General features: G+C 39.2%; 1 protein-coding gene across 1 annotated transcript; it reads left to right on the top strand.

Moving 5' to 3' along the window:
- The first annotated feature begins 20063 nt into the window (after window positions 1-20063).
- Cand1 (cullin associated and neddylation dissociated 1) lies at window positions 20064-58990 on the top strand. The gene is made up of 15 exons (XM_021643628.2): window positions 20064-20465; window positions 31225-31368; window positions 40473-40627; window positions 42362-42485; window positions 43682-43938; window positions 44209-44314; window positions 45463-45608; window positions 48677-48969; window positions 50541-50682; window positions 50992-52485; window positions 53213-53308; window positions 55090-55259; window positions 55345-55509; window positions 56540-56647; window positions 58383-58990. The coding sequence occupies exons 1-15, from the start codon at window positions 20398-20400 to the stop codon at window positions 58605-58607; spliced, it is 3693 nt and encodes a 1230-aa protein (XP_021499303.1). The 5' UTR covers window positions 20064-20397; the 3' UTR covers window positions 58608-58990.
- Window positions 58991-72089: the final 13099 nt, after the last annotated feature.

Below are 72089 nucleotides of genomic sequence, written 5' to 3'. Positions count from 1 at the left end.
CAGTCACAGGCTGGAAATAGATTTCAACTCTTAAAAACAACTATAAAGCTGTTTCTAAAATGTCTTGATGGCAGAGTCTGTAGACAGTAGGACAAGGTGGGGCTCGCTTGCCTTTCACAGCTGTCTTATACTGACGTCATCAAAGCTCAGTGGATAGCATTCTAAAAGCTTAAAGACAAAAGTGAATTTCTATCTTTAAGTACTTTGAATTTCTCCTTTTCCTCCATATCCCACAGCATGTAGCAAAAAAGTAATGATGTGCATATTATTTGAATGTGATTGAGTGGACCACAAGCCTACACCCTGGATGTGTTCTTCTCTGTGAAGTGTGATAGCTTGGATCTGAAGGATGCTCTAAGTGTCCCTATGTTCGACTACAGGCTCCATCCTCAGCTTGGTGCTGCAGGGAGGGGTAGAAATTTTAAGTGGTCAGGTCTAGAGCTAACCCCCAACCATAAAATTGTTTCATTGTTGCTTCATAACTGTAATTTTGCTACTGTTGTGAATTGTAATGTAAATATCTGCTATGTAGAACATCTGATATGTGACCCCTTGGAAAGGTCTTTCAACCCCCAAGGGGGTTGTGACTCACAGGTTCAGAACTTCTGGTCTAGTGAGATGGCTTCAAGTTATCAGAAATGTGCATTCTTGGAGATTGTAGCACGCTATCTTCGGATTCCTAGGAACGAGGCGAATGACCTTGCTTCAGCATGCACTTGCACCATGAGCACTAGGATCTATTGCCTCGTGACTACTCCGAAAGCACCTGGCAAACCCGTCACAGACTGGACCCTCCCAAACTGTGAGCCACGATAAACCTTTCCTTCTTATAGCTTATACCAGGCATTCAGCAGCTTCTTACTGACGCGTGGTGGTAACAAACACCCATCTTCTCTTGATTTCTCATAAGCAGCAGGATTTGAACCTGTTGGTAACAGTGACAAACGCAATGGAAGAGAAACAAGTTCTATGCTCTTTCCAGAGGAGCAATTCCCTGACCTGAGGTCACAAGCTGCTGTCCCATCATCACCCTCTAAGAAACATGAAATAAGATAGAAAGTGTGCATTATCCATAAGTATTGAGCCACTGAGTCACATGCACATATGTGTACACACATATGATACATGGTAAGTGTATGTGTGTGTAGTATGTTATAAAATAGTTTTACTATCTGGGACACGGTAAAATATGTCAGAGAAATGCTCATGTAGATGGGGTTTATTGTTTTGGTTTTAATATTCTGTAAGACTCACATTAATGTCCTGTATTAGTGTGCCCTCTTTCTTGATAATCCAAGTTGAAGGCAAATAAATATCTGCAGAGACAGTTGCCCCGCCCTCCCCCCACCCCCACTTACATGGTTTGGTTCAAGTGAATCAGTAACTTGAGAGGGGTCCAGCACAAAAGGAGAGGCAGCTGAAGAGCAGGTGTCGGCACACCGTGATGTCATCAGGCAAACAGTCAAGTAACATACGCTCTACGCTGGGCTTTTGATCTGCTCCAAAGGCCACAAAATATGAAACCCCGTCATGTCTTCTTACACCAATACTTAATCACCACAACCCCTGTTGCTTTGTTTCCATAGCTCTAACAAGACAGGGGTAAGTTTCATTTCATATACAGAAGGGGCTATGAAGGTGCATCAATGCAGGGAATTTCTGTTTAGGATAACAAAGACCTTTATAGACACTTAACTGTTTCATGTATCAGAAAGAACTCTTTAAGGATCTTAAATTAAAAAACGGACCCAGACCATGCAGCAGTGATCCTGCCCTCACAGGTTATATGCAAATGGCATTTGGCAAACTGCAAAACCCACAGGATGATACAGTTATAAAAGGGCACTATGAATGAAGTTCTGAGAGGTGCTAAGGCAGAGGCAGACAGGGATAGAGTCCGATCGTGAACACAAATTGGCTAGGTATCTGTCATTTCACTGAGTCACGTTAGACCAAACAACTGCATAGCCAAATTGCAGACAGAGGCACATAGAAAGAAACGCAGTAGGAAAAAAAAGGGGGGGGGCAAGAGAGATTTGAAGGAAGAAATGTGATTAAATTACACTCGCAAAAAATAATTAAAAATTAACTTAAAGTAAGACAGTATTTATTTCTTAAAACTGTGAAACTCTCACATGTGGTTATGTGCCTCTGATATACCTAGCTATTATTTACAAGCTGTGCAAAATACACACAAATTTTATGGCTCAAAACCTTTATGAAGAACCTTGCATTCTTGTATCATCATACTTGTGTGCATTCTTGAAGAAATACTATTAAGTAATCTGTTTAGGCTGTGTTTTGGATTATTCTTCAAAAAATAACTTAGGATGATGGCTCAGTGTATAAAGCACTTGGTTTGCAAGTGTGAGGTTTAAAATTTGCATCCCCCACAAATCACATGAAGCCAGGTACAGTAGCACCCATGCAATCTCAATGTGCCTGTGATGAGATGGGAGGCAGAGACAGAAGAATCCCCAGAAGCCAAGGACTTATCAACTGTCATATGCCATATCGGACAGTAGAAGACCCTGCCTGAAAGAAGCTAGAAGATGAAGACCAAAAACCAAGGCGGTCCTCTGACCTTACCTGACATGCATATATGAACACTCCCACATATAACACACACAACTACACATCCACATATACTATAAAACTACTATAAAATGAAGTAATTTTAGAAATGAGTACTCCAAGTCAGCTCCCAACGTTGCCATGACCAGTGAAATTACAACCCCAGCATCTACCTTCTAAGGTCCAAACACTTATTTCTGGGGGGGGGGATGGTCAGAGGGTGTCATAGAAACTACCAAAAACAAACATCAACAGGTTCTGGGCTAGTGCTATGTAGCTGGGCAGGGCAGTAAGTCCTCTCATCTTTGAGCTTATGTGTTCTTGAGTAATAGGCTCACCATAGAAAACAGAGCTGACATGCATTTATAGAAATTAGAAATCGGGAAGAAAATGAGTTTCCTTTATACCCTGAATTTCCAAGCTGTAGGATTTAATGATTGTAGGATTCAATTTCTACATTATGGAAGTCCTCCCCTTCCTTATGGAAAGAATCTGAGAAATGTTATCAGATTCCTCCGTGCTACACTTCCAAAGAAAACACCAGAGAACAGGATTGGGGAGAGCATTGAATGATTCATTAGGCAAGATGACTGACTCTCCTGAGATCTATTTTTCAAAGCATTGGTCACTCAGAAAAGTACTTAAAGTAAAACCAAAACTAAATAGGTCCCGTTTCCCCTGTCAGCTAGAACCCTCAGTTTAATCATGGTGATCTGACAGTGCCCTGTTTCCAGAGAAAAGGAAGATGATGAGAATATGAAACCAACTTAAATATTTTATGAAACTCATCTCTAAGTGTACTTTCAGGAAGTCAGTAGGGATGGTTGATCTCCTACTTCTCTGCACCTAGAGGTTGGAGGTTTGGTGTAGTGAATTGCAAGTTGCTATGGTGACTGTGCTGTCATTTGATTGTCTTTCATCGCCACAAAATTCCTGTGCAGGAAGCCTGGTCTCCAGCATGGTGGTGTAGAGATCAGGGCAGACCGAGATGGGAGACCCAGCAGGAGGCGAGGAGGGTATGTGGGCACTGTATTATGAAGAATCAGTAGCAATCTCCCATCGCAGAGAAGAAAGCTAGGACACCGGGGACGGAATCAGTTCTCTCCTGACCAGATTGACATGAGAAGCACTCCATGTGTTTGACCCCTGCATGGGGCCATTTTCCTTTCTGCTTCTCTAGACCCCAGAGGCCTCACCAAACGCTGCCACTGTGTCATTTGGACTTTACAGCCACCAACACTGTGAATAAACTTAATTTCTTACCACTTTCCAGGTGTGGGTTTTTTTTTTTTTTTTATTCTTTATGCCTTTTGTGTGTATGTGTATCTGTGTGTGTGCACACACATTTGTGCAGGGGTGTATCTATGCTTGTACTCATGTGCATGTGGAGGTCAAAGGGACTTCCTTGGTAACGATCTACCTTGTTTTTGTTTTGCTTTGCTTTGCTTTGCTTTGCTTTGCTTTGCTTTGCTTTGCTTTGCTTTGCTTTGCTTTGCTTTGCTTTGTTTTGTTTGAGACAGTGTCTCTCCCTGTGACCAGGTACTTGTTATTTAGGCTAGGATTGTTGTCTCTGCCTTTTATACCCTGTGATTACAAGCGTGTGCAACTGTTCCCAGCTCTGTTACATAGGTTCTGATGACCAAACTTGGGTCCTCATGCTCATGTAGTGCCCACTTTACTGACTGAGTTCTCTCCCCAGTTTTAAGTTTGTTTGTTTGTTTTTAGTAGCATCATAAAATTGACAAATACAGAATGGTAACCCTGGATCCATACAAAATCCTTTATCAGAAAAAAAAATAAGAAAGTTTAGTGAACTGTGTTGTAATGTAGTCCACAACAACATCCAAAGTTTGTTTTGTTTTGTTTTGTTAAACATAAGGAAGTGCTAGTTCAAACAGTTTTAGATTAATTATAATTTGCTTAGAGAGAGAGAAAAAAAAAAAGCCTAAAGCTTCTGCTTAGTGAGGGTTTCCCATTGTAAGTCTTTCTCCTTTTTTCCTCTTCTGGAGCTACAGCAGGCAAAATAAATACTGTTACTCTCACCGATTATTTTTGCTATGGAGATCTCGAATCGAATCGCTTCATACATGACAGCAGGGCTTCTGTTTTCATTAGGAGGCTGCTAATGATTCCTCGCCATCGTTAACTTCAAGCTGATGAATCAAAATAGTTCCATGATGCCTTCTAGAACCAGGACTAAGAGGACTAAAAATATATTCAATGAGGAAGCAAACATAAGGCTCCAAATTTGCCTCATGCCTACGCCTGATCTCTGACAAGGGCTACATTCAACAGTGCTGTGATGTCAAACAGCTCTGTGAGCTAGTCTTGAGCCTGAGATGTAACTGCTCCTGACATGGCGTTCAGAGCTCAAGACCCGGTGGGTACTGACACACCCTCGGCAGAAATTCAGGGCCAAGGCAAATCTCTAATAAACGTGTCTGTCCTGCTACCTGTGACCCACGAAATGAGAAAAGCCTAGCTCTGTTCCTGACACTCAAGGGGGAGAGGAAGGAAGTGGAAGAGGAGGAGAGAAGTGGAATGTCACTCCAGAGCAATGGAGTGACTATGGTTTTGAATATTAGTCATTACTCATGAACCCATATTAGTCCAAATAATTTAGCATATCTGCTCATATACAGTAATTTGTTTACGTAAAAATTGTATATTTATTATACTAAGAACGTAAGTATATATACAAAACAGAATTTTCAAAATGAAAAGAAAAACAAAAACAAAAACAAAAAAACAAAAGCTTCTTGCACTTTCTTGCTGACCCTTGCTTGAGCTGTCCCTGGAGTGTCCCACCCCAGTGCTGGTCTAGGTTTGACAGGGACAGTCTGACCTGCATTTGCGTTTGAGTTCACAGATCCCATGATGGACAGATGTGTAGAATTCCATTAAGTCTAATAAGACACATAACATGGGCTATTTATGAACTACAGAGCTAGTTGTTTAGCGAATGACTCTAGAAGCTCCATCCAAGATAAAAACAGCCTAGGCTGCTAATGAGGACAGAATATTATGGCAGGAACACACTCTGGAGTTAGTGGCTATGTTTCACATCAGACAAGAAGACTAGGAAGGGGAGGGGGGGAAGGGAGGGTAAATAAGGAAACAAGAAGAGAGGAAAGGAGAAAGGGGGAGAGATTGGAGGTCCTCCAGTGTTTCTCAAAATCACATCCCCCAAAGACTCATTTCCAACAGGTTCTGGCCCTTCCCAGTTTTATGATTCAGGGGACCAAGGCTTTTCATAGTTTTCTGTAGAGAACCCTCACCAGGCAGCAAGTATCTTAATGTATTCAGTTTTTAGAAACAAGATCAAGAAACTTTTGAGAAACAATTGCTATGATCATTCCACATTTGTAGATGTTGTATTCAGTTGTGAACAAGAATTTCCGGTATCTAAGATATTTGTCAAACCCAGTTTGAGAGAAAGCAATAAAATAGATTTAGGTTCTGCAATAGAAATTTAAATATATATTTAGCAAAAAAAGGTTAAGATTGTATCGGATAAAAATGAGTCTAATAATTAGAATTTCTTGATTATTTATTTTTAAAAGTTACCCTTGTTAACTACAAAGAGCAATGGATGAAAACTGAATATACTCTGTATTATACACCATCCTTAGATTTTCAAAGTACGTTCACTTGGGTGTTTTCATAAGACAGAATCAACAAAGGCACGCTTACATTAAGCCATAGGAACAGCAGTTGTGTTGACTGAATGTTTAAGGCAAATGATAAGTAGCAGATACTGTTAAAAGAAAAGTATAAATAAAATATAGAAATAAAATAAAAGATATAAAAGATATTTTGAAATAAAAGATACTTTGTAAATAAAACATGTAGTGATTTTTTTAAGATTAATTAAAACTTATCCAGAAAGAAATCAGCCAAAGCATCTTTCGTTTCCCTTGTTGAGGAGTCTTTAAGATGCTTTCCTCTATTTTGGTGGGGGGGGGCGAAGCTGGAGAGGTCTGAGTTCCTTCCAGCTTTGTCTTCTCTAGCCCCAGCCCGAGCTCCACTTTCTACAGCTCCATACATCTTTTAAAGGCCCCCCACCCCTGTCAATTCCATTCCTTTATCGAGAGTATTTAAGTGCATCCAAAGGACCAGTCACTCCTCCGAGCATTGTAGCATTTTATTGTCACTCCAAATAAAAATCATAATACATAGCTGTATAATGTTGAGGGCCACACCCCTCTTCCATCTTATGACACATTGAATAAAGTGGGGTCCCCAAAAGGCTTAGACAGTCTCATAGGACTTTGGCGCAGCATCAGTGAGAAATGGATAGTCCGTTATTAATGGATAATAATATTTCATAATGTGAATTTACATATGCAAAACAGTCGGAATACGTGTGCGCTGCTACACACTGTGATAGGTTACTTGTATTGGCTCTTAAAATTCATTTTGGCCTTTGAATACAGTTTGAGGGTTTTTTGTTGTTTGTTTTTACTTCCACTTCTTTTTATTCACTTTTTAAATTTTTATTTATATTTTTTATAAATTACAGTTTATTCACTCTGTATCCCCGATGTAGCCCCCTCCCTCATCCCCTCCCAATCACACCCTCCCTCCCTCGTCTCCTCCCATACCCCTCCCGGAGTCCTCCTCTCCTTCCCTCTGACCTTAGCCTATCTAGTCTCATCAGGACTGGCTGCATTGTTTTCCTCTGTGGCCTGATAAGGCTGCTCCCCAAAGAGGCGTGGTGTTGAGTTCATTCAGAGATAGTTCCTGTTGTTTCGTTTTTTTGACACAAAGTTTCTTTGTGTATCCCTGGCTGTCCCGGAACTCTCTCTAGACCAGGTTGACCTTGACTCAGAGATCCAACTGCATCTTCCTCCTGGGTGCGGAGATTAAGGGCGGTTTCAGTTTGTAGGTTTGTTTTTTTTGTTTTTGTTTTTTAAGATTTATTTACTTATGTATATGATGCTCCTTGCATAACAGAAGAGGGCATCAAATCCCATTTTAGATGATTGTGACCCAACAGGTGGGTGCTGGGAATTGAACTCAGGATCTCTTACCGAGCAGCCAGTGCTTTGAAACACGGAGCCATCTCTCCAAACCCCAGTTTGTACTTTTTTAAGGAAGTGAATTTGAGTATTATAAGGAGAAAATAATATACGTATTATATAAGTATTATAAGTATAAATATACTTATATATAAATATATATTTATAAATACTTATAAATATAAGTATTATAAGGAGAAAATGGGTGAAGTCCAATATTCTATTCCAATGTAAAATATTAAAAGGCAAGAGAATGCCAGCAGTGGTGGCACATAACTTTAATTCCAGCACTCAGAAGGCAGGGGCAAGTAGATCTCTGTGAATTCGAGGCCAGCATGGTCTACAGGGCAAGTTCCAGGACAGCCAGGGCTACACACACACACATACACACACACACACACACACACACACACACACACACAGCAAGAGAATAGTACTTCAGTGAAAATGTTTAATTACTAGAGGAATGAGCTTATTTTATAATCTATATCTAAATTTTTATCGTTATTTGATATTTTTCCCCAAGTCACTATACATAGTGATATACACTGATATTATAGGATAATCCCATTGAGGAAATTCAGGGCTTCTTGTCAAGAAGTCCAAAGTGTCAGAGCATGGCGCCAAACATCCCGCTGGACTGCATTCTCCCAGGAACAGGAAAGCCGCTGGATGGAATGAGACATGCGCAGATGCTTGGAAAGATGGGAAAGTTCTCCGAACATGGGAGACAGTCGCATGGGAAGATGAACATGGCTTGGAGGCCAGCCTGGAAAGAGAAAGGTCCGTGTGACAGCAAGACCACTGTGAGCTCTGAAGATACAAAGCCCTCTCCAGGGCAACTCTCAAGAATGTTCTAACTCACTGTAGGCAGCTTTCTGATCAGAAATGGGAAGGAAACTCTGAAGCTCAAACGGTAGTTTAAAAATCACGTTTCTTTCTCATTGATTATGGTACAGATACTGTTTTCTCTCCTATACAACAACTTTAGTTAGTGATAAACTGCACGAGAATTAAACCCAGCTAACTGCTTTTACGAAGCCCCTTAGCCAAGAATATCTTTACGTTTTAAATTTTTAGTTTCCTCCCCCTGCTTTGAGACAGGGTTTCTTCGTGTAGCCTTGGCTGTAGCCACTCACTGTAGACCAGGCTTGGCCTGAAACTCAGAGATCCTCCTGCCTCTGCCTTCCGAGCCGGGGCTAAAGCTGTGCGCCACTGCCGCCCAGCTGTGTTCTTTGTGGCTGTTTTTCCTAATGTTGTGAACTTTAATACAGCTCCTCATGTTGTTGTGATGCTCAATCAAAATATTACATATTTGGCTATTTCATAACTAATTTTGCTACTGTTACGGATCATAAATATCTGATTTGCAACACCTGTGAGGGTCGTGACCCACAGATTGAGAACCACCGAACAACAAACACCATTCATTCTCAATACCTAAAAGATTTACTCTATTTGCAAAAAGCATTTGCTCACCTAAGATTAACAACAGCATGAAAGACAGCAAGAATAAGAAAGCCATGGATATACATGAATCCCTAAGGAATTCTCCATTGAGTTCGTATCTTAAGTCTTGGGGAAGGGGGTAAGAAAAAAAAATATGCAGGAAAATCTTCTAAGTACTAATACTGATAATGTAAATACTTTGAAGAGAGAGCAAGGAATCTGTGAAATGATACTAAAAGCACACCAAGGCTTGAGGAAAATGCCCACGACAAGAAAAGGAATTCAGGAGGGTGGACGGATGGCTCAGTGCTTAAGCGAGGTTGTACTTCTTGCAAAGGTACTGAGTTCATATCCCAGCACTCAGGTTCGTAACCACCTGTACTCAGTTCCAGGACATTTGACACCCCCTTCTGGACTCAGCAGCCACTATACATACTTGTACACATATATCAAAATATACATATCAGTAAAATCTTTTTTTTTTTTTTTTAATTTTTCAAGACAGGGTTTCTCTGTGTGAGGTTGGCTGTCCTGGTACTATCTTCGTAAACCAAGCTGTCCTCGAACTCTCAGAGATTTGACTGCTTCTGCCTCTTGAGTTCTGGGATTAAAGGCATTGGCCACCATGCCCAGCATCAGTAAAAATATAAAAATAAAAAATAATTAAATATTTAAAACATTTTAAAAGAAAACAACACTTTCATTTGCGAGTTAAGGAGGCAGTACTATATAAGGCATGAATGGCAGATTAGATAGAAAAAAGTAAGTTAGGTTAACTCGCTCTTTTTTTAACTCAACCAACTATTTAAGCAAGTCACTTCCAGCTTTTCTGTGAAAGCTAATGGTCACCCCCAAAAGAGGAAAACATCAAAAGGGAAGAAATGGGAGCTCAGGGGCATAAAATAGTCAAGGGTGTCCACCTCCAACTTATCCCAAGGTCTACATAAACAGAATCTCAAATCCCAAAAGATGCCAACAATTTGATATATCAACAGATACTCCCTATGATCAAGTGGCTATTGATAGTCTTTTGAGAATTTGGAGAGAACTGAAAAGTCTCTGTTTAAAGTCTAGAGCTGGAAGGAAAAATCTTCCAGTCAGGAAAAGCCAAGATGCTACCCACTGTGAGACTGAGAGTTCAACCTGACTTAAGACTCCAGTATGAGCTGTTGAGGCTTCAACAAGCACTGAAGAGACCAATGTGATCAGGAGAAAACAGAGGAAGCTTACTAGAAAACATCCTCCCAGATAAACCCAATTTTAGAAAGGAGTACAATATATATCTTGATTTTAGGAAGTGCTCTGATGTCTTCTTTTTCTTTGTAGAAGATTTATGAGAGATGCTGTTGTAGATGAAGAAGTATCATCAAGTGCAATTATGTGGATTTGTAATTAGAGTGCTTGATTAATGACATTTCCCAACGTGTTGATTAATGAATTAACGATAAGGTATAGTGAATTCTCCAGGATGTCACCATCTTGTTCTGCTTCTTTAATAAATTAGTTAAGGGGGTTGCTGACATGATGCTTAAATCTGTGCAAACCCACTAGCTGCAAGAAGCTAGCGCACTTTGAGTTGAAATGAATATTTGAAAAGATCATCAGAAACAACATTCTATGATTAGATGCAGAAAAAAAAAAGGTAAAGTAAGAGCCTAAAGCAAGCACACAAATTAACAAAAAGCAAGTTTGCAATTCTCAGTGTGTTCTGCCTGCCGACTGAGTCAAACAGTACCTGAGTGGGGACTGAGGATTAAAATAATTAAAACAAATCACACTACACTCAGGATTGGCTTGAGAGGGCTGTCAGTAATGACTGAAGCAGCCTGGGTTTATTCCAGGATTCATTTTTTTATAGGCAAAGCAAAAACAAGTCACATAGATACAAAAAGAAAAATTCGTGGAAAGGCCCAACATTTCTAAAACTACTTCCCTACAGCAGTTATGGTCCAATGTCACACGGACAAGCTTTAAGGAACTTGGCGAAACTTCCTCTTTTCTTGTTCTCAAGGTGAAGGACAAGGTGAAAGCCTAACAAAGCAGCTTAACAAGCAGCTCTCTACATCAGTGCCTTTTTTTTTTCTCATTACTAACACCTAGATTCCACCATCCCCCTTCCCAACCCTCATGTTAGAGATCAAACCCAGGGCTTTATTCATGCCCAAGCCAACACTCTTTCAATTGTCCAGCCCCAAGGTCTTGGAGGTAACCTGAGCATACATATTTCACTGCCCTTGGAGCCAAGCTGAACATACATATTTTTTAAAATAATTATTCTGCATTGTCCTAGCTGAAATCTGAACTGAATTTTGAAGGTTCATGTGTTGGAGGCTTAGGTGACACATGAATAGGGTTTGAGGAAGTACTTAAGTACATAGCTCTCTGACTTTTTCAGTGGATTAGTCCACTCAGGGATTCAGAGTTGAGTGGATTGTTTGGAGGGTGGTACACTGCGGGGCATGTAGACCGTGTCACCAGGGGAACTGGCATGGGACTGTCAAGGCAGTTGAGATTTTCTATACAGAAATTTCAAACTAGAGACTTAAAATCTCATCCTGAAATAGCAGGAGTGGGACAAGCTCCCTCCCAGTTTCCGTGCCTGCCTCTGAGCACGGAGACCCCCCTACATGGTCAGGTAGTCACAGAAAAGGCACCTGGATGCAAATAGAGCATCACAAGCATGCCAGACCTAACCAACGGAAGGTACTTCCCACCCCCAACCTCTCCCTACTACACAGGTTTATATAGTACTTGTACAGACCCCCTCCCACCCTGGCCCCGGTACTAGATAACTTGAAGTGGCAGTTTCCAGTTTCTTTGAATATTCTGCTGAGTCATATGATGGTTTTTTGGGAGTGCGCTCGTGTGAGGGGTCTGTGAGGGGTCGGTGTCTTTGGCCAGCTCAGAACATCTGCAGCTGGACTCTGAGGAGAGGAGATATATAGAAGCCCTCGGACAGTGAGACATAGCTTTTTGGATCGACGTTGCTGCACTGACCTTTCTGCTTCAACACTTGACTTCGCGGAGAGAAATGTTCCAAAGCACTTCTCTGGAAATCCAACTGAGTCTTGCAGCTTTTGCTGACTTATCCCAATCTTCTGATTACTGTTGCTGCTTGGTGTTGGCCTTTGGACTGGACTGCTGGTATCTGGACAACAAGAGTGGACTCATCCCAAAGAACTGCTTGTAAAAACATCTACAACCCCATTTACCTAATAACCTTCTCTCTCCCCTACCTCTGGGTCAGTTGGTAGAAGGGAGGTAGAAGCACTTAAGAACCCTAAATAAAGTAGGTTAGGTGAGAAATCTAAGCCTATAGGAACTTGATATGTTTCATCAATAATTACATATTGTCTAAGAGTCACTGAATTGAAATTTTTGTAGATCTGGGGGGGCGGCGGCTGTGATAGTAGAGAGGTAGAATTGTTATTATTATTTGGAGAAAATTAATTGAGTTTGCAATAAAAAAAGTAATTATAAAGTACTTACGTGGGGCCAAGCGTTTTGTAATTGTCTCCTTTACACGTCATCAAATAGTTCTATGAAGTAAATATAGCAAATGCTATTCTTATTTAGGGAAGCTGCCCAAGAATCCACACAAGTGGTTTTGTGAGGACTTGAATGCAGATGCAATGTGATTTAGAGAAGGCAGCTTGCGATCACCCTGTGCTATAGCATGCCAGGCTAAGCTTAAGGCGACTAAAGAGCCGAAACAGACTGCAGCAGCTGAGAAGATGGCTGGAACACAGACAAAATACCTAAGTCTATGTTCAAGTCCTTGATAACAAACTGTATATCTATTAAGTAAGTTTAACTGGACAGCAAGGACTTACTCACTTTAAAGACTTTCTCCGTATTGGGGATCAAACTCATGGCCTGCACATGCTAAGCAAGCACTCTGCTGCTCAGCTACACCCCAAGATCTAGCAATGACTTAGTAATAGGCCTGAGATCAAATACACTCTTCTGAAAGACCATAAAAGAAAATCAAAGTCACTTGACATTTATAGTGGAAATGATGTTTTCCAGTAACATGTTTTTATTTTTATTATTTTGACTTCCTCATTGAAACACAATCAACATCCAATAGGCAACACACATTTAAAGTAGACGTGTTGATGAGTTTTGACATCTGTATACACATGTGCAATCAGTACCAAATTAAAGTAAGAACACATCTATCATTCCAAGCTATCCTGGAGCTTCTGAATGATGAGGCCCTCTCTCCACCCAAACTCCCAGACAAACACTGGGGTGTTTTGTGTCCCTACAGATTAGGTTTTAGGTTCTGAATTTATCTACAGTCTATGAGTAGATTCATAGGTGATTGTTCTCCCCTCTCTCCTGATTTCCTTTACTAATGATTATTTTGAGATTCACATACTGTGCATGTTCTACCCATGTTTCATTCCTCTTTGTTGCAGAAAAGTACCCATTTCATGAGTCTGATAGCCTTTCTTTATATATTACTCTGTTAGTGGACATTTCAATTATTTCCAACTTGGACCATTATTAATAGATAATTCATGAATGGCCATGTTTTATCTGCTTTTATTTCTCTTAAGTAAGTGTCCATGAATGCAATGGGTATGCTATAGGGTAGATTCATCTTTAATTTTTGAAGAAATTACTAAACTATTTTCTACAATGTATCTGAGTTCCGATCATCCTATAATCTTCAGCAACATTTTGTATGCTCAGCTTTTAAATTTAACTATTGGAAGAAGTATATATTACCATCACTTATATATTTACTTGAATCCTGTAGCTTGCTTGTTGATGCAGCCACTAAAATATAGTTCATATCTCAAAAATTAGGATGCGTATATTATTATTTAATTGAACATGCTGATTGTATGTTATGAATTCTATTCCTTCTTCAAATATGCTTTGTAAGTATTTTTGCTTGTTTTAGAGCTGGATTAAAGTGATAAAAGTAATAGCCCACTGTGGGTGTATGAGAAAGCAAACTGAAAAATCCATAAGGAACAAGCAAGTAAGCAACACTTCTCCATGGCCTCTGTTAGCTCCTACCTCCAGCTTTCATCCTTGCTTGGGCTCCTGTCCTGCTTCATTTCCTGCCCTGACTTCCTTCCATGATGGAATTTTCAGAGAGATCTTGAATACTTTGAAGAGACTTTGGACTTTCCCGTGTTTGAAAATTTAAAGACTGTTGAGGTGTTTGAAACTGTGATACTTACATTAACGTGAGATCTTTGGGAGGTGAACAAGACAGAAAAAGTTATGGCTTAGCAGTGATGTGTTTGTGTGTCAAATTAACAAGGGGTCAATTGTGTTGGATTTTGGCCATGGGGTTTTATCACTGGAACAGAAAACCAAACTAAGACAGATAGTAAACGCACATCTTATATGATAAGCATTTTTTTTTCCTTGAATGTAATATTTCTTTGCTTAACCTGTTAGTCTAAATAGTGATTATGTACTAATATTACTTCATAATGCCTAGTCCTGAGATAGTTTATGAACTCTTTCTTTCATTATTTCTTTTAAGAAATAAGGGTTGGTTTTTGGCTCACAGTTCAAAAATACAGACAATCATGGTGGGAGAAGTCACACAAACAGGAGCTGGAGGCCGCTGGTCATGTTGAGCCTGTAGTCAGAAAGCAGAGGCAGATGGACGCTCAATTTCTTTATTAGTTCTTCATATTTACTTCCATTAAATTACTATTTTCCAGCCTCATCTTGTTTTAATTTTCAAAAATTCCTTATCTGCAGGTTCATGACTTCTCTTTAAGTACTGCTTAATACACCTTTCCTCAAAAAATCCAGACTTGTATCTGGCAGTAAGAAGAATGTATTTTTAAACAATAGGATGTCATCAGCCCAGTATCTATAGTTAAGGAAAATCGGTAGCATTTGCTGGATTCTAGCACTTTCTTCTGCTTCCTTATGTTACGCCCAAAGCAATGACAAGCTTGACATGTGTACAACCATAATTGTATTTGCCCCAGAAAAACTCTCTTAGCATATCAGAAATATATGTTTCCTTTATTGCTCATACTGACATAAAAGTCAGACACAAAAATGGAATGATAGGCACTCCAATGGAGCACCTCAGTGACATAAATAACTTCTGTAATTTTCACTAATATGCTGCAAATGTATTTCGAACTCTAAGAGAATAATTCCTTCACAGAATAGCAATTACATTTGATTTAGAGGAGCACTGAAAATTAACCAAGTGCTTCTAGCAGTTGTTTAGTAGAGAATAGATCATAGGAAAAACTAGCTATTGGGTTGTTTTCTATCAGTTTGAAATAAATCTTGAGATTTGTCTTATATACAGTTACTTCCTTTGGCATTGAGGTTGAATTCAGTATTGATAAATGATCCATAACAGGAAGCATTTGTGTCTCTTTGAGAATGAAGCTGTCTGCACCAAAAACACAAATCAAAATTGCCCTTTTCCTCCTCTCTTAACATAGCTGCTTTGACAATCCTAAAGGGATGTGCTCTTATCTTGGAAATTAATAACTACTCTAATAAATAGAGCTCTCTTTTCTTTAACTCAATTCACAACAAATGCAGGAATTAATCACAGCCCAATTTACTTGGTAGAAGAGTAATTTTAAAATGTATTTAGAATTCATTTTCTTCCAAGGATCTCCTATCCATCATAATTCAGCATTCAATTTAGAGAAAAATATCAAAAGAGAACAATGGCTTCCAAACTAAGTTACTTGGTGTTCTCATTCCTTGAAACGGTAAATAGTAGAGCTTTAAAGTCTGTGCTCAACAGTGTCCAGCATCTGGTTATCCCTTATTTCTCTTTGGGACTCAGGATACATGTTTGAATATTAAACCTTCTGAAACACTTCAAAGATGAGAAAATAGTTTTCTAAGCTTTTTATTAAAAAATAATAATATGGGGGAGGGGCATCCCTGAGTGTCACATATACATATGAGGGTCGGAGGATAACTTGCAAGAGTACACCCTAGCCTTGTACCACCTGAGTCCCAAAGGATTGAACTCACAGCCCAACCCCTTTGCTCACTGAGCCATCTTGCCAGCCCAACTTTTTCATCTCTAACCACTGCTTGTTTGTTTTTCAAGACAGGGTCTCTCAATGTATCCCTAGCTATCCTGGACTCTTTTTTGTAAACCAGGCTGGCCTTGAAGCCAAAGAGATTTGCCTGCCTCCATCTCCCACATGCTGGGACTAAAGGCGTGCACCACCATGCCAGGCGGATCTTTATATTTTAAAAGCCACTCTATTAAAACAGTGCCTCCTCCCAATGGCCTCCACCCTCATGGCTTCCATGGAGATAGTGGATGCTGGACGAAGTGGTAGAACTATGGATGGATGGAAAATGCTGGGTCTCTCTTTTTCTGCTTGCTACATAAGCAGTAACAATAACAATAACAGACAGTGGAGGAAATGAAAATGTCTTCAAGAAAGGGAGGTTCCAGAGAAGTTCCTGTTCAATCCAAAAATAATTAAAGGAGGTGAAAAAAAAATGACATTGTAGTTGAAAAGAGTGATTGGAAAATAACAAATAACAAAGAAACAATAACAAATAACAAAGAAAGGATTGTGTTGGTAGACATTGCTGCTATGTTGGCAGCCATTGCAGAGTATGTTTTTTTTTATTTATTCTTTTTTTGAGATTTATTTATTATTTATACAGCATTTTGCCTGCATGTGTTCCTATACACTAGATCTCACTATAGATGGTTGTAAGCCACCATGTGGTTGCTGGGAATTGAACTGAGGACCTTTGGAGGAACAGCCAGTATTCTTAACCTCTGAGCCATCTCTCCAGCCCCTGCAGGGTATGTTTAAGGAGAGCAGAAGAGAAACACAGAGACATGGCAGTGTGGAGAGGGGCTCACCGCATGGCTCTGCATCTCTTCTATTACGTGTAGCAAAACCCCATGGATTTCCCGTGGGAGACACAGACACATCCTCTGAAGTGGGGTGGGCTACAGTGCTCTGAAGTTTCCCATCCAAGAGAGCTGTTGACACCTGGAGGCCTATAGATGTTCTCAGACCTAGGTCCATCATGGAAAACGCACAGTGGTGTGATCTGTGAGACCAGTTTAAACAACTCACAGCCTTCTGCCTTGCTGGAGCAGTGTTTGGGTGGTTGCCAGTGACTGTATTAACAGCAAAGATAGAGTTATAACATTTAAGCAAAGAACCTTTATCTCTTTCATCTCTTCCTTAGCAGACCTAGAGTCTCTAGAAGCAGAAGGAAATAGCTGTCTGACTCTTGGACTAAATCAGTGTTTTGGTTGGTTTTCTGCTGCTATAATATGATTCTACAGACTGGGCAAATTACAAGCAATAGAAATCTATTTGGCTTGTGATTCTGGAAGGCAAGAATCCCTAACGTGTGACCTCAGTGTGTGGCTCAGGCTTCATATCATGATGTGGTGAAAGAGCCAGTGAGAATACGTGAGATAGAGAGGAAATCTGTGTGAACTCATTTCTTTAGTCTGGATCTCATGCCCAGAATAAGGGCACTAACACATTCAGGAGAGCAGAGGACATGCAATTTAACCATCTCTTAAATTTCTTATCCCTAGGCTTCCATAGTGATGTCAGTGGCACACACTTTTTGATCCCAGCACTCAGGAGGCAGAGGAAGGTGGATCTCTCTGAGTTCAAGGCCAGCCTTGGTCTACAGAGGAAGTTACAGGACAGTTGGGGCTATACAGAGAAACCCTATCTCAAATAACCAAAACAGAAACAAAACAAAAGACCTTGGGCTGGGAATGTAACTCAGGGGTATGGTGTTTTTATAGCATGTGCAAGGGCATGGCAGCAAACACACACACACACACACACACACATACACACAGAGAGAGAGAGACAGAGACAGAGACAGAGACATAGAGAGATAGGACACATGTGCTTCTGGCTTTTAAATTTATCATAGCAATAATAAATTTCAACAGAATTTCAAACTTAAACCACTGCAACTAGATTGGATTAACATCCTCCAAAACTTTGGAAATCTATAGTGTGCCCAGGATGTCATTAAATATCATTGAAAATATTTTACATGTGATAAAGGAACAGGTCGTGCTGACACACCAACTGTTCAGTTAATCACTTATGTGGTATTTCCATTGTTGTCCCATTGTCATTCATCTTTTAAAGCCCCAACCAGTCCTATCATATTTAAACATGTTAAAAAACAATGTTAAGTTTTACTTTGCATTTCATAATATACTATAAAGCTATCTTGATTCTATTCTCATGCTGAGACCTTTTCTAAATGTTGTCTAATATGTCAAAAATGTGTATATGTATGTATGTGTTTGTCTGTGGTTAGGTCTTCATATGTGTGTACTTAAATGTGAAGGCCAGATGTTAGCATCTGGTTTTCTTCCTCAATTATTTCTGTCTTAATTCTCCACAGTGGTTAAGAGCAGTGGCTGCTCTTCTAGAGGACCAGGGTTCAATTCCCAGCACCCACACGGTTTCTCACAACAGTCTGTAACTCGAGTTTCAGGAGATCAGATCAGAGACCACACGTACATATTTGCAGGCAAAACGTCAACGCACGTAAAGCAAAAATAAATAAACCATTAGCCAGGCGTGGCAGCACTCGCCTTTAACCCCAGAACTCTGGAGGCAAAGGAAGGCAGATCTCTGAGTTTGAGGGCAACTTGATCTAGGCCATGAATTCCAGAACAGCCGCGGCTACACAGAGAAACCCTGTCTCAAAGGACAAAACAAAACAAAAAATGGCTGATCCTTCCAACCCTTCATTTGGGCTCTTTGTGGGTTCATTGTGGAAAAAAAAAAAAAAAAAAAACCAAAAAACTCCAATACGGAACAGATTTATTTAAAATTTTGATAGTAGAGAAACAGTTGTACATTTCACCTCTCATCTCCGATGGTTGTGTTGTATCTGAGGAGACAGGAAGACACATTTCAGATCCAAGGGCACTGAATGATGTAGGCCCGGAGTGCAGTCTGCAGCAATACCTTATTTTTCTCTTCTTTGAGGCAGGGTTGCACTTCATAGCCCTGGCTGCTTGGAAATTGCTTTGGGGACCATACTTGCTTTGTATTCAAGAGACCCACCTGCCTCTCCCGAACCTGCTTCTAGAGTTCAGGCAGCAGGGGCGTGCACGACCTCCACATTTGGTCTTGGCAGGGTATCCTTCTAGGACCTAGCTGGAGGCAGGAAGCTGACTCTAGATGAATGGAGTGGATCCTGACACAAGTCACCTGGCCCTTGTTGCCTTTTAGCAAGGCAAAGATTAGTGCTAAGAAGGATCGACTGAGCCCCTACCAAAACACGAACTGATGCAACGCGCTTGTTCGAAATAGCAGCACAACATGAGGATAAGGGGGGGATGTTTTCTGAGAAATAAACACTCAAGACAGAAACACAAAGCACGCTGATGCGAAGGTTTTATTTAGCATAAACGCGTCGTCCGCCTGCAAATACCAGAATTCTCTCCGACCACGGAAACCAATGAGGACGCCCCAAATTCAAGCAGCCAATCCCGCCCCTGGCCTGTCACCGACTGAATTGTGGGACTTGTGGTTTTCACGTGGCAACCATACGGCATGGTTAGGGGACAGTTTCGGCCACGCGTACTGTCCGGAAAGAAAGCTCACTTTACAGCGCTCCTGTTGGCCTCCAGGTCAGCTCTAATCACCATCACCCGCAAGCCTCAGGCGGCTTAGGGCTCATAAATCCTTCTCCTTAATATCCCATGGAGGAGCTCGGCAGCTCTCTCAGAGCTACGCCGGCCTGCTACACTCACTGCCCGTCCTTTAACCGTCGCTTTAAGGTCTCGCGAGAAAAGGCCCTCGAGGCGTTGTCGTCGCTCCCGAAAGGCCGTCCGCGCGGAGACGGACGTCGAGGCCAGCCAATAGGATCGTCCCTTTGAGCGGCGCCTGCGCAGAGCGCGTGGGGCAGCCCCGGTGAACTCCGACCCCGCCTCCCGCAGCGCCCTGCGTCGGCCGCCCCCCCCCCCCCGCCCTCCCAGCGAAGGAGGCGGGCTTTGGCCTCTTGCCCTAGGGAGCGAGTGCGGAGGGAGTAAGCGGGAGCGAGACGGCCCGAACGCAAGTGTCTGGCTTCCCGGCGAGGCCCAGCCGTGCGTCCCGCCGCCCATGAGCTCGTTGCCCCGCGAGCAGCGCCGTCGTTAGGCCGTCCCCTTCACTCTCGCTCCCCCGACCCCTGAGCCCGGGACAGGCACCCCCGCACCCCATCTGGCCGGGAACCGGACATCGTGCCGAAGCGCCTTCCCCAGTCCGTGTCGCGCTGCGAACCTGGAAGCGGGCGCCGCCGCCAACGAGAGGAGGAGCCCCGGCCGCGGGCCCCAGCAGCCACCGAGCCAGCAGGCGGGATCGAGGCCGGCAACATGGCGAGCGCTTCGTACCACATTTCCAACTTGCTGGAGAAAATGACATCCAGCGACAAGGACTTCAGGTGAGACTGAAATCCGACCCCAGCCCCACCTTGGGGAGGCTGATGTAGAGGGGTGGCCGCCGCCCGGGCCTCGCGGCAGGCCCTGCCCCACCCCTCGGTCCGGCGGGTCTCCAGCCACCCCCCTCCCCCATCTTTGGTCTAGGCCGTTGTCCGCTGTAGCCACCAGGTCCCTTCTGCGTTCCTAGCGATATCGCATCCTTTGTCCACCCCCAGGGACACAATGCTAGCGTCCCCGGTAGCGCCCAGAGCCGTAGGCACCCGCTTCGGCGGGGAAGGAGGTTTTCCAGGCCGAGAGGCGGGCGGCCGGGCCTACTCCCCGGCCCTCCCGAGGCGCCAGGCCCTCCTGGCACTTGGGGATAAGCTGCTACTCAGCAGCCACGCAGCCGCCGCCGCCGCCGCCGCCGCCGCCTGCTTTCCCGCGGATGGGAATGGGTGCAACGATCAACTTTTCTGAGGCCTCCGCTGATTGGGTTATATACTTTTTCTTTGGATAATTCTTGTTCGTGAAGGTGGCAAGAAGGGGGAGGGGGGAGCCTGGGTCGGGGAAACTTGGCCTGCTGGGTTTTCCCGCCAGCATCACTGTCACTTTCTCAGGTCAGGTGAAACCCTGGCAGGATTTTGGGTTTTCAGTCTCATATTCCTATAGCAAAATCATGGCCAGAGGGCTGGATTGCCGAGCCTTTTGCCAAGCAAATGAATCTTCTTGAAAAGAGGAGCTGGTGAGCCGGGCAGCTCCATCATACAGTTTTGTTCTGGGAGACCTGGACTTCTTCCCGTGCATATTGAAGGTGTTATATTCTTTCACAGATTAGCTTCGTCTGTGATTTGTTTTTTTGTTTTTCCATGCGACACTGATTGTTCCATCCTTCTTGACTCCTATTCCTTCACAAATAAATAAGCCTCTTGTCAGAAAAAGAAAAATGCTATTTCTTTGATACTTGAGTTTTGCTCCGTGATTCTTTGGGAGATGCAGTTTTGTGTGCTGCATTTAGGCAAATAGTCTTTGCTTAAAACTAGTCTAGGAGTTTGGGTTTTGCTGTGCAAACTGTGTTAACACCTGAAGAGTTGCCCAAATCCTATCTGAAGCATTTTTCCAATTTATAAAAGGAGAACCCTGGGGAAAATAATGCCTAGATAACGTCATTAAAGTGGTGTGAAATACAGGTAGCTTCTGTTATTCAAAAACACCAATGACTTTTTTTTTATTATTATTATTTCTTTTGTACGTAGGGATCTTCTAAGTCTTAAATTTTCATTTAAAAAGTTTGTCCCGAAGATTTCAGTGTTGTGGTGTGGGAAAAGAGAGAGTGACATGTTTGTTTGGAGCATTTTTGAACTTTTAGTCTTGTTTGGCTTTAGGACCCAAAGCGAAGCTTGACGGGTCCTTCGTAGACTGTTAAGGATGAGGTGAATGAAGCAGCTCTTTCGTCTGAGGTGTGGGTGTTATTCCTCCTCACAAGTCCTGCGGGCTCTTCCTGGAGAATTGCTGAGTCTCCCTCTGGTTCATTTGACCTTTGCTTGAAGGCAGCACATTGGCTAGGATTGTACATTTCTGTTAATTACAGACTCAGGGGTGATTATGTTTTGAAAGACTACAGTCATTTCATGTGGTGATAATGAATAAGCAAATATTGATCGAAGTAATTTCCTGTAAAAGAATGTGTCTATACCTGGGTTTTTCTTGTTTTTAAAACTGCTATGAAAGAAATAAGGATGCTTTGATGCCAGACTACAGTGATTTTCTGTCAGGGTGGGGTGAACCAAAATACTGACAAAGCTGTTGCCACAGTCCAGAATTTGTGAAAGTTGGGTTTAGTAACAGTAACTTCTTTTAACACTATCACATTTTTTACTAACTCTTTTAAGGACTTTTACTACATTTTAGTCATCTGCTTAACAAATCTTTGGGACGTAGTGCTCTATATTAGATATTAAACATTTTTGAAGATTAATTAAAATATCACATTGAGCCCAAGTCTTTTTCTGTATTTTTATTACATAGACACATAATTTTTTAAAATGATGCCATGTTCTTATTAGAAGTTTAGTTATTTTGATATAAATACCAAGATTTGTGGCTAGATAATTTTAAATATTGCCAGAAGGTTTGGAGGCAGGCGGAGTCGCATTATGTGAGGTCTCACGTGCATAAAGCGCTGTACAGGGGCACCCTTGGCTCCAGTGGCTGTTTGTATGGCCCAACACACTTGTGAGCTGAAGCTATTTTTTTCCAGGTTTGCGGTTTTATAGTAACTGTTGTGCAGTTCTCTTGGATGAATTTTGTAAGTGACAATGGCCCCTCACAATGTCAAAAGCTTGGGCTTGCTTGTAAGGAAAGAACACAATGTTTCCAGTAGGAAGAAAGTACTACATTCTCATGTTGAAATACAGGGGGTTAGGCCTAGTTTCTAGTTCTGTGTCCTAGTCCTTGGGATTCTTTGCTTTAAATTGTGAGGTCTTGGAAAATCTATTTAACTTGAGATAACGTTTTTCACTTACAAGAGGTTTGTGTTATGTTTAGTTACAAATCTTGAGGGTAGGTCTCTAGGTAACAGTGCAGTTTACTGAGCCAGGCAAGGTAAACAGTGAGCATAAAAGGATTTTAAATGCTCAGGAATTAAAAGATCTTTTTGTGGAATTTAAATTGTAGGCTCATTTTATTGAAGAGTATCATTTCTTTAATTTTAGTGTTTCTAAGGTGGGTACTGGTGTGAATAAATGAAGCATAAAGTGGTGAAATACCAACTTTGAAGCAAATGAAAGGGCATTTGTGTGTCCTAGTGTCTGTCACCTACTAGCTTTGACTTGGGGAAAGAATTGTTTGCTTTTTTTGTTTTTTGAGACAGCCTTTTGCTGTCCTGGACGTGGTATATTAGGCTGTCCTCAAACTCTCAGAGATTCTCCTGCACCTGTCTCCCTGAGCCTGGGACTAAAAGTGTGTGCCACCATGCCCAGCTGGAAAGATTATTTTTAAGATAATGAATGCTAATTCAAGTAAGCCTGTAGAAGAAAAACCAGCATTCATTGTCAGTGTGCCTTAGAGCAGCTCTCATCACTTACTGCCCCCCCAACAAAGTGCACTCAGACGCCCTCCCCCTAGAAAACCTTTATATCAATATAAACTAGTTACTGAGGTCAGTAGGTCTTCAGGGGTGTGTTTAACAACTAAAGAGTACAGATGAACTGATGCAATTAGCAGTTAGCTGATTATGTAGATGACAAAGAGAAAGCTTTAGTATAGATGAACACTGAATACTCCATTTATGAATACTGTTAGAAATTGAGTTCTGGTGCCTTATTTTCAAAAACCTTACCATAAATGAATTAGACTACTTCAGAGAACCAAGAGGTAAAGAAAATGTTCTTTATTTTTATACGTAATAATATTTATGGCTTTTATGCTCTTTATCCACCTGATTTTATTTGTCCTTATCTCTGGTAAAGTGGATAATAACAACCTCAATTATGAGTTGGGTTAAGGATTTACCGGAAGTCAGGTAGTGGCGTTAGAGTTTCGCTGCGCATGAGTACCTGCTGACTGTTCTGTGCTGCTTCTCAGGATTTTGACTTAGGGACATTCTGAGTCAGGTCTTAATTTTCAGTTGCTTCTAAAATCACTTTGATGGAATGTTTTGTTTTGGAAGACAGTTTATTCCTTTAGCAGATATCTGAGAAGTTTGGCCTCTCCTGCTTTTCCCTAATATCTGCTTGGTGAATGGTTCAAACCTTACTATAGAGTTAAAAAAGCTTGGCAGTATGTAGATGTCTGGCAGTAAGTGACAGAAAAGATTAAAGCAAAGAGACTTATGTCTGTGGAGAGGTTTTAGTAGTAAAATTCATGGTAGAGAAAAGTATGAAAACACATGATGTAAAACATGAGTAGGGGAAAAGGAAGAAGATGATTTTGTGCTATAGCTGAATAGTCATTGACTCAAGGGAGTCCTTAGGAGGAAGGGCCTGGTGGTTCTTGTTGTTTAGGTTATTTTATGTTGTATGTATGAATGTTTTGCCCACATGATATATTTATACCATGAGTGCCTGTAGCCTTAGAGGCAGTAGAAGGCATTGGGTCCCCCAGACCTAGAGTTATGAATGTTTGTGAATCACTGTGTAGGTGCTGAGGACTGAGCCCAGATCCTCTCCAAGAGCAACAAGTGCTGAGCCATCTCTTCAGCCCAGGGACCTCATATTTCTTGGATACTTATTTAGTTCACTGGACAGCCAGCTTCTAGGAGAACTTGAAATACTTGAATTGTATTTTAGTTCAAGCTTAAAAGGAAGGAAAAAGCATGGAAGAATTTTGAAAAATCTCTTCAAGAAACCATTGTAAAACCAAGTTCATGATGCTTAATGCAATCTTAAGATAATTTATGATGTTGATAGTAATTTGTTACAAAGTTTGTTTGGTTCTTTGGAATATTAAAAGATGCTTCTCTTTGGAAACTTTAAGGTTAGTAAAAAAGAATCTAGGCCTGTAAAGAAATCATAGGCTCTCAGTAGTGAGAAGGGAATTAGGAGAGTTTATTGTATAGCTGAAAGTGTAAGTTTTCACATTAACATAAAAAAAATAGAAGTATCACCTTCTTGATTGCCTTCTCTTGAAGAACAGGTCTAAAAAGAATAGATTGCAGACTAAAAGGTCACTTGGACACTTTTTAAGTACTTTAAGGCTGATGATGGCTACAGCTTAACTTGATTTACCTATATCTTGATTTGTGCAGAGGGATCAGCCATGATTTGAGTTCAGTACTGAAAAGGAGAGAAAAGAATGTCGTACAGGGAACTTAGAAGATTAGCAAAACTTAGTTTTGCTTGTGTAGACAGAATATTTATTCCAGGTTCGTTCATAGCTCTGTAGTAAATGCATGAGAAAAAGGTGTTATGTGTAAAATCTTTGAAAGATAATTGATTGCGGATGATACATTCTGCCCTAGACACCTAGATGTCTGCTCTAAGTTAAGAGTAAAGTTGTGCTTATGTATTAGTGTGTGTGTGTGAAAACTAATTATTGTATAACTCGTGTCCCTTTCTAACATCCTTTCTACTTCTCTGTGCTGAATTTACCAGGAATGAATAAACTCTTCCCTCAAAAAGCTTTTAGCAATAGAGTAAGTCAGGTATGTAGGTTCCAGATTTTTACTATCTAGTAAATCACTGTTTGAAGAGTTCAACATGAGTTCTTCATGCTGATGCGTGCGCTCGCGTACCCCCCCCACACTGTTGACCTCATAAGTATTTTGTATTGCCTGCAGATTATGTTCAGTTGATAGTAGGCTGGAAGTTAACCCCGACTGTTTTTTATCTTCCTCACTCCCATATTAAAGCTTCTTTATCCTCATTGTGGCTTGTTAAATTAATGTTTGCTGGAAACTGCAAGTAGAACAGCACATGCATGCAGCTCTTCTCCGGTCTTCCTTTACTCCTTTGGGAAATAGTTCTTAAATTAGTCTCTTGGTCTTAGTCCCCTTTCAAGTTTTATTCACTCTGTCCAATAGAATTTTTCCATAAAATCATAGCTGGTTCTTTTTATTTCTGATTGACTACAAGAAATTCTCCAAACTTCCTACCTGGTATCTGAGCTTATTAAAGCCCCTCACCCTGAAATCCCAACTGTTTTCCCCTGTAATGGGTTTAATATATGTTTTCTTTGCTCTTCTGCTTTATATTTAAGCACTGTTAGCACACTTGAATTTTTCTTATGGCATCCCTGATGTCGTTTACTATCTGTAAGGCTGTGGGGTTTCTCATTAAGAGGTTGCCGAAGGAACCTGTTTGTTTGAGGAATGTTTGGAAGGTCATGAGGAAGCAGTTTTGCTTTAAGTTGAATGTTGTCAGTGAGGACAGTTTCATGATTGCATCTCAATAAATCTTGTGGGGAGAACATACCTAAACAGAGGAAAGCTGAATTGCTAGGAAGTGTCCACTTCCTTATCAAGATGGCTATACCATAGTTCTTATTATTATAACCTTACCTGCACTGTATGTTCTTTGAGAGTGTCTAAGGAAACAGTATGCTTTAGGTGTGAGCATCAGGTCAGTTTGTAGTAACCAAGGTTTAGGTTGGGCCTCTTTATGGCATGGACTACGGTTTTTGTTTTGCTTTGTTTTCCCTACTTCTGGCTAGTGGCAAAGTTGGGCTATAGGACATTAATTTGTGGTATTCATGTCTTCATATTTTTCACTGCTGTTGCTTAAAATTAGAGGCCTATCCAATCAATTGAGTTAAGCCAGAGTTGCTGCTCTGTCTGGTGTAAAATGTGTGTTTATGCCATCTGATGTTAACCATGGCTGTGCAGGGACAGTAAGACTCAGCCTTTCACTGAGATGCCCACAGCTTTTCTTCTTCCCCACTGTAATAAATAATAGACCCAGCCTGACATCGGGGATGCATGCAGAATCAGCTGCTCTCAAATTCAAGTCTCTTACTTCTTTATGGTAGCGCATCCTCCTTTACTGTCTATCCCTGCATGTAATCAATTAATTTTACCTCTTAAATTCAAGTACAAGGAGTTTGCTCTTACTGTCTGTATGACATGTTCTGGAAGATTCCCTGGTTCCTGCATTTACATTAGTTGATATGTTAATAATTTTGCTTCATGTCTACTTACATTTAAGAACACTTTATTTAATGTAGTTAATGAAACATTGAATTCACAGTCAATAGTATTTTTAACACATGCCTTAAAGAAGTTTTAAACATGCTCTTTTCCAGAAGGCACACCACAGCCTTTTGTATTTAGAAATGCTAGACAGTATTTTCAGTTATGCATGGAGGGCATATTAAACAGTAAAGCCATCACCAGAATGTGTAAATGTGAATCACAAAGCTCTAAATAACCTGGGAAGAGGGTTTGTTGTTTGTGAGCTCCACTGCAGTGAAGAGTTTGTGATAGGTGACTCAAATTTGTCATCACTTTGCAGCTATCTGCAAGTGGTTATACAAAGTATTTGTGTAGGGCTTACTAATAATTTTTTAACAAATTAATTCACAGATATAAGCCTTTAGTAATAAGAATTGGGTATGTTTATCCCCCCTCCCGCCATTTCTGTCAGCCATTCATTTAGTGTCCGTGGTCTTTCTTTATGCTGCAGTAGCTGTTCTAACCTATCTCTAGTCCATCTGACTGAATATTGGCTCTTTCCAAAGTTTGTTGTAATGGTTATTCTGGAAGACAATTCTAGTCATCTGACTTCCCCAACCTGTCCCATGTGCCTTTTGGTAGCGTCTCATTGAATCCTGGTGTGTTATACAGATCTCTTTAATTTTTGTCCCTTGCTTACCTGGCATCAGTTTATCCCCTTTCCATAATAATTCTGTATCCATATCAGTTTTCCTTGATGTGGATGGAGCTCCTGTTCCTGTTTGCTGGGCATTTTATCAGGACATTGTAATTTCTTTCAAATTTTTATTTTATTTGTGTGTGTGTATACATATTTTTTCTGTGTGAGTGGATGTGTTGTAGGGTGTGTCTGGGGGTTGGCTTATCCTGTAGTGGCCAAAATACAAAATTAGATCCCTTGGAGTTAACAGCCAGCCTCCCAATATGAGTGCTAGGAATCCAAACTGGTCCATATGACTAAGCAGTGTTAACCACTTGACCATCTCTACATCTGCAGTTTTATTGATGATACATTGCTTTGCTTTGTAGTATTATCTCAGTTCATAATTGTTCAAGGGCTTATTTATCATATGTGAAGCTTCATGGTAATAGTCCCCTAACTGGATTGTAATGTAAATTCTAAAACAACAGGGCCTTGCATCTGATTTGGCTAGGCCTGTGTAAGCTTAGTGTGTAGAATGCCTGGTATGTTGATTTCTCAGTACATGATTACTGAATACCTGGGACCATTTCCAGCATTGGCCTTCGTTTCCATTATCTCTGATTAAATTTCCCTCCACTTGCTTTCTGTGCTCCAGAGACACTGAGCAACCTAAACAGCTAGGCAGTCCTTTATCCTGAGAGGTGTTCTGCTGTTCCTTCCACCAGCCTTACCAAAAGGGACAGATAGAAGACCCAGGAAAATTTCCTTAGGAAACTCCCTTTGGAGTTCTGAGAGCTCACATCTACGCTAGCAGATCTGTTGTTGGATGTGAATATTAGGATATTAGTCTTGTTTTGTGAAGACAGAAGCTCAGGTAGCTTTGTCCAGCCATCAACATACTTACGACCATGACCCTGGTCCTTCTGCTCTCACCTCCCAAGTACTGGAATTACAGGTGGTCATTACTATTCCAGGGTGCTCTTTATTTTAAGTAAGATGAATATATTTGAAACTTTAGATGAAACATAAAAATTCTTGAAAAAGATTTTAAGAATGAGATTTATTATATCTGTCTTGTTAGAGCAAAGAGAAAAGCAGACAGAGTGTGTGCATCATCTCTGCCTTAGCACCTGGAGTGGTAGAGTTTGCTGAGGAGTCTTTTCCAAGTTAGATTTTTAGCCTGCTCTGACTGACTGAAAATTCCCCTCTGAGAACATTTCTATGCAGAGCAGAGGCTGATTGACCCTTTGCTTGCATATAGTATGGCTGTCTAGCTTAATAGACAGTGACTAAGGAGTAAAAGTGTATCCATTCTTTTATCCAAGAGAACCCATCAGAACCATTATTTGGGATTGCCCACTTTTTTATAACTTAAATTGATGATTATTGTTGCTGAACTGGACACTTGGCATTACATAAATCCCAAGGGGGCTTGTAAACTACTATTAAGCATTTACTGTATTTAAGGAAAGCACGGTAAAATGTTCTCAAGGCTTTGTTTGGTGGTTTGAATAAGGTTGGCCCCTATAGGCTCATGTTTGAATGCTTGGTCACCAGGGAGTAGAACTGTTTGAGAGGATCATAAAGATTAGGAGGTGTTCTCCTGTTGGAGCAAGTGTGTCACCCTGGGTACTTTGAAGTTTCAAGAGCCCATGCCAGGTCCAATCTCTCTTTCTCTCTGCTGGCGGGTCAAGATATAAAACTCTCAGTTGCTGCTCTAGTGCTTGCTTGTGTGCTTGCCGCCATGCTTCCTCCAAAATAATGGACTCACACGCTGAAACTGTAAGCAAATGCTTTTTTCTTGTAAGAGTTGCCATGGGCATGGTGTCTCTTCACAACAGTAGAACAGTGACTCAGACATCGATATGTCTACATTAATGTGTTATGTAGATTTTCCCACTTCCAAATATTAATCAGAACTTTAACATTGTTTTGCTGTTTTTAATATTGTTTTGTTGTTTTGTTGCCTCAGTGTGAACATGTTTTTAACAGTTTTATGGAACTTGATAAAAATTGAATTATGTGCTTTCATGTAGTTTAAAACTGACATTGTTATTAAATGAATATTTATTTCTAATTATGGAAATTGTCCTTAAAATACTTTATATTAGTTACTTACTAAATTGCCTTGCTGCTGTCACCACATAGCTTATTGCACACATTGCCAGGTTATCACTATTTATTGCTATTATAGTTGTGTTTTTCACTTTAAATGGAGTTTTTGGCATTTTCGTGAGAAAAAAAGTTTTTTCTTCTCAAGTGGGTCTTGTTCAAATAAAAGAAAAAGGACATTAAGTAACTGTTAATTCGGTTGGACTATTTTCATGGTTGAGAGCCAGGAATTAGGGGAACCATTTCATTTTGCTTTAAACAATTCTTAGAGTTTTATTTAAATGTGATTACCCTATAATAGAGACATTCGTTTTAAATAATACACTTTTATTAAATCTGAGATGAAATGATAGAATATTGTTTTTTTTTTCTCTGTTTGGTGTTTTTTTTTTTTTTTTATAAAGTTTTTGTATTTTTTCTGTGTATGACTGTTTTCCTACATGTACCTGTATAGTGTATACATGCCTGGTACCCATAGAAGTTAGAAAAGGGTGTCAGATCCTCCGGGACTGGAGTTAAAGAAATTTGTGAGCTGTCATGTAGGCTGCAGGAATTAAACTCAGGTCCTGTAGAAGAGCAACAAGTATTCTTAACAGCTGAGTCATCTCTCAAGCCCCTGCCCTTGGTCTCAAGGGGAAGGAGGCATATGTCAGGTGGAGCAACTTTCTAGAATAACTTCTTCACCATTTTGATAATATACTTTAATAACTAGTAATTTGTATATAAAATTCAGTAATTTGTAGTATGTATTCCCCCAGTTCAGCACTTGTCATATGTAAAGAATGTATTTTTATATATTTGTGGTTAAGGTTATTGTAAATAAAAGTGGAGCCCCCTTTTACCCCTGGCAAAAAGTAGTAGTACAATTAATGAGAATGGATGAATATTCACTTAAGTCTTGTTAGTAAATTTGAAATCAAGATTTATCTGGTATAATTTTGGTTAGTACCTGGTATAAGAGCATATTAGAATCTTAAAAGTGCCTATCTGAGGAGCTGAAGAGGTATATCAGAGGTCGAGAACATGTGCTGCTCTTGCAAAGGGTATCAGTTCAATTCCCTGTACCACATGGCTTACACACTATTTGTAACCCCAGTTCTAGGGGATCTAACAGGCACACGTGTGGTATGCATACATGCGTGCAGGAAAACCATTCATACACATACAAGTATAAATATTTAAGTTCTTATCTGAAAACATTAATTTTAAAAATATATTCTGTTACCCTTTTCTACAAAGAAAATTTAAATTTATGGTAACTTAAGTATTTGAGTTTTTATAATATGCTGTGCTATGTTCCTTTTGCAAAATGAAACCACTAAATTTGAAAAATCATTTTGATGCTTTAAATTCTTTTGATTAACAAGTTTTTAAATTTTAATAGGTTTATGGCTACAAATGATTTGATGACAGAACTACAGAAAGATTCCATCAAGTTGGATGATGACAGTGAAAGGAAAGTAGTGAAAATGATCTTGAAGTTGCTAGAAGATAAAAATGGTGAAGTACAGAACTTAGCTGTCAAATGGTAAGTTGTGTTGTTTGCGCACGCTTTAAAAACCGATGTTTTAAGTCTGATGCTGTCTTTTCTAAAAAGTTTCTCTTTGGAATTTTAGGTTGTTAGTAAATGTGAGTGATTACATGTGAATAATACAGGATACTTTCATTGCAGAATCTAGTGTAGCCTTTCATGAGGTTATTTGGAAGTATGTGTAGAGAAATCAAGAAACAGTGAATATTTAACATGTGTGACTGTTGCCTGCCTCGCTTTTTATTTATTTTTGTCTGTGTTTAAAAGTCCTGTTCTAGTTGAGGTGAAATTTAAAACCAGAGCTTCAACAACACTTAAATCTTAAAAAAATGATAGCAATAAACTCAGAAGGATCATAAAATAAAATAAAGGAAATTGGAAAAAAAAAGTCAGAAGGATCACACTTTCAAGTCCAGCAAGGGGTTAGGAAGCGCCTTTCTCAAAGTGGTTGGGTATGAGAAAGAAAGGAAGGAGAAAGAGTAGTTAAAACCAGAGTGATACTTTGATGCTGAAGAGCCTGCTTGAAATGGCAGGAATTGTTATCTTTCAGTGTGCACTAATGAGCACTTTTTACTAGTTAGAATCTTGGCAGTTGTATTTATTATTCTTAGAGTATGGACTTTGAGTTCTTGATAAATTCTTTTTGAACCAGTTTCAGCCATGCATGTAATCCAGCTACTCAGAAGACTAAAACAAGGGGCTTGCTAGACCCAAGGCCTTCCTGGACAGCTTAGTAAGACCTTGTCTCAAAATAAGAAAGTAGACTTGAGCAGGAAGAATGGCTCAGAGGGTGCGGGCTTGCTTAACATGTGTGACATCTTAGCTTCTTCCCCAGTACTGCAAACAAAAAATAGACAAGTAAATGAGTCAGTTCAATTTGTGGGTGTGAAATTTTAGAAACTAATTTAGAAAGCAAATTATAAATCTAATACTTGATTTGTGGAATTCTATGTCATTGTATCATCAGTATCGATTTAAAGCACTGTTCCATTACTACCTTATTGGATTTGTATAAAACTTTCAAATTGGTTTTTGTATATAAGAAAAGCCTGTAAAAGGTGAGAAATCATTGGTTGACATAAGAATTTCTAGAATTGTGGTGCAGATGTATTTAATCCTGAGACCTTTACAAGTTTAAAATAAATCATGTCTCTACAGTGCTGTATGGTTGGCGAGATGGCTCAGCAGGTAAAGTACTTGCCACCAAGCACCAAACGTAAAATAGAAGGAAAGAACCAACTCCCACAATTGTCCTCTAAATAAATTTCACACCTGCACTCCTCTACATATATATAATGGGAATACATTTAAAGTGGTATAGAACATGCAAATGATGAGTATAGGAAGCTGAATCTTTTGATCTTTTGGTTTTTTGAGATAGTTTTCTCTGTGGCTCTGGCTGTCCTAGAACTTGCTTTGTAGACCAGGCTGGCCTCAATGTGTGCCACCATATCTGGTAATTCTTTTGATCTTTTGATGATCTCTTGTGTTTGCATTTACAATTAAGGAGCTGAAAAGGCAGCTTGTCGGTAGAGTTCTTGCTTAGCACATGTGAGTCATTAGTTACTCCCTAACACTGTAAAAAATGGGGAAGAAACATTTATGTTATATTCATAAAGGACTTTGGATACAAGCAGGTATGTCTATTCCAGTTAGCTTTTCTGTTGCAGTGATAAATCACTTGGTAAAGGCAACTTGGGAAGGATTTTATTTCATCTTCTAGGTTGCAGTCCATGGAGCAAAGCCAAGGCAGGAGCTTGAAGCAGAAGCTATAGACAAAAGCTACTCTGCTTTCTCTCAGGGTCACACTCGGCTGCTTTCTTCTTCAGCCCTGGCCAGTCTGCCTCGGAATGATACTGCTGGCTGTGGGCTGGGTCCTCATATCAGTTGACTGTTAACCCCCGCCAGTCTGATGAAGGCACTTCTTCAGATGAAGTTCTTTCTTTGTTCTGTCAAGTTCACAAGATTAGCCATCATTGCAAGGATAAAAGTCATGGTTCTGACTAAATAATAGTTGACTCTTGGAGGAAAAAAAATGGTCTATACGTAAATGACCTAACAGTTTATGAAGAAACAGAAAAATTGTCAAAGAACTTAATTGCCACCCAAAATAAAAGGCTGAAAAATCTTCCACAAATCCCTTTGAAACCTGAAAGAGTGGATAGTTGTAATACAGATAGTTCTAGTACCACTCTAGAACACAGAATAAATCTAAAAACATGCCACACTTGAGCCAGTTATTCTAATTACTGATAATACATTCTGACTCAAAATAACACTAAAAAGACAAGCCAGAGAGTAGACCGACATAAATATTGAACTAAAACATGTTTCCGTATTAAGAGCAGCATTAATAGTAGCACAACTATACCAAACAGAGCTTACTCTAAGAACGTAAGGATAAGTGGTGTAAATACTGTATGCTTACACAGCTATGCTTCTGGGTTAGTTGGTCAGAGGAAAAATATATCTTATTAATTGTGATGACATTGTTAGAATTCCACACTAGGGCCAGGCAGTGGTGGCAAATGCCTTTAATCTCAGTACTTGGAAGGTAGTCTTGTCTCTGAGTTCGAGGCCAGTGTGGCTACAGAGCGAGTTCCAGTACAGCCAGGGCTATACAGAGAAACCCTGAAGAGGTGGAGTTGGGGGTGATGGTGAATTGATTTTTGTGATTAAAAACAAAAAGATTTAGGCTACTTAGTAGAATTACACAATGAATGCACTTCTAGCAACCAGCATCATACTTACAGTCACTAAAGTGTATCAATCAAAAAGATTCTTTATTTCCTCTTGACAGAATTTGCCATCTGTTTTAGTACAATATTTACGAATATAGGAATTGATAGATTCTTCCTGTTTAGCGGTTCTAGTAAGGGAGCACAGCTACTCTTATACTCTTGACTGAAAACAGTACTCCTCTATTTGGAGAAGGTTGTCCTCTTCTATTGGGGATGCAGCAGCTTAGGAAGGAACACCTCTGGAACAGTGATCAAGGAAGAAGGAAGGGGACACCCCCAGCCAGATCAGCCAAATCAACCCCAGCAGTCAAGTGAGGTGACAGCCAGATGACCCTCATACCTGATAGGTTCTTCTGTAAAACCAGCTAATATAACGAACACTTAGAGTTGAAATAAGCCTGTGCTTGATTTTGAAGGAGACCAAGAGGGGAGAGTCTGAATGCCCTGGGAAAACAATTAGAAAAAAAGAAATGATAATTCAGTGAGATAGCAGGATGAGTAGCTCGTTATATAAAACCCAGGTTTTATATAAATTTTATAGTCTGGAAGCAGGTACTTGTTTATTACACTCTATGAGGGACAGAATCCCTAGGAGGAAATGGAGCAGGGACTGTACCAGTTGTGACCTTCTGAGTACTCTAGGACATAAGGTTACAATTCTGTTTCCAGACTTGAGAAATGATGGTGTTAATGTGCAAGCTGGATCCTGTCAGCCAGATGGGGCATGGAGTGATGGTGGGAGGGCAAGTGAATCCTACCTCGTGCTTAGTTGTATCTGTTTCAGCCATTCCAGGTTCCACTTGGGGTTTAGGTATAATATTTATATTTATGAGCTATTTTTCCTTTTTCTATAAAAATGTTTGTTTTTTACTATTTTTCACAAGGCAGAACATTTTGCAAGAATAGAAATTTAAGTGTTGGAAGTTGCTGGAGAGATTGTTTAATCATTAAGAACACTGGCTCCTTTTTCAACAGTCCCAGGTTTGATTCCTACCACCCACACGGTAGCACACAGCCTTCTCTAACGCCAGTTCCAGGGGATCTGACACTCTTCTGACCTCCATAGTGTATGTACATACATGTAGGCAAAACACCCATATGAAAATAATGAAATCTTTAAGAAAAAAGAATTTCAGTGTTAAAATCAGACCTTAATGGGTTTAAAGTGTGGAATCCACTTTCTAAATGGATAACTTTTCTAAATGGGTAACTGGTTGAGCTAAAGTTTAAGCTTCAGCCTTCTCAGTTTTCTCTATGGGATTGGCTATCTGGAGACTGTTTTGAAATTTAGACTGTATGAAGATGAATTTGTATAGTGGAAAGTAGGGGGTCATTGGTTTTGTTTTGATATATTTATGAAAGAAATGTTAAGTGGTAACAAAAAAAAATCACCTGTGTAGATGATGTTCAGGTAGAATCATTCTTTGGAAGGTAAAGCTTTGGGGTATTTTAGACTCTGCAAGAAGAAAATGAAAAAAAGAAGGCTCAGAATGGAGCCTTATTTACAGAAGGAAGCAAAACTTCCTTGGTCCGTAGGAAACAAGGTAGAGAAGGAGATGCGAATGGCATAAAGCAGTGGTGGTCATAAATGAGTTCACATGTTCTGGCCAGCAGTACAAGAACTGTTCACTCTTTACATCTGCAGACTGCTTCTTTAGTATGTTCGCAATGAGACCAAATGTTAGCCTCTGATAACACACCTCTTGTGTTCAGCTTTGTGGCCATTTTAGTATCATTTGTTAGTGATTTCTTACTACTGTGTATGTAGTTCCAGTTCTCAAATGAGTAAAGGAGGATTCTTTCATTGCTGATACTGGTTTTTATACTTTATTTAACAAAATATAGTAAGAATAAATGAAAACCATCACATCAAAGTTGGACATGACAAACCAACCTAAAAATAAAAGTGCTTCAAGAAAAGGCAGAAGAATCACCCTTAGGAGTCCCATAAAAGTACAAAACTGAAAGCTATATTATTTACGCAGAAGACCTAGTGCTGCAGACCCATGTAGGCCCTGTGATTGTTTGGTTATGGACTTTTCCAACTTTTAGAATTGGGCTTATGTGTATTATCAAGTTGTAGAGTTTTTAGAGTATATATTTATATCAATCTATTGACACTCATTTTGTAAACATCTTCTAATTTGATGTCCTTTGGTTGCTAATTTTTATTCTTTTTCTTTGATTTAACTTATAAAATATTTTGTGGTTATTGTTTTGTGTCATAAGGAATATTTAATTTGATTTACAAGGATTTCTTGTAGTTTTTTTCAGTTTTCGTTTTTATGTTTAGTTCTGATCTGTGTGGAACAAAGGTTGTGGAAAGTGTAAGGCCGGGGTTGTTCCCTTCTTCCCATATGGATAGGCAGCTGTTGCAGCACCATGGGTTGACAAGACTGCCCTTTCCCCTCCGAATTGAATTCAGAATTGACCTGGCATCTTTGAAGAAAAAAAAAATTAGTCAAGTATAAAGTGTGTGTTTTGCTCGTTTGTCAGTATTGTGCTGCTATATTGTTCTTGTTTAGGGCTTTTCCACCCTGGTTCTGCTAACTTTTAAGACCAGATCAGTCTACATCGAGTGGGGGAGCTTTTCTGTAGCAGCATCCCTGGCCATTTCTATTGTTTGCCAGAACCACTTCTAGTACCCCAGATGTCAGTGATACATATTTACAGGCGTTCTCAACTAGAGAGTGAGGTGTGCCTTTTTTTTGGTTCTATGATGTACAGTAAGTTGTATATCCTGACTTTTTTTTTTTTTTTGAGAGTACATTGTTTCTTTTAGGTCTTGTATTGTTCTTTTTAATCAGTTTGCCAGTCTCTGTCTTTAAAATATCAGCGTGTTCCATTTGGGGTTGTAATTATGCTGATGGACTGTTTGAGAAGAACCCACTACTAGTGCTCAGTCTTCCAACTCTGAAGCACAGTGTCTCATGTCTGTCACATTAGTTTTTGTTAGGTCCTTGGTCATTTGTACATAAGTTACTTCAGTGGTGAATCTCTCTTTAAATACTAATTGTTGTGATTTTTGGGGTGGTGGGGCTGCACATACAGGTGTCTGTGCGTGGTGTGGAAGCTGGCGTTTGATATCGCCTGGTCCTCCGGCTTGCTGAAGCAGGTTCACTTAGCTGAACCTGGAGCTGCCAGTTCCGCCAGTCACCTACCCTTGTTCACCCTCACTCTGCCTTCCTCAGCTGCAGTGCCGGGTTACCACAGGGCAGCCATGTTCTGGTTGTTTCATGTAGATCCCAAGTCCATTATTTATGCTTGTACCAACTGCTTCATCTCCTTGCCCTCGATTTTGACAATAATATTTGAGTTTTCTTTTTTCTAACTAATCAGGAAAGAGAGCTGGCTTTAGGTTTTGTTAATTTTCTTTATTGTTAGCAGCTTTATTGGAATTTTCTTTTTTCTTAACTTTTGACTTCTTTTCTAACCTAAAAATAGCCATAAATAGTCTTTATGTGCTTTCTGTAAATTTTTATCTTCAGTGTGCCAGGCAAATGGGCTACCACCAAACTCTCTCTTCAACCCTTACAGTTCGAGTACATGCACGTACAGGCTAATGTGGCTGTGAATGTAGGACAGAAGTTGATGTAGGTTGACTTCTTTAGTCACTTTCTACCGTTTTGGGCTTCAGGGTTTTTGTATGTTTGTTTATTTTTGTTTTGATTTTTTTTTTTTTTCTGTCAAGACTTTGACCACCTGTCCTAGAGCTCACTATGTAGACTACATTGGCCTTGAACTCACAGAGATCTACCTGCTTTTGGCATCCACATGCTGAGATTAAAAAGAGTGCACCACTATCCCAAAGCTGTTTTAGTTTTTTGAGACAGGCTCTCTCTGTGTAATCCTGGCTGGTCTGGTGCTCACTGAGGTCCACCTGCCTTGCCACACCCAGCTTCCACCTAATTTTTTAAGGCAGAATACCTGACTATGCTGCTAGCCAGTGAGCTCTAGAAGTGATAGACATTTGACAACTATGCCCAGCTTTCACTGATGCTAAGGATGTGAACTTGGATCTTCATGCCAGCTCTTTAACAACAAACATAGCTGTCACCCTAGCCCTCCTCTGCTTCATTAATCTATTAGTTATTTTAAGGAAATTTGGAAGTTATCCTTTCCTGGGTGCGGGGGGTGTGTGTTGATGGATTTTAACTTGCTTTCCCTGTAGTCAGAAACTGCACTGTAGGATGGTAAGGGCACTCACACATTTAACAATGGGAGTCTGCCGTATGCTATGTCTTGTTTGATCTATATGTACTTGGTTGATCTACATGGAATTGGAAAGAAAGCTGTTACTATTAAAGTGTTTTTTAAGTGTGTAGAGACCAAGATAGTTGCTGATATTTAGATTTGTATCTTCTCTGGTGTTTTGGTTTGAATAATCTATTGACTGAAAGGGATCTTAAGATTTAGAACTGATACTGGTTTGTCATTTCTCTTTAGTAATACAATTTTCTTTGCATGCATTTTAAAAGTGTAGGCTGTTAAAGGTGAAATTACTGGTATTTGTTTAAACAATGAGAAAGCTTTTATTCAGACTCAGCAGCCAGTTGTGATAAGTGTCAAGATTATTGCAGTAGGGGAGAGAGATTGGATTCACCTATGAATAAAAGACCAAGTGGGTATTATAGCCAACAAGCAGAAAGAGAAAGTTAGAGATGTAAAATAACACAGGAGTAGATGGAATTCTTACTTACTGCTTGGCTATACATCCGACCGTGCCCAGCAAAGATGGAAGCAAGGTCAAGGCCTTTATTGAAAAGAGGGCTGGGTTAGGGGGTGCTGAATAATATTTGGCCGCTTTTGCCAGTGATTAGGTATGCACATTATGGATTTCTTCTGTTTGGCTGTTGTATAGTACAGGAGTCTTTATTAATGTTTATCATAACTATTGATAAGTTAGATTTGGAGAGATATTTTTCCTGTTTTCTGTTTGATTCCCACCCACCCCATTCCTTTTATTTACTTAAGCAGTAGTTCTTGAAGTGATCCAGGAGACCTCCTGAGGCAGTCTTTTACCCGAAAGGTTCAAACTGTCAGGGAATGCTACTGTGGACCTGCTTTCTCTGTTATTTTCTTGTTTTTACATTTGTGATTATCCAGACAACTCACGACATGTGCTTCTACAACATTGAATGCAAGGCTGCACATAAAAATCTAATTGTTTTTAATCTCAAGAATCAGAATTTTTAGAAATGAAAAATAGTACTCCACTATTTTTAAGGATACAGTTTGTTAATGTTATTTATTGCTAAAGTGAAATGGGTTTGTTTTTATTTTATATGTTTGTGGTGGGTGTGCATTTTCGTGTGTATGTGCGCGCGTGTGCATGTTTATAGCAAACACTTTGTTAGCTGAGCCATCTCTCTGCCCTCATTTTCACTCATTTCTTTCAGTATACATTCCATTTATTTTAGTTTCTGGTCTTTTTCTCCATTAGAAATGGCTGTCTTTTTTTTTTTTTTAAAAAAATAAAACATGTATATTTTTAATGTACTGATGCCCCCACTCTATACTCTGCCCATCAGCCTACCATCTCTGTTCTCACCAGGTCATAACTTTTGAGGACCCTTGTATTTAATTGGGCTTGCTTAACAAAGTAATGGGTTAAGTCTGCCATAATATAATGAAGGATAATATTGAATGTGAAAGTTTTAGAAAACTGTAAAATAGTGGCCTTTTGTATTTCATACTTAGGAGTTTCTTACCTCAATAGCTTAATAGTAAATCCTTTGTTATAGGGTTCATACCTTTTTCATTAGGAATCTTGAATAACAGTGATTTCTTGATGAATATTCATATTCTGAGCATCCCTCCTATATGTTGGAATGTTTGGGCAGGGCATTCAGAAAGGAATTCTATTTTCATGGAGGGCTTCAACTAGCAAGAGAAACAGAAATCATAACAATAGAAAGCAGAAGATATGCAACATGCTTTGGGAGCACGTATAGAACTAGAGGTTTGCATTATGCTTTTAAAATCTAGACAGGAAATTAAAAGAAGCTAGATAGTAATAGGAAAGGGTCAGAGTTGGCAGGGTAACATCAAATGGAAATTTTCTTTTAGGTAGATCTTGTTAGGAGCAAACAACTGAATGTCAGAGCTGTTTGTGTGCTTGAAGGGTTAGCATGCAGGATGGGAATCATCTTCAGTTTCTTGTTACCCTGCTAGAAATCAGTGGGAAAAAATGAAAACCAACCACAAAGTGTTGTATCATTCAGTTCGCCTTTATCCTTATTTATGTGTCATCCATGGTTAAAGTGACAGTTACTAGGCAAGGTTAATATTTCTACTTGCTTTTTCTGTTTTATTTTGTGTTTCTCTAGATGCTGACAGATTTCCTTCTTTCTGTTGCAGTCTTGGTCCTTTAGTGAGTAAAGTGAAAGAGTACCAAGTAGAGACAATTGTAGACACCCTCTGCACAAACATGCTTTCCGATAAGGAGCAGCTTCGAGATATTTCCAGTATTGGCCTTAAAACAGTAATTGGAGAACTTCCTCCAGCTTCCAGTGGTAAGCAAGAACGTTTTGTCTTGTCCTATAAATCCTCCCTGTGTTCCAAGGCACAGAGAGGTGATTTGATTGGAGCCTTACTTTTCTTAGATACAAATGTAACTGAAGCAAATGAAACTTAAAATGTACGAGGTGTTGGTTCTCATGGATGTTTGTGTTGCTGCAGGGTGTTAAAATAGTGTTACATGATCACAAGGCAGTGGTGGAGTATGCCTTTAATCCCAGCACTTGGGAAGCAGAGGCAGGTGGGTCTCTGAGTTTGAGGCCAGCCTGGTCTACAAAGTGAGTCCATGGCAGCCAATGCTACACAGAGAAACCCTGTCTCAAAAAACAAACAAAAAGTGTTGTGTTTTCCATCTGCAGGTGGGAGAAAGTGATGCTGTGCAGCTCTGTAGTGGAAAGATCAGCAAAGATACCAAGTTCTGATTAGTGTATTAGTCATCCCAGCTTTCATTTCGTTTCCCACCAAAGCTTATGATGTAAAAATTATAAAATTGAAGACATAGCTGTGAAATAGTTCAGTTTACTAGTAGCTTTAGTTTGAGCCCTTTTCAGTTACTTGTTAATTTAGTAATTAATGAAGTTGGTCATTAGCTTTTGGCATCTTATCAGAATTATCTAGGTAATGTGAACCTGGAGTTGGTCTTGACTGCTCTGCTGATATTTAAATTAGAAGTCTGAAAATTATTGTTTCATTTGCAAATAGGGGAAATTATCATATTCCTAATTTGTGAGATTTTAAATTGTTAATATCATGTGAATGTTGTTTTCACTCAATAATATTAATAATTTACTCTCTTGTTATAATCAGTTCTGTCTCAGTTGCTTCTCTTAGTCTGCACATTACATAGTTGAAATTTATAGAGATTAAGTTACCACCTACATCCAGCTTTGACTTCCTGATTGTGTAAAGATTTGAACACTTGGGGGGCCTCTGAATGTGGCTCAGTGGTAAAGCATGCCTAGTACCTATGAGGCCCTGGGATCCATCCCTAGCACTACAAAAAGGAAGCAGCTTTTTTTTTCCCCCCATCTAAAACTGGTACTTTTTCTGCCAGAGCTGCTGCTTTACTTTCTTTAAGCAGCCAATAGTCTGTCAGTTCTGAAGGCCATTAATTATAAAACTGTCTTACCTGTTTTCATACTGTTTCTTTCCGGCATCGATGTTGCATTTAGTTGGTTGTAGCACGGTTTCTTTTTAACATTGAGATTCTTAACTTTCACAGTGAGTTACCTTTCCTAGCCTTTGTAACACAGGACCTGCTTTAAAGTGAGGGGCTGCATGCATGCCTGTGTGTGCGCATGCACACATTTCTCCATTTGTTGGAAGTGACTGCATTAGAGCTTAAACCTGTTACTTTTTCTTTTAAAGAAACTGTTTAAGTATTGGAGTGTAAATGCACCAGAACTGAAAGGCTGTTGATAGAACTCAAGAACAGACAATTCTTGATGCTTTTCCATCTAGAGATTTGATTGCCACACACACTACAGGCTTGGTAGCCAACATTTGTTCAGTAGTTGCCCAGCAAAATGTGAATAGTAATATTTGTCTCTTTTCCTGTGTCTCTTTGACAGCCATTACTTCTGATTCTTGGTTAGATACAGTATTTTTAACTTTGTTTCTTAGCAAGGATCCCTTAAGTGTCTTGAACAAGTTTAGCCTGTTGAATATTTGGTAGCTAGTGCAGATATGAATTTAACATACTTTGAAATTTTTATTTACTTTTCTTGCAGGCTCTGCACTAGCTGCTAATGTATGTAAAAAGATTACTGGACGCCTTACCAGTGCGATAGCAAAGCAGGAAGATGTTTCTGTTCAGCTAGAAGCCTTGGATATTATGGCTGATATGTTGAGCAGGTAAATGTGTCCATTATTTCCTCGTGTTGTGAATATTATAAATATTATGTTCATGATTAAAAATTTTCTTTGGTTAATGTAATAAAACTTGGCTTAGATTTCTGTGGTTGGGTAAAGGAAATGTAAGCTATACTTTCGTGTCGCAGATGTTTTGTGATTCTGAAGAAGTTCGTGATTATTCAAATTGTTCTTAGCAGTTTATATTTATTCTAGTGTTCTTAGTTCAGTTAATCTGCTTAAGTGAGGAGGTTCTTTAGGGGAAGTCACAAGTCTGCAGTTGAACAAAGGACAACCTTTAGCAACTTCATTTTTATGAAAATTATTTGTAGTTAATGTAGTTTAGTTAAACTTACATGTTTATTTTAGGAGATAACAATGGAAATGGCTGAAAGGCCAAAGGGAGTCTGGGACTATATTCAGTGAAGCTTTTTATGGAAATAATGGCACAGCTAATTAAATGTGCTGAGGTGTAGAATGCATACATGGAAGAATGTTGAAGCAGAGATGTTATAATCTCATTTTCCAGGATATGGAGTGAATACAAAGGCAGCCCTTTGGTGGACTGGGGTTCTGCTGAGGTGGGCAGAAATGTATGTTTAATTGATGAACAGTGATAACCCAGGCTTTTTGTCCCACATGTGATTTGCTTACCGGCACTGATGGCATGTGATAGTATGGCATTGGCTAATTTAGCTCTGCATGTTGAGGTAATTGGGAAAAGTGATTTTTGGGAGAAAGTGAACCAATAAAACTGAGTATGACATGGATAGAGAAGAGAACAAGAGAAGGGGGTGAAGAGATTCTGGGTTGTTTGGTGTCATAGGTATTCACAAACAGGACTCAATAGATAAAATACATTGAAGTCTTGAAAGGAGGAAAGTGACAAGATCATTGTGTATTTTGTTTTGTTTGGTGTTTTGCCAGCCATTTGGCTAGCCAGTCTGTAGTAGGTAATAGAGGCCTTCTAAGAGTTATTTGGGAAAATACTTCTCAGATACATTTTGCTTAGGGTTTTTGGTTACATTGATAGAGGAAGTGAAAACTTAGCTTTTCTTTTCATTGTGAATTCAGATTTATTTCAACTTAATTTGTGCCCTAAATATATATATATTTTTTGAGTCCAGAGTCTGGATATCTAGTAGTGCTCTGGCATGCTGAATTATATTCTTTCTGCTTTTTTCTTTCTTTTTTTTAAGGCAAGGAGGACTTCTTGTCAATTTCCATCCTTCAATTCTGACCTGTCTACTTCCCCAGCTGACCAGTCCTAGACTTGCAGTGAGGAAAAGAACCATTATTGCTCTTGGCCATCTAGTTATGAGCTGTGGAAATATAGTTTTTGTAGACCTTATTGAACATCTGCTGTCGGAGTTGTCCAAAAATGACTCCATGTCAACAACGAGGACCTACATTCAATGTATTGCTGCTATTAGTAGGCAAGCTGGCCATAGGATAGGTAAGACATTTTTCAGTGTTCCAAACTTGTCTCTTCTTCTTCATGCTGTTTGTGCGTGATGCATGTGTGGCTCACCATGCATGTATAGTTCAAAGAGCAGCCCCAGTCAGTTCTCCTGCTACCTGTACATGGGTTTCGGGGTCAAACTCGGGCTTGCAGGCCTGTTTATCAGGCAGGGTACCCTCTGAGCCCTCTCACCAAGTGGCTACCTAAAACTTCTGAAAAAATGTTATAAGTGTGTAGATTTAAGAAGCAGTATGCTTTTCCTAGGTGAATACCTTGAGAAGATAATTCCTTTGGTGGTAAAATTTTGTAATGTAGATGATGATGAATTAAGAGAATACTGCATTCAAGCTTTTGAATCATTTGTGAGAAGGTAAGTTTTTAAGATCTTTTTATTTAAAAATATTTTTCCTTAAGAATAGAATAGTTATTAAGATAAGAGAAATAACATAGGATTTCAGGTGTATTGTAATTATTCATTAATTATTGATGGCTAATAAAATATTTGTAGCAAATGTCATCTTATAAAGTCTAGTAGCTTCAATTACTTTGAAAATGTTTGGCATTGTTAGAGTGAACTTTTACCTCTCTAAAAGGGAAGAAATATGAGTGTAATATAGTTTGTCTCCAGAACAACACGGTGAATTTTCCAAAGAGAAGCATAGTAAATTGCCTTTTCTACCTTACATTTTAGATTTGAAATACCTGTATTTTGAGAGTACAATTATTCTCAACCTAGAAAATTTTGACTCTTAATTTTCTTTTAAATCTTCATAAAAAGTGTGTGGAATCAATATTAGCTAAATGTTTGCCTTTGGCTAATATCATCTAATTGGTGTCCAAATCTTAACTGGTTTTGGTCTGGACTTTGCCCTTTACCTCACAGTTTAGTGGAATATTTTATAGTCATGCTACTTTAAAAATATTTTATTTCTTGATGTATATGGGTGTTTGGAATATGTGTATGTCTGTATCGTTTGTGCCTGGTGCTCATTGAACTGGAATTAAAGGTGGGTGTGATTGAACCCGGGTTCTCTGCAAGAGCAGCCAGTTAGTTCCCTTAACCACTAAGTGTCCCTCTAGCCTCCATGCCAAAATTTGAATATTACAAATGTTGAGATTCGTTTCTGTTCAATTTATAAAGAACCACAAATTGCCCCTTTAATTTTGGTTCTGTGAGCATATGTGAATTTTTATTGATTCCTAACATACAGTGAGAGAAGACTATGCTAAATAAATGTTCACTAATGGCTTAAGAATCTCTATACTACTCCCACTTAAACAACACAGTTAAAATATGTATATGGTATATGTGTGGGGATGCACATTCTAAAATTAAATATTGTTTGAAAGGTAAATCTTTTAAAACATGAAGCTAATAAGGTAAAAATGTAAGTGGTTTCCACTTTGCTATTATTGCTAATAACTGAAGCAGGGAGAAAAATGCAGTTTGTGTGCGTATGTGTGTGTGTGGGTATGTGTGGGTGTGTGTTTAAAGCAACTCTTTATCTTTATATTTAGGTGCCCTAAGGAAGTTTATCCTCATGTTTCTACCATTATAAACATTTGTCTAAAATATCTTACCTATGATCCAAATTATAATTATGATGATGAAGATGAAGATGAAAATGCTATGGATGCTGATGGAGGAGATGATGATGATCAAGGTATTTCAGATTATATAGAAGGAATCTATCAAAAATGTTTCTGAATCTGTTATAAACAATGGTTTCATAAAAAGCCAGTGTTAGAGGTGGAAAGATGATTCTTAACTGCAAATTGTAGCAGTCTTGTTCCTTAGGAGTTGTCTTTTTACCTGTGGTATTCAAGTCTTAACCATGGTTATATAACCGTTCTACTGTTTATATCCCCAGTCTAGTGTTTATATTTTTTTTAATAAAGTACTTATACAATCTAAGTTTTTTTTTTTTTTTTTTAATGAATCTAAAGATATACATAGTTTGGTTGATAATGAAAATCCTGAATATTATTTGAGGTACTGCTTAAGGTTCATGAATAAGGTAAATATTTCTGTGGCTTATGTGATTAAAGTCAGACCAATTTATAATAATATTTCAAGGGTATAGCAATTGCTGTTTTTGTTTGGAAGAATTATAGTAAAATATTTAAATGGTTTGATTACCAAGTACATGTATTGATGGGCTTCCTGTTACTCTTAGAGTACTTTTTAGTTTGTGTGAACTAAATGGGTACTAATTTAAGCCTTTACCTACCCCAGCTCCCAGTTAATGACACAGAGACCTATGAGATTTATTCAGCAAGCTTAAGCTCTGGGCAGATATTCATCTATTCTATCCCAATTATGTTATTCTGCTTGCTTGCCATCTCAGTCTTGCCTTGGCCTTCTGCTATAACTCTGTCCTCATGGTGAACTCCCCTCATGGTGAACTCCTTCCTCTCTGTTCCTCTACCTTCTTTCTGAGACCGCCGGACTAGGAACAGAAGTCTCTGCCCAGTTGTTGGCTAAATCACCTTCTTCATTAACCAATCGGAGATAATTGGGGTGCATTATTTACACGACATTGATATAGGAGATTTTTTTCATGATTATGCCCACGTTTGGACTGCAACCAGATCTTGGGGCATAGAAAAAAACAGCATCTGAATACACAGTGGGCAAGACCATCCCCCCAAAGATAAATTTCTATAAAATCTGTAACTTAACTGATCTAAAAAACAAGCGCACCCATACCCACACACAATTCCTATACTCCAGCAGGTACTGCCCATTTTTGTTGTCACAACAGTTCTCAAACAAGTGCTGTTAAATTCATTTCTTCCCTTCTGTCTTGAATGCAGTCCAGTAGTGACTTGCAAATACCGGCAAATGTTTAACTATTATTTTGTCATTTAGCATTCAGAGACCAGGCTATCACACTTCTGTGCTGTCTGTCTTCTGTTCTGGTTCTTACTAATCTCTGTAATCTCTAAATATAGATATGCTGAGTCCTTGTACTTACCTGTAAAACTCTTGAGTTTTTCTTTGGATCTCACCTAGTCTGTGTGTAGTATCAGTATTAATTAGCTCAGCTATATACCTTTCCTGCAAATCTGGGTTCATATGTGACTGTGTAATTGATATTACTGATTGCATAGTTAAAGCATCTTATCCCTGCCCTTTCTTCAGCCCCTCATAACCTTCTTCTTTAGTCTTTTGTATCTTAAAAGAAATCCTTCATCCCTCATACCCCAAAGCTTTCACTCACTTAGCATGATCTTATACATTTTTATCTTAAAACACTTAATCATTTCATGCATATTGTAAGTGATTATCTTCCAGCTCTTAGAATGCAATCCTCATGAAGACTAGAAGATTAAACCTTGATTGCTTTGACTTCAGTGTAGTGTCTAGGATAATGCTTGGCCCACACTGATAATGTGAAAGCATGTTGTATTAATGAAGAGAAACTTTAGGAGTGAAGTGTATGTTTTAGCTTTTGAGTTGGTGTTTATTATGCCAAATAACCCAAGTCATTCAGCTGCTTTAAAATTAGATGGACTAAATATAATATGTATCACTCAGCCGTGGTGTTGTAATTTCAGTGACTGAGGCATTTGTTAATTTTCTATTAAGCATGTATTTCTAGGATGCAGTTCTTATATGATGATGTAAGAAAGAATATGGCTTTTTTTCTTTGTTTGTTAAATAGATGAGTCTATCTTGGCAGTACCTTGTAATTTTTAAATAAGTATTGTTAAATGAATCTGCCTTGTATTTTAGTAGTATTTGGTTAAATTTTCCTATTAGTGTACTAAGAATAAATGACATTAAATCATTTGGAGATTGGAAAAAAATACATCTTAGAATTCTCTGAGGTCCAGCTAGCTGACACTATGCTATTTGAAATAGAAACCATTAAAGTGCTGTTGTCTCCCACTTATCTAGGCACACAGTCAAGCACTAAGGAGTCATTTTCCTGGTAACAGTTACCTAAGAATAAAGAGATTCTTGTTGAATAAGTTCAGGCCGTCACGATAACTGTAGAATTTTTAGTCTTTTCTAACTTCATGTAATCCAACTGATCAGCCTGCTTGGGTTACAAAATCATTTCTAAAGACTTCACATGTCCAATCAAATGTGTAGGTGCAATAAAATTGTCAGTTTGAACATGCCAGAGTGTTCAATTAGTAATGTTAGTTTGGTAATCTGTTTTTAAACAGCAAGCATTTCTTAATGAATGATGGATGTCCAGTCTCTTCAGATAGACTCATAAAAAGTTGGAAAAAAATGTCTGTTTCTGAAAGCACATGAGGTTAAGTAAGAAGCTATGTATGAAGCTTGTGTTAGGATTCTTTCTTCTTGCAGAAAATTAATCATAACTATTCTTTTTACTACATCTGTAACCAAATCTTGTTTCATAGTTCTTATAAATGCCCATTGATTTTTTTTTTCTTTCTACTGAGTCTTGATTGGTTCAAAGGTTAAGAAACTTATGAGTTTAAAAAAAAGTCAATGTATTGATGAAAAGATTGTAAGCAAGCCACGGTTCATTACTTTCATCATAGACAGTGCTTAGCCAATTAAAACAGTCATGGTTTTTTAGTAAGTTCTGTATGTATTTTGCATTCTGCTTTTTTTAGACAGCCTATTGCTGTAGATGTTAGAGCTAGATTAACTAACTGTCTTGGGTAAAAATGGCAGTTCACTTTCTATGTTAAATTATGTGCTTTCTGTACCATTAATAGCCTGTTCAACATTAAAACTTCCCTTTAGGGAGTGATGATGAATACAGTGATGATGATGACATGAGCTGGAAAGTGAGACGCGCAGCTGCTAAGTGCCTGGATGCCGTAGTTAGCACAAGGCATGAAATGCTTCCAGAATTCTACAAGACCGTCTCTCCTGCACTGATATCCAGATTTAAAGAGCGTGAAGAAAATGTAAAGGCAGATGTTTTTCATGCGTACCTTTCTCTTTTGAAGCAAACTCGTCCTGTGCAGAGTTGGCTGTGTGACCCTGATGCAATGGAACAGGGAGAAACACCCTTAACAATGCTTCAGAGTCAGGTCAGTGAACACATGTGCTTTGAAAGCCACTGGCAGTGGTGGTGTACAGCTGTTCTTAGGAAAGGCGGGATGCCACAGTTAGAGAGACACCGAGCTAATGAGTGCTTGTGTTACTTGTAAACCAGGATTCAGGAAATTATCTGATACCGATAGAGATTTCAGAGCTGTGGGATTATATAACCAGCTTCACTCACAATTTGTGTGATCTTGGACAAGGTAGTCATTTTATTAAGCATTGCTTTTAATCATTTGTAATAGGATTTACTGAGAAGTACCTACCCAGGGCTGTGCCAGATGAAATGACCAGTATACTTTTAGTGTATGCTTTACTATATGTAAGTGCTTGACTATAGTTCTTACTAATAACATAGCATTCTTTTTTTCTCCCTAAGGCCCTGAATATTAAGTCACCATTACTCCCATTTGATGAATATGTGTTCATACTGGGTATTTTCCTATTCATCCGTAATTCCTATATCAACTCTAGGAAACAGATTTTTGTGTGTTTTGCCTTAGTTTTGGGTTTGTTTGTTTGTTTTGGTCTCATGCTGTAGTCCAAGCTGACCTAAACTTGCTGTAGTCTTATTTTTAAGTAGTGCAAATAAACTTTGAAGCTGAAGTTGTTAACAAAAGTAAATATGTAGTTGGCGTGGTGGTACATGCTGTTAAACCCAGCACTCAGGGAGGCAGGTGGATCATTTTGAGTTTGAGGCTTGCCTGGTCCTTAAAGTGAGACCAGGACAGCCAAGGCAACACAGAGAAATCCTCTCTCGAACAAAAAAACAAAAAGTAAATATGGAGATTAATTATAAAAGAGGGTGGTATAAAAGTAGGTGGAGGGTGGGTGAGTGAATGGATACAACATACATACATACATACATACATACATACATACATACATACATAGAAGCAGCGAGCATAGGGAAACTGTTCAGTAGAAGCATGAATTCTTTGTGGTCTCTATTTCTCAGATCACTTTTATTTATGAGATTTGTATGTGTTGAAGAGAGGATGTTTTAATCTTTTTCTACTTTGTTACTATTTTTATTTTCAGATACCTGTTCATGACCTTGCATCCATGACTTGTTAGTAAAGACTGTATTTAAGTTTTGCTAAACGTTAGAAAGTTCAGATCAGTTATCTCTGAATTTTTATCCCTGCTGCTTATATGTTTCAGATGTAGTGTTTTTCATTGTGCTAGCAAACTAAAAAGAGAAAACACCAGTTTGATGGATATTTCTTCATAAGTTGCTCTCTGGATTTTTCTGTGTATAAAATATATGTTTAAATTTTTGGTTGGAGATTATTCTAATCAATGAGGACTTAGTTGATTTTTAGGAAGCTTTTCTCCAGTTGCCTGATGGTGTCAAGCAAATATAGATACAATAGTGTATGCACAATACATGCAATAAATTTAAACTTGGTTGCTGTATAATAGTGCCTGTCTGAGGAGTAGTATTGGAGAGATGAATTGGAAATTTAACTGAAAGACAGACATTTCCTGTAAGTCATATTAAATATGTGGAGGAAGTACCTTTGGATCAACTAGCTAATGTGTGTTATAATTGCAGGTTCCCAACATTGTTAAAGCTCTGCACAAACAGATGAAAGAGAAGAGTGTAAAGACCCGACAGTGTTGTTTTAACATGTTAACTGAACTGGTAAATGTCTTACCTGGGGCACTAACACAACACATTCCTGTACTTGTACCAGGTGCGTAAAATGTCTTTGGGTACTTACCAAGCACCTTTTATTTTAGCACTTGAGTAAGCTTAATTGTTTGGTTTACGGGGGTAGTTTGTGACAATCTGTACATAAAACTTTTTAACCTGACCATTTTGAATGCATGAAATTAGATCGTTGTAAGTAAAGGATTTTAATGTTTTCTATAGGTTGTAAAGTGTCTCCCACTTTAGAAATTATGTAATGCAGATGGAAAATTTAATAATCTTTGAGGGGTTGGTTAATAATTTTTTTCTGAAAACTGAATAGAAATGATTAGATGTTTTGTTGGCTTTTCAGGAATCATTTTCTCATTGAATGATAAATCCAGCTCATCGAATCTGAAGATTGATGCATTGTCATGCCTATATGTAATCCTTTGTAACCACTCGCCTCAAGTTTTTCATCCTCATGTTCAGGCTCTGGTCCCTCCTGTGGTGGCTTGTGTTGGAGACCCATTTTATAAGATCACATCAGAAGCCCTTCTCGTCACTCAGCAGCTTGTCAAAGTGATCCGTCCTCTAGATCAGCCCTCCTCATTTGATGCAACTCCTTACATCAAAGATCTTTTCACCTGTACAATTAAGCGATTAAAAGCAGCTGATATTGATCAGGAAGTCAAGGAAAGGGCTATTTCCTGTATGGGACAAATTATTTGCAACCTTGGAGACAATTTGGGTACTGACTTATCAAATACACTTCAGATTTTCTTGGAGAGACTGAAGAATGAAATCACCCGACTAACAACAGTGAAAGCCTTGACCCTGATTGCTGGGTCACCTTTGAAGATAGATCTGAGGCCTGTTCTGGGAGAAGGAGTTCCTATCCTTGCTTCATTTCTCAGGAAGAATCAGAGAGCTTTAAAACTGGGTACCCTTTCTGCCCTAGATATTCTAATTAAAAACTATAGTGACAGCTTGACGGCTGCCATGATTGATGCGGTCTTAGATGAGCTCCCTCCTCTTATCAGCGAGAGTGATATGCATGTATCACAGATGGCTATCAGTTTTCTTACTACCCTGGCAAAAGTGTATCCTTCCTCTCTTTCAAAGATAAGTGGGTCTATTCTCAATGAACTGATTGGACTTGTGAGGTCACCTCTGCTGCAGGGAGGAGCTCTCAGTGCCATGCTAGACTTTTTCCAAGCTCTGGTTGTCACTGGAACAAACAATCTAGGATACATGGATCTGCTGCGCATGCTGACGGGTCCAGTTTACTCTCAGAGCACGGCTCTTACTCATAAGCAGTCTTATTATTCCATTGCCAAATGTGTAGCTGCTCTTACCCGAGCATGCCCTAAAGAGGGACCTGCTGTCGTAGGTCAGTTTATTCAAGATGTCAAGAACTCAAGGTCTACAGATTCCATTCGTCTCTTAGCACTCCTTTCTCTTGGAGAAGTTGGACATCATATTGACTTAAGTGGGCAGTTGGAATTAAAATCTGTAATACTAGAGGCTTTCTCATCTCCTAGTGAAGAAGTTAAATCGGCTGCATCCTATGCACTAGGCAGCATTAGTGTAGGCAACCTTCCTGAGTATCTGCCCTTTGTACTACAAGAAATAACTAGTCAGCCCAAAAGGCAGTATCTTCTGCTTCATTCCCTGAAGGAAATTATTAGCTCTGCATCGGTGGTAGGCCTTAAGCCATATGTTGAGAACATCTGGGCCTTGCTGCTAAAGCACTGTGAGTGTGCAGAGGAAGGCACGAGAAATGTTGTTGCTGAATGTCTAGGGAAACTCACTCTTATTGATCCTGAAACTCTCCTTCCGCGGCTTAAAGGGTATTTGATATCAGGTGAGTATCGAGTTTCTTACCTATAAGAACTTATTGACAGTTGTTTTGAAAGATACCTTATGAGGAGCTACCATCTACCAAAAAAAAAAAAAAAAGAGGTTTAAAGCTAAGTATGTGATGAAAAAGCACTAGCGTGTGTTATAATATGGAGTAATAGTCAAAGGTACTTTGTTCCTGAGAAGGATAAAGTCTAATTGGGTAATGCTTAAATAAGTGTGATCTAGTTCTTTATATTACTAGTTTGATTTAAAATGTAGAGAAAGACAACTCTTGAATTTAATGTGAAGACCTTGGTAGTATCTATTATGTTAAAATTGAAAAAAAATATACTGAGTTTAAATACAAAAATTAGAAAAGATTTTTTAATCAGTGTTTATCTAATTAGAATAAATGGTGATAATTCATAAAGTAATTAAAATATTACTTAATTTAAAATTTCATAAATGTTACAGATTTAATCAGTCCCTTTTGTGAGGGTTAAGTCCTCTTGCTGCTTCCATGGAGCACTCCTTCATAGAAGACAGTTTTTCTTTTAAAATTTAGTAAGATTGTTTTAAGGTAAGAAAACTGTTAATTTAGTATCGTAAGAGCTTGAGGCCAGCCTTTTGGGACAGTGAGAATTTTACACTGTTGAAGACATTGGTGGTTTTGTGACAAGATTTTAAAATGTCATTTATGGACATTAGTGGTGTGCATATCAGTAGACTTGGAATTTGTTTTTGATTAGGATCATCATATGCCCGAAGCTCAGTGGTTACAGCTGTGAAGTTTACTATTTCTGATCATCCTCAGCCTATTGATCCACTATTAAAGAACTGCATAGGTGAGTGGAAACAACATTTACTGATTAGGTTTTGGGAAAGTGTCAAGGTTCTGTTAATTCCAATAACTAAGACTAGCACTTGTGAAACTTTATTACTGGGAAAATAATACGTATACAAGGTAATTGTTTCATTATGAAGATAGTTTATAATGTATTGGTTTATAAGTTGAGTAAATTATATTTATATAGGCATTCTTAATCAGCAAGTACTACCCGATGATTTTGTTGGTCATTGAAGTAGGTAAGTATGTCAGCATGTCAACCTCCTTGATAATTATATTTTGTAATAGTTTAATGAATAAGGCAAGTTTATGTTAAATCTGTCTGACCCATCAGAAGTTTTCTCCCAGTATAAATAAATCTTACTTGAATTGTAGACTCTCAGTTTTTGATGTTGCTTGGAATCCTCTAGCTAGAAGAGCATCCATAGAGAAGTTCCCACATAAGGTGGGAAAAAACCCCAAGAACAAAAAAGGAGAAGGCTGGATAGTGTTAATTCTCAGAAGTATCAAGAGGAAACACTGGAGCCATCCCTGTTTTTGTTAAGCTAGGAGTTAGCTTCTGGTTTTAGAATGTTATCATTTCCTTTGTTTTATTGTTACCACCATTGGTTACCCTAATGTTAATGGTAATCCAAATCCCTCAGGTTAATTTGGTGTTTTCTTGAGGACAGGTGTTGATGGGACAGGGAGACTAAAGCAATATGGCTAAATAGATTCGTGGCATTCTTGAGTATGCAGAAAAAAGGGGGTCAGAGGGTAGTGAACTTTTTGAACTGCGTAATCGGGGTACTAGTTCAGTGTTAGGCCACACACATGGGTGGGTGGCCTTCCTACAAACAGTTGATGTGAGGTTATGTCTGTCCCTCCTTATTGTTGGCATAGGTGTACTTCTGTATTATGAAATACAGGGTGGGGAAGAGACCTGAGACAAGTCGCCAGGCTTCAGCATTCAGTTTACCAGCATACAGCACCTGGAGGCCCTCATCTTTATCAGTTTGCTTTATTTCATATGAAACTAACTCCACCTTCATTTTATGCCTTCATTTTCCTATTCTTTGGAGAGATTGTTGACGGTCGCATAATGAGGAATAGTTAGTGCCTATGCAGTCCACTCGGTCAGACGCTGTTCAAAAATATACATGCTTTTCTTCCACTCAGTGACCCCCAAGCATTCTCTTCATATAGTGACGGGAAACTAAGGTTCTTGACTAAAGTATCCAAAGCTTTGCAATTAATACGGGAAATGATCTGACTCACCATCTATCTGACCTTAAGGAATTTTAAATTTAATTTCTTTCTGCACATTTGCAAAATAGCAGACTTAAAAAATCTTTTTACAATAGCTGGATATTTGGCACTCCTTTCTTTCTCAGTGAAGACACAGATAGCATTACGAAGTGTAATTCTCTGTCCTTTGATGAATTGTTTTCCTGACAATTAAGCTATATTAAATAGCTTAATTTCTTGCTGCTTTTAGTAAATTGTAAGGAATTTTAAGGTATTGGGTTTGTGGCTACAGGCTCCATCACTATAAAGTATAAAAGTAGTGAATGAGAAGCTTTAGGTACTGTTATATGTTCTCTGCATGTTAAATGTACACACGGTTAACAACAATAGCTTGTTTCCATATTGCTGACATAAACTATGGCTCACATAATCTTGTATCTGGTTCTTCTATGACCTTCAATGATGACATAGCAGTGATAACCACAATAACTAAGTTTGGTGTGTGAATTGTTTTAATCTTACCATAAATGTGTCATTCCTCTTATTTTTCAGGTGATTTTCTAAAAACTTTGGAAGACCCAGATTTGAATGTAAGAAGAGTGGCCTTGGTCACATTCAATTCTGCAGCCCACAACAAGCCATCTCTGATACGGGATCTTCTGGATTCTGTTCTTCCGCATCTTTACAATGAGACAAAAGTTAGGAAGGAACTTATAAGAGAGGTGAGTGAGATAGATGACATACATTATTTTCCTGTGCTTGTCTTTTCATTGTTACATGCTTGCATGTTCCTTCTTGTCTTAACAGGTAGAAATGGGTCCATTTAAACACACGGTTGATGATGGTCTGGACATTAGAAAGGCAGCTTTTGAGTGTATGTATACACTTCTAGACAGCTGTCTTGATAGACTGGATATCTTTGAATTTCTAAATCATGTTGAAGATGGTTTGAAGGACCATTATGATATTAAGGTAAGATGTTTGTGAATGTCTATACAATGATTTAGTAGACTTTGCTATAACAACTTCTATGCTTGTAATTTACTTAGCTGTATAAGAAAAATTAAGCCGTCTATCTTTTTGTGATCATCTTAGAAACTGTGCAGAAGTAGTGGAAAGACATTGTGACATCAGTTAATACACATGAAAAATCCAAAATCTTTTTTTTTTTTTTTTTACTGAAGAAGGAAGGGAAGTGGTCCCCAAATGTTTAAGAATTGTGTTTTCAGCCTTCCTTAATGAATAGTACCTACCCATATTCTTTGCCTCAGAATCAGACCTTAAGGCTGAAAATGGAAGTCTGTGACCTCAGGCCTGTCTTGATGAGAATCTAGCCACCAGCTTTCTCACTGTCCTGTAGTAGTCTGAGGAAGCTTCTTGGGCTGTATCTCAGCCTGGGCTGAGGGTTAGCCTCTGTTTACCTTTTTACTTGAGTACAAGAGAGGCAATATTAAAAGCAATCAAGTAAATGAATTCTATCCTTTTCATAATGCTCTTTAATGAGGGTCTGTGACCTGGCAGAGCAAAATTGGCTGCTGAACTGTTAGCACTAAGATTCTAACTATTGCGATGCAATCCTACACATTTATAGTCCAAGGGAAAGGTATAAAATTCAGATTTTGTATGAGTTTGAGTAATGGTAACTCTACCCTCCCAAACTCTTCTGAGAAAGGAAATTTGCTATAATTCCATGAATTTTAGTTACATTGCACATGAGCTTTTTTAGAAACAACACTGGTGGGGCTCAGGAATAGGTATTTTAAACACATCTCCAACCCAGGTGATTCTGATATGCAGTCAAAATTGAAAAACAGTTTTCTAGTTTTGTATTGTAGGACCCACATGGAAGTTGAAGTTTCCCTAGCATTCACCTCAGGTTTGCAATGAATCTGTGATTATAATTGGCAGACTAATCATTTTTCTATTTAATAATGAAAAAAAAGTATCAAGAAGTGGGATTGTGGGTATTGGAAAAATTGTATTTTGTCATTATTCCTAATAGATGCTGACATTTTTAATGTTGGTGCGACTGTCTACCCTTTGTCCAAGTGCAGTACTACAAAGGTTGGACCGACTTGTTGAGCCGCTACGTGCTACTTGTACAACTAAGGTAATTGTTCTTAGGCATCAGGTTAAGCGACGACATTGGCGTGTACACATTACAGGCTGTAGAAATGGACTCTGTTATTTCAGGAAAAATGTTAAAATTTTGTGAACATGAATTTTTAGTATGTATATTTTACATGGTTGAGGGGTATAGTTTGAGTCAGAATCTTGGGGGCTGATTTTGAATTCTCCAACTTGTCTCAGCCTCCCAAATGCTGAGATTACAAGCATATACCACCATGCTTTTATTTTGTTTTATTTTGTTTCATAAAATTATTTTAAAAACAAACAAAAAGCTGGGCCATAGTGTCATATACCTTTAATCTCAGCACTCTGGAGGCAGAGGGAGGTGGATCAGAGTTTGAAGCCAGGCTGTTCTATATGGTGAGTTCCAGATAGAAAAACCCTGACTCCGAAAAGAAAGAAAATATAAAAACTATTCTTTTTCAGGTGCTTTACAAATTCCACATTCCTAACCTATTCTTTTTTCTGACTTTTCAAATTTAAATTTGTTAGTACTTTCCCGTTCTGATTCACATAAAATTTTGAGGAGCAAAGGTCTGGTAGAATTCAGAAATTGGTATTTTCAGTATTGCAGTTGTCTTTCCTGCTTTAATTCCACTGTGTTTGCTTTCTATTGCTGTGATAAAAACCATGACCAAAAGCAACCTGGGGAGAATGGGGTGTTTCATAATTATAGACCACCGTGGAGGGAATTTAGGACAGGAACTCAAGGCAAGAACTTCCGCAGAGGTCATGGAGGATGCTGCTTACTGGCTCACTTCTACGCAATGAAAATACATGTATACTGTCTTCATTGAAACACTGTTTACACCAGCCAGCTGTGGAATCAAGTCTAGGCACGCATGAGATGAATGGATCTTTCAAGTGTGACATACAACATGTATATGCATATATACACAGAGGGACACATACAGAATAAAATTTCAAAGTAAGAAAAGATGAAATTAAGCAGGGTGTGCTAGTGCACGCCTTTATAATCCCAGCACTCAGGGAGACAGAGGCAAGCAGGTCCATATGAGTTTGAGTCCAGGACAGCCAATGCTATGCAGAGAAACCTGTCTCAAGGAAAAAAAAAAAAAAAAAAAAAAAAGAAAGAAACGAAAGGAAAAGATTATTTCTAGGGAAATGAGGAAGTAGACTTGACATAATTGTGGTAAATAAAATAAGACAGACTCATACATATTTTCCTTCCTCATATGTGAATTTAGGTATAATAGACAATCCACTGAGTAAAAACATGACATAAATGTAAAAAGTAGACCGAAGTGTTTGATATTAATGTAAGATAAGATGCAATTGGGCTTCAAAAAATGAAATTTAATTCTTAACTGGGGAGGGCACACAGCTGACTGGTATGAGGGAGACGCTTGAAATAAATCTAGGAGAATTAGGACTTTGGACCTAGAAGATGAAACAAGTTTAGTTGTGATTAAATAAAGACATACATGGAAATATTATTTGGTGATGAAAGAAAATGGATATTAATAATTGACTTCTTGGTAGGGCTAAAAGTTGCCCTTTCATTGTTTCAACTAAGTAGGCCTGGATTTTCAGTGTTTTTGGATTAGGACTTACATGAGGACAGCAGAAAGAGGGTTGCTATCCACTGTGCTGTAGTATAGTGTGCCTTCTGGACATGGGGGCGTCCAGAATTTCTTAGCTACATAAATGCATTAATGTTACAGTGTGTAACCTGAATTTACGTTGCATTTCAGGTAAAGGCAAACTCTGTAAAACAGGAGTTTGAAAAGCAAGATGAATTAAAGCGGTCCGCCATGAGAGCAGTAGCAGCATTGCTAACCATTCCAGAGGCAGAGAAGAGCCCACTTATGAGTGAATTCCAGTCACAGATCAGCTCGAACCCAGAGCTGGCGGCCATCTTTGAAAGTATCCAAAAAGATTCTTCATCCACTAATCTGGAATCAATGGACACTAGTTAGATATACGTTCCACATGGGGACCATTATATAACCGCACAATGCACTGAATTGACCAGTTGGCCAGAGACACGGGAGAGAAGTGTCTAGAAGCTTCAGGATGTTCCACTTTTGTTTTCCTTCATGGAAAGTTTGTTCAGCTTTCTTCCATTGTTGTTTTTTATAGCATTTACTTCAGAGATCTGTGTTTCCATAATCCAGAGGTTGTAAAACCACTAATGTTTTTAGTGGTTAGGGCAACATTTGAAATGGGAACTAAAGTTAGGATTTATGTGGAATGTGGAAATAGGGTCCAGTATCTGTTTGCCCTGTAATGTGTAGGATTAAAATGTTAAAATTTTATGACCATGGATTTCTTTGTTTTATAAATTCTCATTTAAAATCAATTCTGCAACACAGACCATGTTTCTTTTCTTGTATAACCTCTTCCTTCAGCAACATAAAATGATTATTAACTGGCAGATAAGAATATCCATTTAAGACACGTTATATTTCAGAGAGATTGGCATTTTAGCAAAGATAATAAAGTATCACTCTTAAGTATAAGGCTTAACAATATCCCCTTGTGCACACTGATTTTGCATGAACAGGTTTACAAATATGTATTGTCTGTAACAGCATGTACAGATTATTCACAATACAAGTTAAAATAAGCATTAGTGCAATTTTCAGATACTTTTGCACAGAAAACATTATCTGGTGAGAGAGGAGTTAATGTTGAAACTGGTTTTCTAACTGCCAGTGTGAATTTACAGATGATTTCAGAAAATCAAGTCACAGCAATTTGTAACTTTTTACTATTATAAATTATCTCACACATTTAAGTACTTACTTTTTCTTGGTTCCACCTTTTGTGTGTGTGTTTCCAACTGGCAGTTCTCACAGCCAGACTGTTTATTCCTGTTGGCTATCTGTCTTTGTTACTGAAGGACCAACACCTCACCTGTACTTTCAAGTTTTGTTTTTAGGAAGTTTCTGAAGCTGCCCATCACTTGTTTTGTTAGCTAAAGCAACCCCCCCCCCTTCAGCCCATCTCTTGTTGAGCTAACTTCCATATTGTCTGTGCTAAGTGTTGACTATCTGCTGGGGATGGGGGGACGCTTTTGCAGTTGTTTCTGTTGTAGTTGAAATTCTGTCCAACATTCCGTGGGCTCATGTCACACTGTAGCCTCCTTCACATTTGTGTTGCTCCTAGTGACAGAGCTAAAATACGAACACATTTCATTCTGTGCCGATACAGTTTACACAGATCGAAGGGAGGCAGTTGTTAAATTGAGTGATCAGTTTCAAGTAGTCAGTTTGAAAACTGCACTGTTAGATGTAAAACTGTGAATTTAAATACTTGTCCGGCTGATGGACTTAAGTGGAATGCACAATTGTTTTAGGTGAGAAGTGGCTAATGAACAACTTGGCTTTCAGTGTCTGATGCAGGAGACATTGTATGGTATTGGTGAGGATTTGGATTATACATTGGCTTGAAACAGTATAAGAAGTTTATGCCATGTCAAAATATGGCTGTTACTAATTTTATATCATAATTTGCATAAAACTAATAGGAATGAATTTAGTATATTATTATGTAATAGGCATTACTATTGTGTAGATGTTGTGGATAGACTTAAGTTTTGGCTTATATGGTTTCACAGTGAGTTACAATACAGGCTCTGGACTTTATAGAATTTTGACACTCATGTGTTGTGACTGTCTTAGTTAATAACCTACAGTTAAACCCATATACTGTCATTGCTGTTTTTTTTTTTTCTTGGTTTGTTTGAATTCAAGATTCAAGTTATGTTTCCGTTTTCTGTTTTGGGTCTTGCAAGTCAGCTCATTTTCCTACATCTAAATTCTTGTGTGAAGAAAGTACTGCTTTAATGCTTATAGTGTTACACTGCGTATCTGTACAGAGCAAAGGAATCATATACCTCTATACACAGACCATCGGAAGAATGTTCAGGGTTTCAGAGCTGAGCCACACGAGGTGGTGATATGGTCCAGGTCTGGATGGCAGTGGCAAGGAGTACAGTCCAGACACATCCCCACTCACACTAGAAAGGCAGGGCTTGTGCCTGACAGTTCTCCAAGAGAATCCTAGAAGTCAGTAGCGTGAGAGCAAACTGTTGGTGATTTTTTATGAATACATTGAAGTTAATTTAGGTCTACGTGAAGTTTTTAAAAAGAAAGCTCAACATGCATTGAGTTTTGCATTTAGACTGTCTTATAAAATTTAGGCAGGAAAGAGTCTAACCTAAGAAGTTATTTATAAAGTTAGTAGGATTGAATGCTACTATCTAATTGTATATTTTATTAGTGATAACTAAAAGCTGCTTAGCTGCTAGCAGTTAGAATTCTTAAAAGATTGGAATATGATGGCTTTGTTAAATGTATATTTACATAATTTAATCATAATTAAAAACCCAAGTTAGTCCCTTTTAATCCATACATTCCTTGGGTAAACAATAAATAAGGACTTAAAATAGCTAACTCCTCCTATAGGATGTTTTGATATTTTTGTATGTAGATCAGCCTCAGACATGAAGCCATGATTGAAGTTCAGAATGTTGAAGCATAAAATCTTCAGCTGCCGAAGAATTAATTTCACTTAATTTGTTCAAATGTCTTCAGAACCACATCAATTACATGATGAAGAACATAGTAATACTTTGTGATCAAAGTGATATTTTCTGCCCACGTTAAATTTGACTGAGACTCTTCAGGAGGCTGAGACAGGCGGATCATGAGTTCAAGGCCAGCTTGGGCTGTATAACAAGACTATCGTGTATGTGTGTGTGTGTGTGTGTGTATGTGTATGCGTGTATGCGAGCGTGTAAATCTAAGTTGTTGAAGTTAACTTTTTGATATTTAAAATTCTCAAGTAAAATTTGAATTACAGCTTTTACTTGAAAATACATTTTCCCTTTTAAGTTACTGTCTTCTTTAATCTCCATAGTGTAGAAAAATTGACATTTGGTTGTAAAATGGAACACAGTGGAAATGTGCCAGCAGCTATCCAAAGCTCACCAGATAAAGCTGTTTTCTTAGAAAAAACACAAAGTGAAATCCCATATTTTTTCCTTTTCAGTACAAAAATAGCTTGGTTTCCTAGTGTTACCAATAAAGTTTGTGAACACATGTGCCATGCTTTAGGGCATCTGGCTTTCAGTAACACGGTTTTGTTCTTTGTATGTTGGAAAGCCAGCTTGGCATCCCAAAAAGGATTTGGTTGTCTTGGGGCATTTTAAAAACAAACTGCTTGAAACCGCCAAAGAGGTATTGTATGTGATTGTGCTGTTGGAGCCTTCAGACCTTTAAATCCTATTATCTGGTCTCTGGGGTGGTTTGGAATGTTTGTTTTGCTCAGGTCTTCAGAAGAGAGAGATGGAGGAAACAAGATTCTTTACAGATAAGAGAGGGTTGGGATTAACATATTTAGCCACTTGGTAACAGTTGATGCTCACTGAGTGACTTGGGAACGTTTACACACGGATGCAAAGCTATAGAGTTTTCCTCTGTATGATACAATGGTGGCCCTATGTTTTACTAGTATGTAATAAGCTAATACTCTGGAAAGTTACTTTGCTTGTTTCATAGATTTTTCACATTTAAACAAAACTGCAACTGCTTGCTTAGGTGAGGGCAGCTAAATGTATGTACCTGTACTCCTAGTGTAAGACTTGTATCTGCTTGCAATCATTGCCGTATGTAAACTAAGTGAGGCTTTCCTAAGAGATGTGGAAATAAACTCCTGGTTCCTTATTCTAGAAATAAAATCCATGTTTTCCTTCAGAATTTATACTGCAGTAGACAAAAATGTTACTTTAGATAAGGATTTTGGACACTTTAAGAGCTTGCACTTGTTGAGCGTGAGTGTATTGTAAGGCAGCAGCAGGCTGGCCTGTAGTAACACTCTGTCAGAGACATTGCTGCAAGTCCCCAGAGACCGCATTGCCTCAGTGGAGATGCATTCTTGAGAAAGAATTTTCTCATTTCTAGTCACTGCATCCAGCAGCAGTTAAGTAGATAATTTTGTTGAAGAAGGTAAGCAGATCTCACATTTGCTAAGGGTTTTTCTAATGTGTCCGTTTCTTCATCATAGCGAATTGTGCAAATTAGCTTAACTTTCTGAAAACAAGTTTATATATATATACACAATATGGCCTCCAGTGTTTTAAATTGACCTTCAGTGCTATAACCTACCTTCCTCTGGCTATAAAGTGGTAGATTTAAATAAACGTGACTGTAAGGTCCACTAGTATAATGTGGAGCCCGAAACAGTTAACAGCAATGTTCAGCTAAGTTTAGGAGCAGTGGCCAAAAGGATGTAATGCACCTGAGTTTTTTATTATTTTTTAAAGATTTATTTATTCATTATTATGTATACAGAGTTCTGCTTGCATGTACACCTGCACGACAGAATAGGAAACCAGACTCATTATAGATGGTTGTGAGCCACCATGTGGTTGCTGGGAATTGAACTCAGGACCTTTGGAAGAGCAGTCAGTCAGTGCTCTTAACCATCTCTCCAGCACTGCACCAAGTTCTTAATAAGTTCCAAAGAAGCAGATTTCCAAAAGAATTTTTTTTTCATAAGTGTGTCCATTAACTTTCTCTCTTGAAGACTCGTCTACCAGAAGTATAAGGAATTTGGTGGCATTTTTCATGTGTCCAAAGCAAAGATTGATGAGTGTGGACAAAATGGCAGAACAGCTGCCATAAGTTATGTTTGAAACAAGATCACTGAGTAAGTTTTGAAACTCAGTATGCTTGGAAGAAATAGCAGCTGTGATAACTTAAGTGCCTTTTACACAATAATGAGGTTAATTTGTCAGGAATTTGCAGTAAGTTTGGTAAGGTTGAACACTCTTGCACACAAGTTTTCTGTTTTTAAATTTACATTTAGGGCTTCCAGATGGTTCATGAGGTAGAGGTGCTTGTTCCTCCAAGCCTGATTACCTGAGTTCGACCCCTGAGATCCACATGGTGGAAAGAAAAACAATTCTGTCCAGTTGTTTACTGACCTCCACATGCATACAATCACGGTGTGAGTGCATGAGCACCCCACCCCCATGGAATAAATGTAATACATTTTAAAACTAAAATCTGCGCTTAAAGGATGTTTGTCACTTTGTTCCTGCATCAGGTATCTACAAAATAGCAGCCCAGCCCAGATGAGCACCACTCCTAAAATGTGTGCTGCCATGGCTCTTACACAGCTTACATGTACACATTGAAAGTCATGGGAGCTGGGCAGAGCTCAGACATGTGGTGCACATACTTGCATGCAACACACATAAAATAAAAGATAAGAGGCTGTTCAGAAAGAAAACCTCACTACACTTGCTGTTACAGACCATCAGGGGAAAGGGTCAGCAACATAAAGAGTATTAACTAGCATGGTAGGAGGGAAAGAAAAGTTTGGTGTGGTTTAGGGCGCAGAGGCTGTATCTGTATTCTGAGGATCAGGGTAAGCATAAGGGAAATAACACTTCACATAACAGTATTGGCCAGAGCATACAGGCCCATCTGTGACAAGTTCAGGGGCCCAGTGTGGCAAAATGGGGGAGTAGTGAGTCTGGGATGGGCAGAGGATGGAGACTTTGAATTTGATTGCATGGACACTGGAAAGAGCGTCAGGCATTACTGATCACACATGACATTGCTGGAGTAATACAGTTAGCCAAACCAGTATAGTTTGGTGGGTCGGAGATCTGTTCCCATCCCATTTGGGATCCAGGATAACCAAACCATTTTGAGACATGCAGATTTCTGCTTTAGAAGCAAGTGAAAGTGATTCTGTATTTTCACTTGAAATGACACACCATATCTGACCACGTTTTGGTAGGTGAGCAAATCGTCCTGCCATCCAACAGCTAATTCACAAGGGTGGTGAGAAGAGCTTGTAGCTGAGCTGGGAGAAAGGTTAGATACGTTGTACACTCCACTACAGAGTGTAGTGTGCCACGTGCCTATTACAAATCCTTTTCAATCACCCTGCTGCTAATCAGCTGACACTTGGCCTCATCTCCCTACCTTTACCTTGCCATCACTGTAGCCTAAACCATGCTCCCCTTTTTCTAAGGTAACCTTACAAGTTTCATTTTTTTAAACCAGTAGCACCAAGTATAGAAATTGACTACTTCAAATACTGTCTCAGTGGTGTTTCAAGTATACCTTTTTTAAGTAAACAAAATGATGGTCTCCATGAGAAGACCAGCACTTTAGATGTTTTCTAACGTGTTTAGGTACCTTTGTTTTACATTTCATACCCATGAGTCTTGTTTTAATCAGTCATTATCTTATTTGTCCTAATTTTATAGTTGCCATAAATTGACAAAATATGGGTCACAAAGCATATATATATATGTCCTCCATGGGCTTTTGAAGATTTGGTTCCCAGTTGGTGCTATTTGGGGAAGTTTAGATTTGGCCTTGCTGGAGACAGTATGCCAGTAGGGTCAGGCTTTGAGAAGTAAAAACCTCCGCCACTTCCAGTTTGTTCTCTGCTTCCTGCTTTGGTGAGCTTGTGAGCTTTCAGGCTTCTTCACCCATCATACCTGCCTGCTTCCATAGTTCCCCCCTCATGACTCATCCTCTGAAATGGCCCAAAAAAGCCTTTCTCTTCAAGTTGCCTTGGTGTTTTATGTCAACAACAGAGCAATAACTAATACAGTCTCTGTCCATCAAATTCTATCATAGCCTCATCACTCTGAAACTCAAGAGGCCTGCAGTCCATTTGCTCTTGGTCCTGCCTAGCTTCTCTCCCTGATGTAACTCAGCTGTGCAGTGGCTTGTTCTCCTCCTGGGTTACAGGTGCTGCCTCGAAGGATGACTACTTAACCCTTGCCTCCCTGCTCAGCCAAAACCGATAGCATCACTTCACCAATGCAATTCCAGCCTTTATTCCCATTATTGTGGGGTGTGAAGGAAGCCCCAAGGGAGTAAGGAGCTAAGGAAGCCCTGAATGAGTATGTATTATTGACAAGGACCCCAGTGCCTCAGACCCATGAGAATTGGCAAAGCCTATCCCGGGTCAGGTTCAGGGAATAGGCAAATCCTCTAGTATGTGTGAGCACATGATGACAGTGCCTACAAAAACTACAGCTGCAGCTTATTACTCCTGAATGACTAACCTAAGACTACCAACACTTGCTAAATCTCTCCTGGTTTGTTACCTGTACATAATGTAAGTACTGAGTTTCCAGATACGGGTGTTTGGCACTGCTTCCTGCTTGAGAGCTGCTTATTGGGTCAGGATAGACATGGCACTTCTGCTGTCAACCGCCAAATCTACATAAGACTAAAGAGACCAAAAGACAGGCAGAAGCAGTGTGATCAAGAAATCCCTAGGGTTCATTCATATAACAACTACAATGTCAATGACTCTGCTGCTGGCTGCTGAAATGTGGTTCCTGGCCATGTTCTTCAGTCAGTGAGGTGTTTGTTTGTTTGTTTGTTTGTTTTTTTAACTCATTACTAATGCTGTTGATCTTTTCTTTGGTTTCTCGGGTACATCTCCATTCTTATGGTTTATGGATTGATTTTTAAAGATTTCATTTTTTTAATGCGTCTATGAATTTTGTCTGCATGTGTGTACCATGTGTGTGCCTGCTGCCCACAGAGCTAGAAGAGGGTATTGGATCCCCTGTAACTGGACTTAAGGACATTTGTGAGCCTTCATGTGGGTGCTAGGACCTGAACCTAGGTCCTCTACAAGAACAGCAAGTGCTTTTAACCTCTGAGCCATTTTTTCAGTCCATATTTTGTTTTCTTAATCTATTCTAGAGGAACAGAACCAATAGAATGAATTATATATTGAAAAGTGTTTTAGGCTGGCTTACATGGTATGGTCTGGGTAATCTAACAATGCTTTTTTTTTTTTTTTCACACTATTGAGGCTGAAAACCCAGGAGCTACTCAGTCCATGAGGCTAGATTTCTTAGCAGCTTCAATGTGGTGCTGAAAGTCTGGAAGATTCCTGAAGAGCCACTAATCTTCAGTTTATGTTGGAAGGCCAAAGAAAACTGGTTTCTAATATAAAAATAAAAGGATTGCAGCAGTGGCAGAAACCAATGAACTTGCCAACAAGATGGGAAGTAAAACAGGCAAAAAGCAAAATATTTTCCTTTGTACCTCTTTTAGTCCTGACTGTGAGAAGCCAAACCAACCCAAGACTCTCAGAATGAATCCTTGATGAAACTTCACTGGGCTACAAGTGTGAGGTCTTTCCTCCCACACCCAAGCTCCTGGAATAACAACTCATGAGACTCGTTAGCGTAATGAGTCTTTTCTTTGGCCTTTCAGCATAAACTGAAGACTAATGGCTCTTCAAATATCTAAGCCATATAGCTAGGCTCTTCTCTTACCAGCTCATTACTTAAGATAACCCATTTTATTAATTTACATTTTGTCATGTGGCTGGTTACCTGAGCTCTGGTACCATGCGTCTATCCTCACATCTTGCCAGTTGACTCTCATGAGCCTGGCTCTATCCCAGAATCTTTTCTGCCTGTCAGATGTCCCACCTACTATTTCCAGCCTAAACTATAGGCCATCAGATATATTATTCACAGGTGCTACATCCCTACAATACACAAAATATTTCTTCTACACTGGGCCCCAGGGAAGTGCTGCCCACACTTAGGCTAGGGCTGCCTATTTCAGTTAATCTAATTAAGAAAATCATTCATAAGTGTGTCAAGAACCATGTCCTTAGTTGATTCCAGATCCAATCAGTTGGCAACCAAATTTAACCATCACAGTTACCCACAGCTGACAAATAGAGATTTGTGCTTCTACACAATGACTAACACTTTGAATGGAATTTCTGTCTACTCTTGTGAGCCATATGGCTTCCAAGCCTTGAAAAAAAAACTCATTAGCTCTTCAGGAGACTGGAAAACATGAGCCTAGACAAAGAGTGAGAAACAACACTCCTTTTTGACCACCACCATTAATAACAATGAGATTGAATTCCACGCCACTTTAAATAGTTGGTTCTCAAATAATTTTTTTTTTCCAATTCAATACTTGAAACTAGAGAGGTGGTTCAGTGGTTAAGAGTACTTGCTCTTCTTCCAGAGGATCTGTGTTCAGTACCCAGCATCCATGTGATGGTTCACAGCCATGTGTAACTCCAGTCCTAGCATATCTGATGCCCTCTTCTGGCTTCCTTGAGCCTAAGGCACACATGATGCACAGATACATGAAAGTAAAACACCATTGGAAAAAAATTCACAGCTGGGCATGGTGGCACATGCCTTTAATTCCAGCACTTGGGAGGCAGAGGCAGGCAGATCTCTGTAAGTTCGAGGCCAGCCTTGTCTACAAAGTCCAGGACTGCCAGGGCTACACAGGGAAACCCAGTCTTGAAAAACAGAAACAAAAACAAACAAACCCCACTATGCCTTAGTTATGAAGCTAGCCATGCTTTTGGAATCAGAGTCAATCAGAATCAAAGAAAAAAGGAAGTGCAGACTTCTTAAATTTTTTAAGATTTATTTGTTTGTTTATTTATACAGTATTCTTTCTGCATCTATGCCTAGAAACCAGAAGAGGTTACAGGATCTCTCATTATAGATAGTTGTGAGCCACTGTGTGGTTGCTGGGAATTGAACTTAGGATATTTGGGAGAGTAGCCAGTGCTCTTAACTTCTGAGCCATCTCTCTAGCCCTTAAATTTTTTTGAGTAGGTTAACTTTTCTGTGATTCCAGAGAGAATAGTGAGGAATAGAAAAAGCAAAGGAATAGGAAATAGGGCTAAAATTTTTAGTAAAGAATAATATATATATGAATGTGTTATGACTCAATGAATTATCAAAAGAACACATTCATGTGACCATCACTCTGGTAAGAAACAGTAATCAGTGTCCTTCTCAGTGCCTGTTGCTCATCATATTGTTCTGTTAGTGTGTGAATACTAGGATGAAGACTGAGTCTCACACTCCCTTTGTAGGTCAGTCAACTCCTAATAACTTACATATTGCCTCTGTATTTACAACTCTGAAATTAATGTCTCCAGTTAGAATTTCTCCCCTGAACCTGGTATATCCAAGTGCCTACTTGACATCATTTCAGTATCCTACAAGCATCTCCAGTTTGATGACACAGAACTGAATTCTCGACTCTCCCCTTGTAATGTATGACAGCCTCCCCCTTCCAATTACAAGTCCAGAGGCTTCAAGTCATCCTCAGTTCCTCTTGTCCTCTCACATGACATAGACAATTTATGAAGTAGCCTTTGTCTTTTAGGAATCACCCATAGTTCTGATCACTTCTTGGTATCTCTGTTGACACCAGCCTAGTTAGTTTTATGACCATACCTGGTCTGCCTGGGTTTTGGGAACTGCTTAGCCACGCTCTGTAGTGCTCCTTTGCTTACTGGCTACAGGCTGTATTAATCCCATCAGGCAAGCCTAAGACCACTACCACAGATTTTGAGCCGAATGAAAGCTTTGTTAAAACCTGGTCAGGGCTCATACCCGGGATTCCCAGAGAATGCTCACCAATACATTAGTCTGGTGCTTATAAAGTCAAACTCCAGGAGGCTATATATTTCCCACCTTTGTCCAAGCAGAAGGAAGCATACTTGGTGATGTACTTCCTGCATAGTCTGATGTACAGACTTGTCTGGACCTGCCAGCTTCCCAAGTAATCACATGGAGACTTTATCGATTATGAAAGTCTGGCCTTAGCTTAGTCTTGTTCCCAGCTCTTTTTGTTTTTTGTTAGGATTTATTTATTGTGTATACCGTGTTCTGCCAGTATGTATGCCTGCAGGCCAGAAGAGGGCACCAGATCTTATCATAGACGGTTATGAGCCAGCATGTGGTTGCTGGAAATTGACCTCAGGACCGCTAGAAAAGCAGCCAGAGCTCAAAACCTCTGAGCCATCTCTCCAGCCCTGACAACTAGCTCTTAAGACATAAATTAACACGTTTATATTAATCTACTTTCTGTCATGTGGCTTGATACCTCTCCTTGGTACTGCCTGTCCGACTTGTCTTTCTCTGTGTTTGACTGACAATCCGGCTGCTGAGATTCTTTCCCAGAGTTCCTGTCTCTTCCGAAGTCCCGCCTTTCCTCTTCTGCCTCCACTATTGGCTCTTCGGCTCTCTGTTAAAACAATCAAAAGGTGTTGGAGGGAGTGTTTACAGAAGATGATGCATCCGTAAGAATAACACCGAAATCCGGCCTGTAATGGGATCTCTGCTGGCACAGAAATCAACATTTCAACAATAGAAAGACAACCTTTACACGGTGCTCAAAAAGATCATCCCAACACTTAGAGGCACTTTTGTTTGACAGGTAGCAATTTAATCTTAAGACCTAACTTCTAGTCTCAGCAGAGGAATTGGAGCGGTCTTCCAGAAAGTGAATCTGGTTGTACCGCTCCATAATCTAGAGCGCTCGCGTTTACTTAGAAAGGCAAACCCTTCCATCTAGCCGGCGGTCCCTCCAGGACCCAGCTGCCCAGTAACCTTTCTGACTCAAGTAATTCTCCGTTACACTCTCACTCTCTCCTAGCCTCCTACTGTTGCCACGTGGTGCCGGGCACACTCCCCGCCTCAAGACATCCACCCTGGCTCTCCCTTTGCCTGAAACACTGTCTTCCGAAAGTGCCCTGCTTCAGCCAGAGAGCCACTTTGATCGCCCTTTCTGACTTATGTGTCTTTCCGCTAACTAGTTCTTTCATTTTTTTTGGCTCTTATGAAAGCCTTATTTCATGACAATCTTCAAGACCTGATAATGCACAACACTAGCTAGGGCTGCATATCCTTACCCACGTCCTCCCTGCGGAACGAAACTGCCTGGTCCTGTAGAACAAAAGAAGAGAAGAGCAGTCATTGCGGAGAGACCCTCTGGGTTCCTGTATACTGAGAGAAAAGAACAACTTTGATTTACAGTTTGGTGTTTTTCAAGGGCAGAGTAGGGCGTGGGGGAGTTATTGCCAGTGTCCTGTCTTATCTAGAGCTTTAGAGTTCATAAGGGCTCGGAGCTACCTGGCGAACGAACTTCCCTCAAAATGGTACATAAAGGCATTTTTTACTCAGGCTATCTGATTGCCTTGCAGTTTCCCCAAAAAGACTTTCAGCCTCCCAGCAGAGGATTAACTGAGTCACAGGTTGCCCTTGAATTTAGGCTTATCCTTAAAAGCTTTACCGGGTCACTTATATAGCAACACAAAACCTCCAAGTGGGCAGAGAGTTTTGTATGCTGACTTGCATGTTATTTGTTAAGAAAAAAACAAAAAAACAAACACACACACACACACACAACTTTCTGCATCTTTATATGGCCACATTGATTCAGATATGTCAAAATGACCTGGTTATTGGTGTCACTTTACATTTCTATTGTTCTGAGACTACTTGTATCTCTGTCTTGCTTTTTATTTTTTTCTTTCCTCCCAAAATGGATGGTTCCTAACTTACCCTCCACCACAAACCCTGTCAGTTTGTTCCCTATAATTTGCAAAGAACAACGATATCATGGTAAAAACAAAACAAAACAAAAAAACAGCAGCAACAACAAAAAGAAAAACACATAACAATAACAACAACAAAAAACAGAACTCTATATCCTCAGCTGTAGTTGTAGAAAGTAATCAGGGCAGAGCTCGGTGGCACATGCCTTTAATCCCAGCACTTGGGGAAGTAGAGCCAGGCAGATTCCTATGAGTTCAAGGCTAGCCTGGTCTACGGAGCAACTCCAGGACAGCCAAGACAACACAGAGAAACCCTGTCTCGGGGTGGGAGGTGGGGGGAGGAAAGAAAAGAAAGGAAGGAAGGAAAGAAGTTGGACGGGGAAATCTCGTAGGAGAACCTGGTACCGAGAAGGCTTGTCCTTCCTGGCTGCACCCCCTAGTCCATCTATCCACGCCCTTTGTTCTACTGTGGAACTGCCCAAGCAGCCTTCCCCAGTCACATTTACTGATTATGTTTTACAGTAAGACACTGAGGAGCTTTGAAAACTGGTTAAGTTTGAATTCCTTATAAACAGCCCAAACCTGTCTTGTTTTATTACTTCTGAATGAGAGTGAATTAAAATATGTTAATGGCTAGTTGCAGACCTAGGGCTAATTGCCTGGTTGACCTTGTGAGATTAATTATGAGTTCAATGCTGTCATTACATTCTCTGGTCAGGAGGCTCTGAACTGGTTCCGCCTGGGCTTTTGACTCCTGGTAGAGAGCTTTTGAAGTTCTAGGAGAAATCTGTCTACCACTGCCTCCCTGGGGAGTTTCTCTCTTTCCAGTATCTTTGGATGGGAGTTCGTGTGGGTGGGTCTCAGATTTAGAGAGCAGAGACTATTGGTGTTATAGTTTACAGACACAAAGACAGAGATACTGAAAGTAAGCTGAAAAAACTTTCGATAGAATTAAAAACAATTTAAAATAATTTGTTCGGTTCCTTGAGATGCCTTGAGTTCTTCTTATGAGATTTGTGCTTTTACAGAGAGTGGGAACCCAGGACCTGACTTAACAGCCT

This window comes from Meriones unguiculatus, chromosome 2, assembly GCF_030254825.1.
Source record: "Meriones unguiculatus strain TT.TT164.6M chromosome 2, Bangor_MerUng_6.1, whole genome shotgun sequence".
Lineage (NCBI taxonomy): Eukaryota > Metazoa > Chordata > Mammalia > Rodentia > Muridae > Meriones > Meriones unguiculatus.
The sequence above is the reverse complement of the archived record's forward strand: the minus strand, read 5'-3'. Positions and strand labels throughout refer to the sequence as shown.

Bases quoted from the DNA above. Each gene is read 5' to 3' on its own strand.
- Cand1 (XM_021643628.2), top strand. From the start codon at position 20,398: ATGGCGAGCGCTTCGTACCACATTTCCAACTTGCTGGAGAAAATGACA. The intron at 52,486-53,212 runs GTGAGTATCGAG...GTTTTTGATTAG, and splicing joins TAAAGGGTATTTGATATCAG to GATCATCATATGCCCGAAGC. The intron at 53,309-55,089 runs GTGAGTGGAAAC...CTTATTTTTCAG, and splicing joins ACTATTAAAGAACTGCATAG to GTGATTTTCTAAAAACTTTG.